Source organism: Sander vitreus, chromosome 15, assembly GCF_031162955.1.
Source record: "Sander vitreus isolate 19-12246 chromosome 15, sanVit1, whole genome shotgun sequence".
In the NCBI taxonomy this organism is placed as follows: Eukaryota; Metazoa; Chordata; class Actinopteri; order Perciformes; family Percidae; genus Sander; species Sander vitreus.
In genome coordinates this window covers 970,822-1,042,910 of record NC_135869.1, presented here as the reverse complement: position 1 = coordinate 1,042,910, position 72,089 = coordinate 970,822, and the positions used below count along the sequence as shown (strand labels likewise).

The following is a 72,089-nucleotide window of genomic DNA, read 5'->3' as shown; positions in this document are numbered from 1 at the left end:
GTTCTGGGTCAAAAGCGAGAGCCTAACACCTATAAATACCTGGGGACCATAATAGACTCAAAACTCACATTTGAAACTAACTGTGAAGCTGTGTGTAAAAAAGTCTATCAGCGCCTGTTCTGTTTGAGGAAACTGAGTCGCTTCCACATTGACAAATCCATCATGACCCTCTTTTACCACGCATTTATTGAATCAGTTTTATCATTTGTGCTAGCAGCCTGGTTTGGGAACCTCTCTTTAAAAACTCACTCAACCAAATAGTAAAGTGGTCTAGCAGTCTGATTGGTGAGCCACAGCTCAACGTGGAGACCTTTTACACAAAACAGTTATAGCGCATAACTAGTTCAATTTTAAACGACAGTTCCCATCCATTGCAATCAGAGTTTCAGCTTCTTCCCTCTGGGCGTAGGTTTACAATCCCTAGGTGTAGAACAAAAAGACACAAAAACTTGTCCCTGCAGCCATTACACTGAGGAATAAGTCATAGCTATACTTTGCACAGGTGTTTATTTGGTGTTTATTTATTGTTGCTTTTATTAATGGTGCTCTTAGCGATGTTGGGTGACGTTACTTCTTGTTGATGTTCGAAGTATTTTCAAACAAAACAAGACTAGTTCGCCCCTCCCTCCTCCTCATCCCATCCCCTCCCCCTCCCTTCTGTGCTTCAGCTCAACCCTCACCTGATGATCTCACAAACCACATGAATTCCACCTTGTCTACCTCCCTCAACACTCTGGCCCCTCTCAAAACAAAAAACGTCACTTTTTACACCTCTTCACCCTGGTACACACCTGCACTCCGGAAAATGAAACAAACAAAATTGATTGAATTGATTGAAAGACAAAAAAATCTGCTCTCACAGTCCACCATGAAGCCTATAAACTGCCTACAAAGATGCCCTCATTGCTGCCAAATCTGCCTACCTCTCCACCATCCTCACCAACCCCTGTCAAAACCACAGAACCCTCTTCTCCACAATGAACAACCTCATCAAGCCTCGGACCAACACCCTCCCTACCTCCGGATCTCTGCAACTCATTCCTCCACTTTTTCGCTGACAAAATCAACATCATTTACCAATCTCTATCCCCTGTATCTGACCTCCCAGTATCTACTCCAGCACCTACCACGGCCCCTCTTCTCCCCATCCCTCCTGACCTCCCGACCCCTCCTCCAAACTGCCTCCTCTCCCAGTTTGACTCAGTCACCCCTCCTGAAATCTCTAAACTCATCAGCTCTTCCAAACCCACCACCTGCTCCTTTGACTCCCTCCCTACTCTACTCCTGAAGTCCTGCCTCCCCATCCTATGCCCCTACCTCACTAACCTCTTCAACTCCTCACTGTCCCTTGGAACTGTCCCATCTGCCTTCAAAACTGCTGTAGTCACCCCAATCCTTAAAAAACCTGGTCTGGATCCCTCCTCCCTCAACAACTACCACCCAATATCCAACCTCCCCTTTCTGTCTAAAACCCTGGAACGTATAGTCCTCAACGACCTCCTCACCTCTGCTGACACCGGTTCCCTCAACATCCTTATCCTCCTCGACCTGAGTGCAGCCTTTGATACTGTGAGCCATAACATCCTGCTCATCAGACTCAAAGACCTCTGTATCGAATGTACTGCACTCAGCTGGCTCCGCTCCTACCTTTCCAACAGATCCCACTTTATCTCTCTCCATAACTACACCTCTGCCACAGCCACAGTCACTCAAGGTGTTCCCCAAGGCTCCGTACTCGGACCCCTTCTCTTCATCATCTACATCTTCCCCCTTGGTCAGATTCTCCGCCACTTCAACCTGGACTTCCACGCCGATGACACAAAGATCTACCTCAGCACCAAATCCCCCCACAATCCTCCCCTCTCCCACATCAACTCCTGTCTGTCAGCTATTAAAACCTAGATGCAACACAACTTCCTCAAATTCAACAGCGACAAAACAGAATTCCTCCTCATAGGCTCCAAATCCACACTCAGCAAAATCAATAACCCCACTCTCATTATCGACGGCACCATTGCCTCCCCATCTCCCCAGGCCCGCAACCTTGGCGTGATCTTTGATTCCACCCTCTCCCTTGAGCCCCACATCCGTCATATCATTAAAACCTCCTTCTTTCACCTCCACAGCATCGCCAAAATCAGACCCTCTCTCACACCCTCTCTCACACCCCCCACTGCTGAAAGACTCATTCACGCCTTCATCTCCTCCTGACTGGACTACTGCAACTCACTTCTAATCGGCATCAGCTCTACCAATATCAACTGATTCCAACTGGTCCAGAATGCAGCCGCCCGCCTCATCACCCGCTCCAAATCCTGGCACCACATCACTCCAGTCCTAAAACAACTCCACTGGCTTCCTATCTCCCACCAGATCACCTACGAAATCCTGGTCCTCACCTACAAAGCCCTCCACCATCTGGCCCCCTCATACCTCACTGACCTCCTCTCCCTGTACCAACCCTCCCTCAGATCCACCTCAGCCGGTCTCCTCTGCATCCACAAGTCCAAACTCTGCAGTTTTGGGGACAGAGCCTTCTCCAGGGCAGCTCCCAGGCTGTGGAACTCCCTCCCCCAAGAGTCCCTCACCATCTTCCAGTCAGGCGTCAAGACCCATCTCTTCACTGCTGCCTATCCATAGCCCCACGCCCCCTCCCTTCTCATAAAGGAAGGGGGCATGGGGGAGGGCGAAGGAGGTAAAGCGACTCTGAGATCGTGAAAAGCACTATTTAAATTCAATTTATTATTAATTTATTATTAAAGTCTCACACAATCTCACATCTAAAGACAATCATCTCACATCTAACGTTAAAGAATGTCATACGATTTAAAGACTGGGGATCTTCAGGGTCACACATTGCAAGACTACAATTAGATTTGTTTTGAAAGATTTAACCAAGCTACCTAGATACCGCTAACGTTAGCTGGTAAGGGGAAACTCAAGGGAAAGTTTGCCCATTTTCTGTTCTGCCGTACATGCAGATAAATGGTACCCAGAGCTCTAGCTGTTTGCTGCTTCCTGTTTGGTGCTGGGGGGAGCACACACATTGGTTGTGGACAGTGTTCACATTCACTACCAAGACTTAAAGCTTTTGATAATATCAAACCCTTTACACCAAACGATTGAGACAGCGCGCCCCAATGCTAGCAAGACTCATTATTTTATTACGATATTGGAAATTAGTCTGCGACAGTGGAATCAAATTAAGACACATTACATGCCAGACTTGCATCCACATAATCGATAAAGGTTATTTTGATTTATTCAGCATCCAGTTAAAGCACATAAGGGGCCTTGAAGTGCTCACATATTGAGAAAAAGCTAAGCTCATGTTAAGCAACGGGCAAAATTACTTACAAAAATACCCTTGCAGTGTAGTTTCTGAGCTGCCAACACTGTCAGCCAGTGCTACTGATATTTAGGCCAAATGCATCTTGGGGATGAAAAGGGACATTGATGTAGGGAGGTTAAGGGAGGTCCTGTCTCTATTTAGTCTCCATTACTTCCTGATCATGGACACCTTGTTGGGCATTACCCCCTTACATAATGCACAAATTAAAGGAGCTGACTGGATTGCATTACACTGGAGTTTGTACCTTGTACATTTTCATGTGAATAATTAAAATGATTGATTGCTGCCCACTGCAGTCTGGCTGGCTCGGGAAAGAGGTAGCTGGCAGACTAGCTGCTGGATAACAAGCTGACTTGTGACCTATGTGAACATCTGTCATGTGAATCTGTAAATAAGTGAACTCTGTTGTCCGGACAAGGCACAGGCAATGTCAATGAGACATCAACATAATTCTATTTTCACTACCAGAGAGTTTCACATAGATGTGAATGTAGGCAGCAGTTTAAGTATTCTACAAGTATTTTATCTTTTTGTTAATTCCTTTCCACCATAGGCACATTACATTACAGCTTAGTAGCAGGCTAAATTTGTAGCTGTAGACATGCATTTAAATTCTGAACACCTATCCATTAACACAATTTCCAGACTACAAATGTTGCACTTACTACCTTATGTATTTACCCAAGGCTTTTCCTTTTATTCACCATGGTAAAGTGTCTTTACCTGGGCTGAACTTATGTTAACAGGAAAGAAAAGACACACAAATACTGTAGAGTTTAGTTTGACTTTGTCATATTTTATTTGCTGATGAAGACAATGTATATTGACACCAATGATTTAAAACCCCACACCTTAATATTTGTCTTTAGATAGAGTACAGGAATGTAATGTCTGTTAATATTTAATTATTGCTGCATAATTTCATGCATTCATATATTGCATTTTACTTTATTGAATCATATACACAGCAGAGCGTAAAGACAGGACACATAGGGAGAAAGAGTGGGCAGATGACATGCAACAAAAGTCCTCAATTCAAACCTCAATTCTCAAATGTTCAGCATTGTCATTTTACACATAAAGATGTACAAGCATTCAACAAATATCAATGCGGCATTCACTTTATACGTAGACAAAGCCAATTTCATTTGCATCACCGGTTACTGTTAGAAACCAGGTGTGTCTTTGTTGCAAGCAATTACAAAATTCACAAAAGTTAAGACAAGTACAATCATAAGACATAAGGCAGATATGTGAAATGGGAGGATAACCGTAGCAATACCATAAAATGATTACTGTATATCAGCTCTTTGAAGGTGTCAGAGTGAAGCAATGGAGGCAGTCTTGTATTCAACTCAGACTCAACCTTGATGACTCAAACTCAGGACCCGGATTTGGACTAGAATGCTGGTAATGGTGACTCTACTTGGACTCTGACTCCAACACTGGGGACTCAAGACTTGACTTTGGTGACTAGACTACAACACTAGGTAGACCCATGAAGACCTCTACTGCAAACTGGTAAGAGCCAATGAGGTTTAACCATGTATCAGCTAATTTAAATAGCTCACGTTACTGTATTGGGTCAGCAGTTAACTTAATTTAATATTGTATGTGGCGTTTCCTTTTGCGGGGTGCAAATATTCCACCAAAACAAGTTCCTTCCTGAGACTATTTAGCAGAGCCACTGTCACTGCATCCAGAGCTTAGCGCCGCCCAAGAACATTGTGATTGGTTTAAAGAAATGCAAACAACCCAGAGAGTTTAATTCTCCTATCTAGGACACTTGTACTCAGGTTTCTCCCCTAAATACAATTTATATCAAACTCACATGCCTTCACAGGGAACGAAAAACAAAGTAATCAATTAATCAAAGAATCTCTGTTTTTGGATTCTTAGTTGACCGTGGAGGCATGCAAGAAAAACAAAGTTTTCTTGAAGAATTTAAGGTAATTCCAGGTGACGTAGGGAGGTCGGGGTGGATAGGTCAAAGTAACACAGGACTTTTATCCAGGAAAACGCTGTTCCTGTCCCGTCTGAAACCAAAAGTCAACATTGACCTATTTTAATTATGTACGTTACTGAAGTTGCCTAACAAACATACTCAATGCCTGAGTACCGGCACTTCTGCTTTTTCTTCACACAAGTACCTTATTAGGCTATAAATCATGATTTATTGGGAAAACCAAGCAATTATTCAGCAATAGTTCAGATCATAGAGTAACACACTATTCATTCACTCATTGTAAAAAAGCTAAATAAAAAAAGAGATTCATTCACTTTATACACTTTTTTACCGTTTCGATTTCTCTGTTTCATAACTTTCCAAATTCTGGTGAATCTTCCGCTTATAGTTTAGGCAAGTTTTTCCATTGCAGATTTAACAATCTTTAACACTAAACCTACCCATGGCTCGCCCACCAGCTCAGTAACAAACTTCTCAACTATTTTACACACAATATCTGCCTTCGTGCCATTAGGTTCTGACTTCTCCATTTCCTTCTCTATTTGTTTTTGGATTTCCTGTGCCTTCCTCAACATTTCACTGGTGTAACGTGGCTTGTTTTGCTTCCTGTTGTTTGCAACCATGATGTTGATCTTCTTCACTAGATCAGACACTTGCTTTTCCTTTTCTTCACCGTTTACATTCTTACATTCAAAAGAATGAAAAGAATCATCTCCATGAATGAACTTCATGACGAATTGCATTTCCTTTTGCACTTCTTGGTAAGTAGGTACATGTCTACCTCCACGGGTAAACAAGACCAAAGTGTAGTCTTTGAACTCATCACCAAAGATCTCCTGAATCATTTCCACTGCTTCTTTTTCACTCTCTGAACATCTATCTGGCCGCATCACCAACAGGAAGACATGAGGACCGCCATCAAGAGCAGCATGTGCGATGCTTTCCACGATGTCTTTCTTCACCTCTTCTTCTGTTTTTTCAGTATTCAGCACACCCGGAGTATCGATAATAACCAGTTCTTGGTCACCACGCTGTACTGTCGCCATCTTGCACTCTGTTGTCTGTGAGGAAGATCTAGGTCCATGTTTTTCATCCTCTATTCCCAGAAGGGTGTTCATGACTGAAGTCTTCCCGACTCCAGTCAATCCAACGAGTATAATCTTCAGTTTGGGCTCTGTTGGAGAATTTAAATATCGTCATTAATATTCAAAGACTTCTTTTGATTGTTTCAAACCACAAAACGTTCTGTCACAATCTAACTGACCTGAGGGGGCTTGTAATGCAGAAACATTTCAGCACTTGCAACACTTTTTTTTGTTCATATTGCAGTTCATATGACAAAGCTATTTGTCTGCAAGTCTGAATTATTTCATTGCATTTTATGGATAAATATTAAAAACGTGTATCTGGACCCACAGCTAGTTGACCGCTGCCGACTGTTTTCAACTCAGTGTTGTGACCTAAAACTGTTCCAAATCTTAAGATTATCAACTGTTACCTAAAGCTGAGTCTTACGCTTTGGCTACATTGAACGCCGACCGGACCGTTTGCTATGTGCCGCGTAATGTATCTGTTAACTAGCTACACCACCAGCGCCACATGGTGTAGGATTGTGTGAGTCACAGCGAGACGGAGAGCTTTCCCTTTGGGATTGTTGTTTAGTTTTTGGAGCCGGCACAGCGCTGTGAAATCTACTGTTATCAAATGACGCAGGAGACAGAAACAAGAAAAAAAAAAAACTCTCAAAATAAAACTGCCAATAAGCTCATTGTCATTAAGTCGATCCCTGTATATCAGTAGTTTAATTTCAAAGACAGACACTATCCATTTCTGTGTAAAAGAGCCGCACACATCTCGCTGGTAGAGCTGATCTCCGCGGAGCTTACGCACCACTACGCTGTTCTTGTCCGGTGTCTCCAGTTTCATTGATTATAGTGGAAGCGTAGTGTTGGAACATCTGCTCCACATGTGTTACACGTGCAATGTAGCCGGCTGTAACATGTCCTAAAATGGCCACTGACCAGAGGATAAACCCTCAGCTCAACCCACTTTTGGTAAGGATCCAAGAACAGTAAATGTTAGTGTCTCAATTTATATTTTTTTATCCATCCAACTGAGACTATCTTTCTTTCAGTATGTGTCCTGAAACATCCTATTTCTTTGTATTTTATATATACAGTGCTAAGCATTAGCTTAGCACTGTATATATATATATACACCCATGCTAAAGTTGACTAAAAAGAGGAATAAAAAATCATCTTTTGGAAATCTTAATGCCTTAATTAAAAAAATGAGGAAAAATCCAACCTTTAAGGACACCAATTTTCTTTGTGAATGAATAATGTATCGTAAATTAATAAAATGTTCTTCCTTAAAATACAGGGGGCATAAGTCAGTACATCCCTATGTTAAATTCTCATAGAGGCAGGCACATTTATTTATTTACGATACATTATTCATTCACAAAGAAAATTGGTGTCCTTAAAGGATGGATTTTTCCTCATTTAAAAAAATAAGGCATTAAGATCAATTTCCAAAAGATGATTTTTTTATTCCTCTTTTTAGTCAACTTTAGCATGGGTGTATTCACTTAAGCTTAGCACTGTATATACCCTTTGTTAACACCTTATTTTGAAAACCGGACTTGGTAACACGTTAATCCTTCCGCTAACTTCAAAAATCCCGTCCCCTCGATCTGGGTTGTTTAAACTTCTGATCTCTGATTAACATTATAAGTACTAATGGAAACAATCTTTTGTTTTCTCGTGATAACTTAATTATCTTGTAATCTCGAGATAACAAAGCTTGTTTTCTCGAGAAAACAAAATGATTAACTCATGAATTCCAGAAAAGGGGAAAAATAAATGCGAGCACAGCTGTTCTCGGCTTCCGTACTGCAAGTAAATTCACTCAGGGATAATTAATCAAGCCATCAAAAAAACGAAAGCTGATCAATGGCAATGTTTAAATTAGGAATGATCATATAAGTAATGATTTAGCAAAGTTATTTTTCATTGTCAATGCACATTTGCCTGAAAAGCTTAATCACAGTAAACAAAAAACATATTTATATATATTCTTATATATTTTGTGACACGTGATATATATATTTTTTTTTGAGCAAGAGTTGTTAAATATGAAAGTCATTAAGTCAAATAAAAATGTAAACAAATGTTTTAAAAATGTAATACAACACAATGCACTAATGGCAAATAAAATGCTGCAAAATGTGAATGTCATACAAGAAACAAGGTCTGTAAAGATTGTAAAACTACAGAAACAAAGTTAATACAACAAAGTTAATACAGCATACAGTTAATACAACAAAGTTAATACAGCATAAAGTGTTAGTAAAATAAAGCATGGAGGCTATAATGTTTTGAATGAGATCTGGTTGAAAACAGCAATAATAAGATAATAAGTTGTTTCTTTGCTGGTTTATCAAACACTACACTGAGTAAGAGTTCTGTAAATGAAATAAACTTACCAGGATGAGTGCCAGACATCTTTGTCTTTTTAAAGCAGTTGATCTGATGTCTTGTTGCTGTTGATTTCTTGTTGTTGAATACTTTGTCATTTCATTTTTATATATTATAAAGTCTGTGTAGTCCCCTCCCCTTAAACACATGTCATCTGTTATCTAGCCAGTTTGACGAAAGAAGGCACAGAGAGCCAACCAATCACAGGTTAGAAACCAAAATGAAGCTGCAAGCAGCCAATCAGGGGCCAAGGAAAAGTGCATCAAACAAAGTACATTTTATGTGGGGTTTGATTTCTAGTTTACCATATATTTCAGTTGTATGTATTCTTTTGTTTTTACAGTGGATTTTGCATATTGTCTCTCTGCATGTAATGATTCAGTTGTTATGAGTGAAAAACATCTTCCGATGCTTCTGACACACCAGTGATGTTCCTTGGCATTCGATAAGACATCTGTGGAATCAGTTAGACTTACGAAGGTACCTGGTAAATGGGCTACCTTCGAGAAAAACCATGTCTGCGTTAGGAGACAAAAACTCTCTGGGTTGTTTGCATTTCTTTAAACCAATCCCAACAGTCTTGGGCGGCGCTAAGCTCTGGACGCAGCGACGGTGGCTCTGCTAAATAGTCTCAGGAAGGAACTTGTTTTGGTGGAACATTTGCACCCCACTAAAGAAAACGCCACATACAATATTAAATGAAGTTAACTGTTGACACAATACAGTAACGTGAGCTATTTAAATTAGCTGGAGACATGGTTAAACCTCATTGATTCTTACCAGTATATCACCGGCTCGATGTTTTTTTTTTGCCTCTAACGGCGCCTTCCAGGCAGCTAACCCTAACCTTAAACCTAACCATTGCCGCGCTGCCTGGAAGGAGCCGTTGGGGGCAAAAAAACACCAAAGACCGTATCACCGTGTGTACTTCGGCAATCCCACCAATCAGTCCCAAAACGTAGTAGCCTTCCCCGTGTGCCTGGCCATCCTCCTTTCCAAGAAGGTTGGTAAAATCTATCCAGGTTTCCTGATCTTCCTCTCGTGCCGATTAAGGTGAGACATGGCAGGCAAAAACATAGATTTTTCATGCAGTGGTCAATTTTGAGATTTTGGGCTAGTTTACTCCTTCAATATGTGTTCTTTCAGGCTGCTATAAAGAAAACGTGGAAAATATATATTAAGATGTTTATTTCATTACATTTTGTTTACTTGCGTCAGTAAGTTTCTCCCAAATTTACCAAGAAGTTAGCATTGCAACGCGACATGTCGAGTTCCGTCTGTTTACTGAAGTCTGTCATGACCAGTATCGTTGTAAAGCTCTGAGTCTCCTGCACAACGCTATGTAACCCAAATAAGGGCATTTCCTTTCTATCAGTAACCAATCGTGAATGTCCAAAGGGGGATTTAAAGCTGATGACAAAATGTAATTGGCTTCTGCTGGTTTCTGCTAACGTGATTCGCTTAGATGCATCACGTGGTGTACTCCGACACTTCCGAGTTTAGCTTACCGCGGGACCTCCGAAAATGCCCTTAACACCGCAACTTTCAAGGAAAAGAAAGCAGCAATTGCGCTTTGCAAGATGTGGAAAGGGAAAGCATCAATAAACATCAAGGGACTGTGCGACACAGCAGTGGCTGATTATGCATGTTGCACGTCTCAATGAATTGATACATGATCTCTTGTGCCCTAATTGTGCTGCATCGGGTCTATTTTTGAACATTGATCCAGAGAACCATGGGTTTTGTAGTAGTCTGCTTCTAGAGTGCAGTAATTGCAAAGGAGAGAGTGCAAGCAAGACGAGAGGTGATGTCGCTTTTGACGTGAATGTCCACATGGTGCTTTTGGCCCATGAATTAGGGATGGGAAATGCTGCACTGAGGAAGGTCAGCAAGGTGTTGGGGATCCCTTCCCTACACCTAAAAACATACCAGAGGCATGACAAGAGAGTGGCAGGTAGGCTATGGAAACAGGGATGGGACAGGGATGTTGATTTTGGAGGTCTAATGACCTGTTACATTTTATCATAGTGTTGTTGTAACAGTGAACGTATTTTCATGGATGGAACAAGGATGGATTCGTAATAGTAGAATAAAATGTCATCTCATTTATTGTGTTGTATTGGTCAGTTTTACTTTTGCAGTACAACTTTTGAGTTTTCAGTTCAGTGGCAAAAACAAAGGACATTGAAATAATGCAGCCTTATCAACTTATGGACATTGAAGAAACATATTTTCAATTAGAGAGAGAGAGAGAGAGAGAGAGAGAGAGACACACGAAGAGGGGACATCATGCATGCTTGTGTGCACGCACACACACACACATTAACAGTAGGCTGCATCACTACAGCCTGGGGTGACAAGCTTCAGTGGTGCAGTCACGTCCACGCTCTTGTAGTCAGGTTGACACACCAACGCACACACACACACACGCACGCACGCACAATTATGGATCTGTTGTAATAGTATAACATTATAGGATGGCCTTATTCTTTATAGTCATTTATGGTTTGCTTCTCCAGTTGGCTGCTATGACTGCATGGTCTACTCCCTGGTCCTTTCCAAAAGAAATTGGGTTTTTGCCACTATAAAATAAATGCACTGTATCAATAAACTCAACAAAAAAGGAACAGTTCTTGACACAACATGCATTTTATTTTAGAGACGGAAATTGAGAGAGGAGTCACTGCACAAGACTAGGGAGCAGATCAGGCAGACTTATGCAGATGTTGATCCAGAGTTGGCAGAGTTGCTGAGCGAGGATGTTGATGCTGTAATTAACATTGGTGTCTCTTTTGATGGCACCTGGCAATAAAGAGGCTTCACTTTGCATTATGGCATTGGTGTTTGCATAACCATTCTTACAGGACTGGTCATTGACTTTGAGGTCTTATGCTCTTACTGTCATGCTTGTGTCCTAAAGCAAGGTGCCAAGAATGAGGGGAAGATTACTGTGGAGGAATTTGACAGCTGAAGGGAGACGCACACTGACTGCCAAGAATTTCACAGGGTCTAGTAAAGCAATGGAGCAGGAGGCAGCAAAGAGAATGTGGGCCAGATCAGTCGCCACCAGCTGTGGTACACTGAGATGCTCTCAGATGGGGTTAGCTCTGCTTTTAAGTACTGTCATTGAACCCATACCCTGGGCATGAGATTGTAAAGCTGGAGTGTTTAAACCATGCTCACAAGCGAATGGGCACAGTGCTCAGAAAATGTAGTGCCGAGTGAAAATTGGGAGGCAAGGGTTTGGGGAAACTGACCGTAAAGAAATGCAAAACACTGCAAAATTATTACAGGGGGGCAATTTTGAATAACCAGGGGCCACTGGATACAATGAAAGCAGAGATATGGGCAGGCCTTCTCCACTGCACTAGGTACAGTCCATCTTGATGTTGGTATCGGAGGGCAGAAGACAAAGGTGAGACCCCCGAAAGCCACACACAACATGCTGCTAATAACCTATCACACGAGGAGGGCCAGAAACTTCTCCCCATCTTCTGCCCAAAAACTGTTTTTGTAGGCAAGAACAGGGTTGAGGCAGCGGCAAGCATGGCCATCTCCTCTTTTAATGAGGGTGCCTCAGCTATGCTTAATGTGATGGCAAACTTATGGATGGAGAGCACACTTATTACAGTGAACACCATCAAGCAGGCAGACCTGCTCAGAGTGTCCAAAGCAAATTAGAATTGCAAGTATTACTCTCATTAATTATAACGGGCATTTGTCACTTTTTTTTAACCTTTTAACAAAATGATTACCGAGGTCTGTTACATGCAACAATTTTTCAACCATATTTTTCAAAAAAGAAATATCCCATTTATTTTTTTATGGACGTACGTTTTTTAAATGATATGCTGCACATCTGTTTATTAGTTTTAAAGGGGTGGTAGAATGATTATATAGGGTATTTCGAACTGTTCCTTAAGGTCTCCTAATAGGGTGTGTAACATTGGTTGGGCTGAAAATGGCCCGGGTGCTATTCTATGGGCCCTAATGCTACCCTGTGGAATGGCCGATTTTGGAACAAGAGCTATTCTTCCAAATATGGTATGCTCATGAATATTTAGATGAGCTGCGCGCTGATTGGTTGAGCGAAGCACATACACACACAGTGGAGACGAGACAGCAGGTCTCATATTTCAGACGTTGAAAATGTTATACATAGTTCGTCTGCTATTTCATTACTAAATTCACTTCTGAGACTTTTTAATGCGAGAAATCAACTATATAAAGCTCAAATATGGGCCGGTTTACGAAAATTCATGGCTAATTGCAAATTAAAAAAATTACAAAATGCTGGAGAGCTCCGCGGATTTGGTAGTCCAGTAACCCAGAAACGGTGACTTTGCTCTGGGTATGGAGCGCTGCGGGCTGCCCTGTCTCGTCAGACTGTGTGGAGCTCCTGAAGTCCGACACCATCTTACCAAATTTGCAATTAGCCATAACTTTTCGTAAAACGGCCCATATTTGAGCTTCACGTAGTTTGTTTCTCGCATAAAAAAATCTCAGAAGTGAATTTAGTAATGAAATAGCAGACAAACAATGTATAACATTTCTGAGATCTGCACGACCTATTCAGAAGACTAAGCTGATCTCAGGTCAGTGGTGTATGTAAATGTTGGGGCGTGACAAAGGTAGAGACTAGAGCCAAATAAGGTACAGCCACAGAGTTGACGTCAACTATGAGCTTTGTTGAGATTCGCCCGTTTTCAGCAGCAGTTTCGAATTGTGAGATTTGCATAGGAAAGGGATGTCAATGGGACTTTGAGGTTCTATGTATGTCTATTTTACCCACCGAACTGTCGTAATTCAACTATGACAAGGTAATCTCGGTTTTGCATGTGCAAATGTGTGAGGCCTTTCCAAAAGCAGCAATGTTATCAGATTGTGTCAATACATTATGTTGTTTTATCTTGTTTCAATGCAATGTGTGCTCTAGTTGGCAGAGGAAGGCTGAGAGGTGTAATTATATCACCAGTGTGCCAGCTTTCTTGAGAATAGGCAGCTGTTTATTTTTCTCCAGAACCTGGAATCTGAAATTACTGTGAAATGCATTTACTAGTTTAGTCATGTAGTCACTTAAACATGCCTGCACACAGAATTGAACTGATGCAGATTGCCACATCACAAGCTACCATACTGCTCAGTAGAAGACTTTGAACAGACTAACAAATACTGTAGAGTTTAGTTTGACTCATATTTTATTTGCTGATAAGAAAATGTATATTGACACCAGTGATTTAAAACCCCACATCTTAATATGTGTCTTTGGAAAGACTACTGGAATGTCTCTTAATATTTAATTATTGCTGCATAATTTCATGCATTCATATATTGCATTTTACTTCATTGAATCACATACACAGCAGAGCGTAAAGACAGGACACATAGGGAGAAAGAGTGGGCAGATGACATGCAACAGAAGTCCTCCATTCAAACCTCAATTCTCAAATGTTCAGCATTGTCATTTTACACATAAAGATGTACACGCATGCAAAAAATATCAATTCCGCATTCACTTTATACGTAGACAAAGCCAATTTCATGTTTTGCATCACCCGTTACTGTTAGAAACCAGGTGTGTCTTTGTTGCAAGCAATTACAAAATTCACAAAAGTTAAGACAAGTACAATCATAAGACATAATGCAGATATGTGAAATGGGAGGATAACCGTAACAATACCATAAAATGATTACTGTATATCAGCTCTTTGAAGGTGTCAGAGTGAAGCAATGGAGGCAGTCTTGTATTCAACTCAGACTCAACCTTGATGACTCAAACTCGGGGCCCGGACTTGGACTAGAACGCTGGTAATGGTGACTCCACTTGGACTCTGACTCCAACACTGGGGACTCAGGACTTAAATGCATTGATATTGAGAGTAAACTAGACTCGTTATAAACTAACAAGTTGTGTTAATTGATCTTGGTAGGTGGTGTATCCTCACAGCCTTTTGACAATCAGCTGATTGAGGCAGTAATTGCATCAGCTGGTATATAAGAGCGGAGCTGTCATTCAGTTGGGGCTCCTTTGGTTTGTAGCCACACTGTTTAATGACCGCTGAGTACTGCTCAGAACAGTTAAGCTTGTGAATTGAAGTTGTTTTTTTATATATTTAATTTTTTGCTCTGCTGTCAATCCTTGTACACCATCTGGTAAGGACAGGTCATGATTTGCTTGTGGAAAAGAAGAAAACATATCAATTTGAAGTTTGAATGATAACGGAAAATAAATGTGACAAATGAAAGAGATCAGTGGATTCTGAGTCTGGTTTAAGCACGTCGACCGAAGCGCATTCCAAAGAACAGGAAGGGATCAAATACGTTGTCTGAACGTTTCTCCTTTGTATGTCATCCCTTGATTCACACAACTAGAGCCAACAAGTCTGAGCTGCAGAAACACAAGCACATCTTTCTGCCAAACCAAACAGAGACACACAAACACACACACACACACACACACAAAGAGAGAGAGAGAGAGAGAGACACACACACACACACACACACACACACACACACACAGAGACACACAGACAGACACACACACACACATAGTGCGTTTCACTATAACCCTTACCCTCACCCTAACCATAACCTAATTCTAACCCTAATCCTAAAACCAAGTCTAAACCCTCAAACAGACCTTTAAACTTGTGAGGTCCAGCATTTTGGCCCCACAAAGCTGTCTGGACCCCAGAAGTATACTGTATTCCCAGTTTTTGGATCCCACGAATATAGTTAAAGAAGAACACACTCACACAGACACACACACACACACACACACACACACACACTAGCTTTCTTAAAGACACAGTGTGTTTTGATATTTCTTATTCTAATTTCGACTGTAAATCTGCTTGTTAGTAGTTGTTGCAGAATAAGACATTATTTAGTGTTTTATAAAGTTATTATACGTGTACCATATCAAGTGTTTCTGAAGTTTGTATTCACTAAGTATTATTTGCTAAAAGTATCAACAGTAAAAGGTACATGCATCTTTCATTATGTTGTTTTATCTTGTTTCAATGCAATGTGTGCTCTAGTTGGCAGAGGAAGGCTGAGAGGTGTAATTATATCACCAGTGTGCCAGCTTTCTTGAGAATAGGCACCTGTTTATTTTTCTCCAGAACTGGAATCTGAAATTACTGTGAAATGCATTTATTAGTTTAGTCATGTAGTCACTTAAACATGCCTGCACACAGAATTGAACTGATGCAGATTGCCACATCACAAGATACCATACTGCTCAGTAGAAGACTTTGAACAGACTAACAAATACTGTAGAGTTTAGTTTGACTCATATTTTATTTGCTGATAAGAAAATGTATATTGACACCAGTGATTTAAAACCCCACATCTTAATATGTGTCTTTGGAAAGACTACTGGAATGTCTCTTAATATTTAACTATTGCTGCATAATTTCATGCATTCATATATTGCATTTTACTTCATTGAATCACATACACAGCAGAGCGTAAAGACAGGACACATAGGGAGAAAGAGTGGGCAGATGACATGCAACAGAAGTCCTCCATTCAAACCTCAATTCTCAAATGTTCAGCATTGTCATTTTACACATAAAGATGTACACGCATGCAAAAAATATCAATTCGGCATTCACTTTATACGTAGACAAAGCCAATTTCATGTTTTGCATCATCCGTTACTGTTAGAAACCAGGTTTGTCTTTGTTGCAAGCAATTACAAAATTCACAAAAGTTAAGACAAGTACAATCATAAGACATAATGCAGATATGTGAAATGGGAGGATAACCGTAGCAATACCATAAAATGATTACTGTATATCAGCTCTTTGAAGGTGTCAGAGTGAAGCAATGGAGGCAGTCTTGTATTCAACTCAGACTCAACCTTGATGACTCAAACTCGGGGCCCGGACTTGGACTAGAACGCTGGTAATGGTGACTCCACTTGGACTCTGACTCCAACACTGGGGACTCAGGACTTAAATGCATTGATATTGAGAGTAAACTAGACTCGTTATAAACTAACAAGTTGTGTTAATTGATCTTGGTAGGTGGTGTATCCTCACAGCCTTTTGACAATCAGCTGATTGAGGCAGTAATTGCATGAGCTGGTATATAAGAGCGGAGCTGTCATTCAGTTGGGGCTCCTTTGCTGCTGAGTACAGTTAAGCTTGTGAATTGAAGTTGTTTTTTATATATTTAATTTTTTGCTCTGCTGTCAATCCTTGTACACCATCTGGTAAGGACAGGTCATGATTTGCTTGTGGAAAAGAAGAAAACATATCAGTTTGAATGATAACGGAAAATAAATGTGACAAACGAAAGAGATCAGTGGATTCTGAGTCTGGTTTAAGCACGTCGACCGAAGCGCATTCCAAAGAACAGGAAGGGATCAAATACGTTGTCTGAACGTTTCTCCTTTGTATGTCATCCCTTGATTCAGTCTGAGCTGCAGAAACACAAGCACATCTTTCTGTCAAAACAAACGCCAAACAGAGGCACAGACACACACAGACACACACAGACACAGACACACACACACACACACACACACACACACACAGAGACACACAGACAGACAGACACACACACACACACACACACACACACATAGTGCGTTTCACTATCTTTGTGGGGACCCTTCATTGACATAATGCATTCCCTAGCCCCTTACCCTAACCTTAACCAATAACACTAAATGCCTAAACTTAACCCTTACCCTCACCCTCACCATAACCTAATTCTAACACTAATCCTAAAACCAAGTCTAAACCCTCAAATAGACCTTTAAACTTGTGAGGTCCAGCATTTTGGCCCCACAAAGCTGTCTGGACCCCAGAAGTATACTGTATTCCCAGTTTTTGGATCCCACGAATATAGTTAAAGAAGAACACACTCACACAGACACACACACACACACACACACACACACACACACACACACACACACACTAGCTTTCTTAAAGACACAGTGTGTTTTGATATTTCTTATTCTAATTTTCGACTGTAAATCTGCCTGTTAGTAGTTGTTGCAGAATAAGACATTATTTAGTGTTTTATAAAGTTATTATATGTGTACCATATCAAGTGTTTCTGAAGTTTGTATTCATTAAGTATTATTTGCTGAAAGTATCAACAGTAAAAGGTACATGCATCTTTCATGATGTTGTTTTATCTTGTTTCAATGCAATGTGAGCTGTGGTTGGCAGAGGAAGGCTGAGAGGTGTAATTATATCACCAGTGTGCCAGCTTTCTTGAGAATAGGCAGCTGTTTATTTTTCTCCAGAACTGGAATCTGAAATTACTGTGAAATGCATTTACTAGTTTAGTCATGTAGTCACTTAAACATGCCTGCACACAGAATTGAACTGATGCAGATTGCCACATCACAAGCTACCATACTGCTCAGTAGAAGACTTTGAACAGACTAACAAATACTGTAGAGTTTAGTTTGACTCATATTTTATTTGCTGATAAGAAAATGTATATTGACACCAGTGATTTAAAACCCCACATCTTAATATGTGTCTTTGGAAAGACTACTGGAATGTCTCTTAATATTTAATTATTGCTGCATAATTTCATGCATTCATATATTGCATTTTACTTCATTGAATCACATACACAGCAGAGCGTAAAGACAGGACACATAGGGAGAAAGAGTGGGCAGATGACATGCAACAGAAGTCCTCCATTCAAACCTCAATTCTCAAATGTTCAGCATTGTCATTTTACACATAAAGATGTACACGCATGCAAAAAATATCAATTCGGCATTCACTTTATACGTAGACAAAGCCAATTTCATGTTTTGCATCACCCGTTACTGTTAGAAACCAGGTGTGTCTTTGTTGCAAGCAATTACAAAATTCACAAAAGTTAAGACAAGTACAATCATAAGACGATAATGCAGATATGTGAAATGGGAGGATAACCGTAGCAATACCATAAAATGATTACTGTATATCAGCTCTTTGAAGGTGTCAGAGTGAAGCAATGGAGGCAGTCTTGTATTCAACTCAGACTCAACCTTGATGACTCAAACTCGGGGCCCGGACTTGGACTAGAACGCTGGTAATGGTGACTCTACTTGGACTCTGACTCCAACACTGGGGACTCAGGACTTAAATGCATTGATATTGAGAGTAAACTAGACTCGTTATAAACTAACAAGGTGTGTTAATTGATCTTGGTAGGTGGTGTATCCTCACAGCCTTTTGACAATCAGCTGATTGAGGCAGTAATTGCATGAGCTGGTATATAAGAGTGGAGCTGTCATTCAGTTGGGGCTCCTTTGCTGCTGAGTACAGTTAAGCTTGTGAATTGAAGTTGTTTTTTATATATTTAATTTTTTGCTCTGCTGTCAATCCTTGTACACCATCTGGTAAGGACAGGTCATGATTTGCTTGTGGAAAAGAAGAAAACATATCAGTTTGAATGATAACGGAAAATAAATGTGACAAACGAAAGAGATCAGTGGATTCTGAGTCTGGTTTAAGCACATCGACCGAAGCGCATTCCAAAGAACAGGAAGGGATCAAATACGTTGTCTGAACGTTTCTCCTTTGTATGTCATCCCTTGATTCAGTCTGAGCTGCAGAAACACAAACACATCTTTCTGTCAAAACAAACGCCAAACAGAGGCACACACACACACACACACACAGACACACACACACACACACACACACACACACACACACAGACAGACACACACACACACACACATAGTGCGTTTCACTATCTTTGTGGGGACCCGTCATTGACATAATGCATTCCCTAGCCCCTTACCCTAACCTTAACCAATAACACTAAATGCCTAAACTTAACCCTTACCCTCACCCTCACCATAACCTAATTCTAACCCTAATCCTAAAACCAAGTCTAAACCCTCAAACAGCCCTTTAAACTTGTGAGGTCCAGCATTTTGGCCCCACAAAGCTGTCCGGACCCCAGAAGTATACTGTATTCCCAGTTTTTGGATCCCACGAATATAGTTAAACAAGAACACACTCACACAGACACACACACACACACACACACACACACACTAGCTTTCTTAAAGGCACAGTGTGTTTTGATATTTTTTATTCTAATTTTGACTGTAAATCTGCCTGTTAGTAGTTGTTGCAGAATAAGACATTATTTAGTGTTTTATAAAGTTATTATACGTGTACCATATCAAGTGTTTCTGAAGTTTGTATTCATTAAGTATTATTTGCTTAAAGTATCAACAGTAAAAGGTACATGCATCTTTCATGATGTTGTTTTATCTTGTTTCAATGCAATGTGAGCTGCTGGTTGGCAGAGGAAGGCTGAGAGGTGTAATTATATCACCAGTGTGCCAGCTTTCTTGAGAATAGGCAGCTGTTTATTTTTCTCCAGAACTGGAATCTGAAATTACTGTGAAATGCATTTACTAGTTTAGTCATGTAGTCACTTAAACATGCCTGCACACAGAATTGAACTGATGCAGATTGCCACATCACAAGCTACCATACTGCTCAGTAGAAGACTTTGAACAGACTAACAAATACTGTAGAGTTTAGTTTGACTCATATTTTATTTGCTGATAAGAAAATGTATATTGACACCAGTGATTTAAAACCCCACATCTTAATATGTGTCTTTGGAAAGACTACTGGAATGTCTCTTAATATTTAATTATTGCTGCATAATTTCATGCATTCATATATTGCATTTTACTTCATTGAATCACATACACAGCAGAGCGTAAAGACAGGACACATAGGGAGAAAGAGTGGGCAGATGACATGCAACAGAAGTCCTCCATTCAAACCTCAATTCTCAAATGTTCAGCATTGTCATTTTACACATAAAGATGTACACGCATGCAAAAAATATCAATTCGGCATTCACTTTATACGTAGACAAAGCCAATTTCATGTTTTGCATCACCCGTTACTGTTAGAAACCAGGTGTGTCTTTGTTGCAAGCAATTACAAAATTCACAAAAGTTAAGACAAGTACAATCATAAGACAAGATAATGCAGATATGTGAAATGGGAGGATAACCGTAACAATACCATAAAATGATTACTGTATATCAGCTCTTTGAAGGTGTCAGAGTGAAGCAATGGAGGCAGTCTTGTATTCAACTCAGACTCAACCTTGATGACTCAAACTCGGGGCCCGGACTTGGACTAGAACGATGGTAATGGTGACTCTACTTGGACTCTGACTCCAACACTGGGGACTCAGGACTTGACTTTGGTGACTAGACTACAACACTAGGTAGACCCATGAAGACCTCTACTGCAGAGGGCCCAAAGAAAATTGCATTAATCGTCTGGGTCGTATAAGACATCAAACTACACCTTGTATGTCATATTCAATATTTACAGATCAATACAGATCAATACAGTGTAGATATTTACTTTTTAGTTGTTTAGAAGCAGAGAGAGGTCCTCTGTGTGATCGTAGGCCTGCCAGAAGATTTAGCTTTTATTTTGATGAATTGTGCATAAATGCATTGCACACACACACACACACACACACACAGACACACACACACACACTTTACCATTTAAATATTTCAGTGAGCTACTTTAGTCTAGGATCCAAGTGTCCAACTTATTTTTACCTATTTCATTTGGCTGCAAAAGTGATTGCAGTAACCTGGATGTGGGTCCTCAGAGTAAACAGCTTGAAGTTCACCCCTTTTCCTTGTTCCAACATATCCTGTAAAAGAAACAAATTAAAAAAAACAGAATGATGATTATACTGACCAGTGACCACTAGACTCTGGATGTGGTTTATGCGTAGTTCTGACATCAATACTGTGTGTAATGACCTAGAATCAAGACCATCCAGTGTAAGATGTTTACCAGGTGTGCAGTTTTTGTAAAACATTCCACATTCACAGCTGGTGTCTACGGTGTACATGGTGTAGAATTCTTTTTTGTATGATGCAGAAAACCTGCTCCATGTAGCGACACCTGTGGAAAACAAATTGTCAACCAAAAGTGAACATTTCTATAGGGTTAGTGAAAACGTGCGTGAGGTACTCAAGTATTGTATACCACAGCACCCTTTATTAAAACACTTACTGTCAAGCCACTGAAAATGTGCCCGTCTCCTGAAGGCGTTAGTGGACACAGTGTCCCTGAAGGTGGTACACACAAGAGCCAATGTTAAGTATGCCTTATCTCCTTCCTGGAGTACCACTTCGTTGAGGATTTCTGAATGCACACACGTTGGCAACTGTGAAATACAGGTCAGGCAAAATCAAGCATAGTAAAGGCAACACACTGACTACACTGTTGCCAGTACAATGGCAACAATCATTCAATTTGTATCAATCATTTTTGGGCATAAGTTAGCAGAAATATGAACATTAACAATTAATGGTGAGAACATCTAACATCATAATGCATTCCCCTGATGTTTTAGTTCCCCTGATGTTCAATAGGCAGTAATTCAGCAGTGTCCACAGGTTGGAGTTTAAAAATAAAAAACAATGTTAAATTGGTAGAGCGACAGATAGATATACTTTATTGATCCCCAAGGGGAAATTCAAGGTCCCAGTAGCTTACAGACATCGCACACAACATACACATACATCATAAACAGGATGATAAAATAACAAATCCACATGAATAATATGGACAATAAAAGTTACTAAATTAAAAAAAAAAAATTATATGAATGTACTAAGGGATGTGTAAGCATGAGACGCTTGCAGTGACAGGGCAATTATACTGTGCATAAGGTGCTCTATGAGAGTGTGTGTCATGGTGGTAGTGCAAATAAGTCCAATAGTGCAAGGATAAAGGATAAAGGGAGGGGTTGTGCACATGGGCTAATATAGCCAGTAAACAGTGTAAACGGTGTAAGCAGTAAACATTACCACCAATATGAAGCACCTGTCATCCTTTTAAAATGGAACCTTTTGAGGGAAAATTATTTTTTCCATATTATATTGTTGTTTTTTTCCATATTATAGTATTATAGTATAAAACAACCTTACGTTTTTTAATGATTCAATCAAAACAGGAGAAGGCCACTGGGTGTCCTCTGCCATCATCATGCTCACCTCATGTTCCCTCTTTCTGACCTTTGGGACCCTGTATATTGGCTGCAGTGAACCTTGGAGCAATGCTCTGGCCTCATTAGTCCAGTATGCAAACCTCTGTCCATGGCTTTTGAGTAAGATATTAGTAAAATAATAAAAAAGTAAACTAATGTAGAAGCAATGTATTTTAGGAAGTAACATTTAGAGTTGTCTTACCCGTCAATCTGGAACCGTTCCATTAGACTAATGCACCACCATTTTCGGATGTGTGCCATGTCCCTCTAAAAGAAATTATAGAATATTTAAGTTGAGGAGTAATGTTAATTTTCAGTTACAAATCACTACATCATTTGTCTGCAAAACATTAGCATGTCAATTACAGCAGAGTACAAAACAAAGTTATTAAACCAAGTTAAATAGTCCCACAAACAATACTTTGATGTGTGGTTAATACTGTAGTGCAAAGTACTTTCTAGATCATGCTTACTTAGACTTGTGGAAATTGTAAACAATTTACCAAAGTCAATGTGGTTAGGGTGGATTTATATTCCTCTTTTATACTTGCTCCTATGTGAGAGGAACAATACTGACCTCAATGAACCAAAATGGAGCCTCTGAGCTCAGGCTGAGTGCATACTGTAAAAAATATAAATAAAGTGTAAAAGGCAAAGCTCTGTGAGGTTATGGCATTTTCAGATAATAAAAAAACAACCTTTAAACAGATACTAAAAAGCAATTTACCATCAACATTAAGATGCCACAAGAATTTACAGTGGTTTGTTGAGGGAAACCCTGCAAAAATTGGGCAAAGTGTTAAATAGGCAATATAAAAGTTTTTGGGTCAAATCGGAAATATAGACGTGCATCCAAGTACATAAGTTGTTAGAGAGATGTACCTCAATGCCTTTGCCAAAATTAGTTGTCCACTGGCCCAGAGCAATGTGATGAGCTAAGTCACTGTCAAAATCAATCAGAAATACAAATTACACACATACTTGTAATAGTATCAGAAAAGAGAAGAGAATTCATATTACTCGATTCCATTATATTCAAAATACCATTGTGTGCTATTGATAGAGAAGAGTTACAATAGCCACCAACAGGGCTTAAACAAAACAAACTTATATAGCCATTGAATGAGGCTAAACTTTAAAACAGCCTTTGAACGAGGCTTTACTTTCATGCTTATGGAACCAAATACAAATCATAGTACCCTGTTGCAGACCTGTTGGTTGTGAATTTTGTTATTTGCCAAATCTGGACAATGAGCTGTGTACCTGCATTTTTGGAGTACTATGAATTCTATAGGATTCCCATACTGAACAAGCCACAGAACAGGGCTGATTGTTGTCATGTTACGAAACCTAAAGATGTTATGGTAACATGTAACAGGTAACTGTCGCCAAAGACATCTGGTTTGAGCGAGTCCAGCAAAAATAGCTCTCTCTTTGCTGGCTTCAGGACCTGTGAACCATTTTTAAAAGAACTACATTTACATACATCCTAAAACAAGAGTTAAATGTACAGAATAAACTTGAGTTCAATTTTTATTTAGACTGTTGATAGGGTTTGAAATTGACTCACACAAAGCAAATAGTGAGCTGCTTTTCCTGGCTGTCGACTCCAGGCAGGGATGATTATTGAGTCTTTTGACATGAGGTCACCCTGGCATTTAAAACAAGTGATTTTGCAGTATTGTATGTCAATGTCAAGTAACACAAAAAGTCACAGGAAAAAAGAACTTACAGGAAAAACAGCCATTGGGTTCTCTGTCTTCAACTTCCACGTTGGAACAACTAATTTCATTAGTTGGTCGCTCCTCTGTAATGTTGATGTCACCTGATGATTTTTTTTGGTTTTTTTAAATAGGAGGTGAGCAGAGTGCAAGTACACAAAGGAGTGTGAGGATTTGGGATAAAGCAGTCTTAAACCTTTGTACATATCCATGTGGTTATTATTTATACGTATTTCAGCTGCAGACTAAAGAACAAGGCACCCATCTCCTATATGCTTGTGTAGTGATCAATAAAGTATTTCTGAATCTGAAAAGAGAAATTAAAATGTGAAGTTACTTTTCAAAAAGCCTCTGCAGATAATTTCTCCACGTCTACCACGTAATTCTCCATGTCTACTTCTCCTTTGATATCTGGTGGAGGTTCTTCTATGTCGCTCACTAAAATAAAAGATAATGACAGTAGTCATGAGATCCTCAAGCAAAGGAATTAATATCTGACCCCAGGGTCAGGTCCTCTAATAAGAAAATAATGACAGAGCATGTATTCACTAAGGACATAAAGGATTTTCTACTTGCCAGCCATTTTGAAGACCTTTTTATGAAGATCCATGGTGACAACTGGTGGATTATGACCACAGTGCACACATGAGAAATCATACTGATGTGATGTCAGTGCTTCAAAATGCAGTATGGCATCACGACTGGGATAGGACATTTCATTAGTTTCCTCCAGGGTATCGATTATCCTCCCAACAGCAGTGTGGTTCTACAATGAGACATTTGGAAATAATATCAAAGGTGTATTGTATAAAATGTGCAGTGGGAATTATGTAATACATAACACATATATACAGTACATCCCTGTATGTCTTACTTTTTAAGTGAAAAACTGTAAGCATGTCGCTATATACTCTCCTGAGTGGTACTGTATTGTAAGTCACGTTGGATAAAAGCACTACACAATCAAATTAATTTAGTTTTTGACAGTGTTTTTTGCTCATTTTAAAAAATACACAACACATAACATTTTGTTGATATCTTTACAATGCACTGATGATGTATCTGAATTGAGTTGCATAAAAACAGACAAAGATGGATGCTCAAAATAATGTGGTCATCAAAGTTATGCACTCCTTCTTTCCATTCCTGATACCTGTAAAAGCTGCCACAAAGGCTGCAGCATCTACAATACGTAGACACATCTGACAAACAAAATGAAAAAAAAAAATAAGCAGATCAGAAAAAAAGATCATAGTCATTAGTCTAATATTACCATAACAAGATGCTCAATGTAGACTTTTGGACTTAAAAAAATATTTATATATATATATATATATATACCATTGCAAACAATGGAAATAACAGATACATCCATCCACACTGTATGACAATTGAAAGATGAGTCAAGAAGATATAATTTCATACACACCTTGTACAATTCCAGAGATCATGACGATCTTCGCTTTATGAGTAATGAGAATTGGCTCAGACAGAGGAACATTCCCTTGGCATTGAGCACAGAACGTCTCATATGGTATTAAGTGCCTGGGCAAGTCTTCAATTCTTGGTGGTGCACAAACATCCTGAGGCAAAACAGTTAACTTTTTACTCATCTCTATGTACTTCACAAGTCGAACAAGCAAATCGCCTTGAGGTGGATATAGAACATCGGATGGTTGCTCATCGTCATAGGAGTCAGCATCAGTGGTGTATGTGTCAAATGCCCCCTTTTCGGTTGTTCCAGTCACTGCAGGAGGCACAGCGGTTTCAGTCTCTGCTTTACATGCTTTGAGGTGCAAAAGTAAGTTGTCTCTCCTCACATAGCATTTCCAACAATGACAACAGTGGTAGTGTCCACTGGCTACACAGCCGACATTGCACTTATATATAGTAAAACCTGTAAAACAATAAAAAATGTTGATTAGATAAACTTTTAAAACGTTGAATTACTTTTAACCCTTGTGCCTAACTAAAAACATTTTCTCCTTTGCATTTTTTCTTCGAGCATTCTCCAGAACCAAATTGTACTCCCAGAGTTTTGTCGCATTGTCGTTTTAATTCTTTTTAACTTCCTTTGTGACTCCGTTACATGTCCTAGAGAATAGGCCGATCCTCCATTTTTAACAGGCTTTCAAATTTGACTGTAGTCTTTGAGTAATCTTCTCCCCCTCCCTCCCTTGCATTCGTCACGGTGCCACTGACTAAAAAGTGCAAAATGTGAAGGTTTGTCCCTCTTTGGCTGATGCATTTTAAAAATGGAGGCGCTACATGGTAAAATACATTTGTGTGACTCAGCATTGCACAATACCAGGGCCTCTCCTAAGTGGAATGCAGCCATCATTAATGGTTTTGAATACACCTGTGCTTTTCCTACTATGACATGTCAACATGTCTGTCGTGAAAAAGGTCAATTGAAATGTTTTTTTAATTCTGTGGTGTTGTAGCTCTCTTTCGATAGTCCAAATATAGTTTGCTGTATACAGTATGTACACATTATTATTACTCAGAGTTGCTTTTATTCAATTTGAATACATGTATTAACTTAAATTTCATTCATTCACAGTCATGAGGCGATACCAGAATATATTTCTAGTCAGTTATTCCACTAAAACATGATATTTAATATCACATTGTATGTTTTCCAAAAAAAAATACGTGCATGTTTAACGGGGTCCGCTTGTGGCCCTGTAAATGAGGGACCAGCTTATAGAAGTCTCCCTTCTTCTCACAAAGGGGACACTTGTACTGTGAATCAGATGTCAGTAGCAACTGAGGCTCAGGCTGTGCTCTGGCAGAACAGACTGAAGAGAAGAGGAAGAAATTATATATTCAACACAATAGTAGTAAAAGAAGCTTTAACTTTTGAATGTAGCCAATTCTCAATAATTCAAATTACATTAAAGTGACTATGTCACTTTGTAGTGTTTCTGAAACTCTGTCATTTTTCATTTAATAAAAAATATCATCATGCGAAGTACCTCACAAAAACGCTCACACACACTACCTTAGCATACATGTGCTGACACACAGCCTTTTAACTAAAAGCTATTGTCAACCTGAAATCAATAGCCGTAGATAATAGCCTAATATTAATTTTAAACAAACTGTAACAGGCTAAATAACTCCATATTGCTATTATCAGTAGCTTACCTGGTGCTTCCTGGGAGTTGTTGCCGCCATAACTCAATATGCAACAACTAGCCGTACCTTATTGTCTGAAAGTCGGAAGTTGTGTGCCACCGGGGGCGTGGCGTGAGCCAGCCGCAACTGGACCCTTCTCACATTTTTTGCAAAATGTTTTTCAATTACAAGGCAGCAAAGTAGTTTTTCTCTCCAAGTTTGTCATTTTTTGACTGACTCTCCACCCCTGTCTCTTCATGCCACTGTTCTCTCTCTGCTGTAATGCTCTTTGCTCTTTATTTTGTATTTATATCTTTATTTTTAATTGAATACATACTGTGTACATATACTTATACTTATATTGTTTATACCTATACTTATATTGTTTAATATTCCATCTAGAGTATGTGTGACGTGCACCAACAACACCATATCAAATTCCTTGTATATGTTAAAAAACGTACTTGGCAATAAAACCCTTTCTGATTCTGATTCTGATCAGTGTGACTTGAGTTGTGTATTTTCTCCTGTGAACACCAGAGGGCAGCATATAATTAAGCAACTATTCATGTGTCCAAATATGAAGTTTGGTAGCACACATAAAGCCTTCCTTCTTAAAGAGTAGCCAGGCCACAGAATGTACAACCCCAGAGGAAACTCCCTCCATCAATCTTTCCACAGAGGAGCATGTTCAATACGTTTAGCAAGATGTAACACAATCACATGTACAACAGTCTCTGGTACATCACAAGATGGGCAACCTGGACCCACATTCAGCTCTACTAGGGCCAGAAACATGTTCATTACCAGAAAGGAGAAAGAAAGGGAGAAAGGAAGAGAAACAAGGCAGAAAGAGAAAGACAGAGACAAGGGAGAAAGAGAGAGAAACAAGGCAGAAAGAGAGAGACAAGGGAGAAAGAGAGAGAAACAAGGCAGAAAGAGAGAGACAAACAAGGGAGAAAGAGAGAGACAAGGGAGAAAGAGAGAGACAAAGCATAAGAGAAAGAAGGGAGAAAGAAGACAGAAGAGAGAAAGAAAGTAAGAACAAATGAAAGATGCATGTACCTTTTACTGTTGATACTTTTAGCAAATAATACTTAATGAATACAAACTGCAGAAACACTTGATATGGTACACGTATAATAACTATAAAACACTAAATAATGTCTTATTCTGCAACAACTACTAACAGGCAGATTTACAGTCAAAATTAGAATAAAAAATATCAAAACACACTGTGCCTTTAAGAAAGCTAGTGTGTGTGTGTGTGTGTGTGTGTGTGTGTGTGTGTGTGTGTGTGTGTGTGTGTGTGTGTGTGTGTGTGTGTGTGTGTGTCTGTGTGTGTGTGTGTCTCATAACATAACATGCTCTGATTCACTTCAGATGTTTTTAGAGATCAGTGAAAAGTGCAGTTTTGGGGTTTGGTTTGGCAGAAAGATGTGCTTGTGTTTCTGCAGCTCAGACTTGTTGGCTCTAGTTGTGTGAATCAAGGGATGACATACAAAGGAGAAACGTTCAGACAACGTATTTGATTCCTTCCTGTTCTTTGGAATGCGCTTCGGTCGACGCGCTTAAACCAGACTCAGAATCCACTGATCTCTTTCATTTGTCACATTTATTTTCCGTTATCATTCAAACTTCATTTTGATATGTTTTCTTCTTTTCCACAAGCAAATCATGACCTGTCCTTACCAGATGGTGTACAAGGATTGACAGCAGAGCAAAAATTAAATATATAAAAAACAACTTCAATTCACAAGCTTAACTGTTCTGAGCAGTACTCAGCGGTCATTAAACAGTGTGGCTACAAACCAAAGGAGCCCCAACTGAATGACAGCTCCGCTCTTATATACCAGCTGATGCAATTACTGCCTGAAGATACACCACCTACCAATATCAATTAACACAACTTGTGAGTTCATAATGAGTTTAGTTTACGTTCATTATCAATGCCAAACGTCCATACGTTTTTATGCCAAAAAGTTAGTTGTGTCATCTCCATTGCATTTCCTGTCGTCCTGTCCTTCTCCGTGCTATGAGACATTAGGAGGCCAAATCACACTCATTTACACAGCCAGCGTTTCCTCTGACCTGCCTGTGTCTCCCTGCAACACACACACTACATACAAGGCCCTCCTGCTTGTATCAGGTTAGGGTTATCTATTGGCTGAGCACGCTGTCTTTCTCCAGACATCACTTCATGTCCATTTTGCTGTCAATAAGTCACATCAATATATAAAAACCCAATGAAAGCTATTCATCCATGCTCTATGCACCCTGGGCGGACGCCTTACAATAATATCCAAATGCGCAAATGAGAATCTACACAGTATGTATTTACATTTACTCTGTTCTGTCCTTATTTTTGGGTCCTTCATTCAATGTTTAGAATATGTAGCAATGAAGTAACACAGTCAGGAAAGTGGCAGCGTCTGCAACATCGCGGATGCTGAACACCAAAGAGGAAGAAGCTAGTCAGGGAGACAGCCTCTGATTGGTCGACACACTCACCCCACAACATCCTGGTAGTCAAGATGGCAGGGGCTAACGATAAACAATACCTTCATACGTATAAATAAATAACGATAAAGTGGTGGATTTATCGTTCTGCAATTATTGTGCAAAGTCTCCGAAAAGACTGAAGTTTCAGGCTGAATTATAAAGTTTCTGGAAGGGCTACAATCGCACTGAAGCCCTCTTTGGAAAGACCTAGATGTTAGTTGTCATGCTAAACAAACAGTACTTGCTTGAAGCAATGCGGAGATATAGAAGATTATGGATTCATAGTTATCGCTTTATCGTACAAAGACACTGCAGTTCTGGGATGGATTAACACGCTTCTGGCAGGCTTACTATCACATGGAGGACCTCTCTCTGCTTCTAAACAACTAAAAAGTAATTAGAGGTCTTCATGGGTCTACGTCTTGAGTCCCCAGTGTTGGAGTCAGAGTCCAAGTAGAGTCACCATTACCAGCGTTCTAGTCCAAGTCCGGGTCCTCAGTTTGAGTCATCAAGGTTGAGTCTGAGTTGAATACAAGCCTCCATTGCTCCACTCTGGCACCTTCAAAGAGCTCATATACAAAAAGAAGAGGGTCTACATTAAACAAAAATGACACCACTGTGACCATTCCAAAGGGAGTTTATTTACTGATTTTGATGAATGTAACATTTAGCGGTGTTTTTTTCTAGCAGTGGTTGCAAAACCGTGAAGGCGAACTTCAAAACTATATATATCAATATCTTACATCAAATTGGTATGACCTATTGCACATAAAAGAAGTCAGAAACATCATCCAACTTCCGAGACCTATTTCATGAATGCTCGAGTTTTTGAGATTTTAGAAATCTAGTTCTCCACTGGGTCTACCCAAATCTAAGAACCCAGGACACATATGGGTTTGGATCCACGGTTCTGTATGTGTGTATTCAAAGTGCATCGGTAGCCACAAGGTGGTACTAAATGACCTACGCAAGCAAGATTACCGATGCGCAGGAGGTGAAGGCTCAAAGAGCACAGGTCAGGCAGCAACTGAACGATTCTAGCGGGACTTTAAAGCTGAAAAAACGAGTGGATTTACCATGCTGTTTTAATCAGCAAGAGAGGAAGAGCAGAAAACCTGGATAGATTTTACCAACCTTCTTGGCAAATAGGATGGCCAGGCACAGGGGAAAGGCTACTAACGTTACATTAGTTAAGACACAAGCTTATGTTGTGACAAGTTGTTCATTACAGTTGACTTGTTAATCAGTCCCTCCAGGATTTCGCGATGTCGCAGTTCACGTGAATTCAACCAAGCACTGCAACTTCTCCACACATTTGACCAATAAGCGGAGTTTCCCGCGACTTCAACCAATCCCAGCAGTCCCATGTGCCATACTTTGTATCAGTATGTGACTCTGAGAGCCACTGACCAAGTGGGAGTGAGAACTGGTTGACGTAACATACGCACGTCGCCAAATTAATTTCCTTGTTTCTGATATGAAGACGAGACGTGTGTGACTCGAACATCTCACATTTACCAACAAAACGTACAGCAAAAGACCGTGCAAAACATTTCAGACCGTCCTGCCAACCAGTATACATTTTATCACCAATGTACGCTGTAATGATTTTTCAATCTAAAGTTGCTGAAAGCTGCTGTTTCGATCCTGTCGGCTCACTGCAGCGGGCGGGGCTGCCGCTCAGTTCCCCCTGCGACTGACGTGCGCACACACATACAAACACACACACAAACACACACACAAACAAACACACACACACACACACACACACACACACACACACACACACACACACACACACACACACACACACACACACACACACACACACACACACACACACACACACACACACACACACACAAATACACACTATGGATGCAGGAAAAACCAGAGATGAGACGACACAATGACCTAAATTGTGGACAGCTACGCTCGTTGTAAGTGCAATAATAAGTGAAAGCCCAATAAGTACTTTATTAAAATGTATAAATGTGTGTCCCAGGCCAGGTTAGGAAATTAACTAACAATGTAAAGATCAACAAGCCACTGACACGTATGTTCAAATTTGATTCATTCAATAAATTATTACTTTTTGTCAGCCATTTTCATATTATACCATCATTTGCAGCATCCTGAGCCTTTTTGGTAAGGTTACTAGAAAAATCAGCCCACAGTAGTTTTATTCTCCCCAAACCAAGTTTCCTTTTTATTTTTAAAGACCTATACCAAACAAAATCGCAACTTCTTTTTGCAACTTTCACTGTCTCTCGCAACTTCATTGCAACAAAAATACAAAAGACATCGCAACTTTTATCGGAATTTTTTACAAAAGCTCCCACGAAATCAGGCATTTTGGGCCGCAACAAACTCAAGAAAAGGCCGCAAAATCCGGGAGGGAGTGGTTAATCAGTGCCGCTGATCGAGTCTGACAGGTCGAGATAGGCCAGCCTATCATTCCATCTACCATTTTATTTTGGGTAGTCTGGATCCACGGAAGTACTGTACATTTCCTGGATAAAATCTGACATCCTGCATTTGGATGTCTGCTCTCTGTGTGTTGCCGTTCTCAAACTCCGTTCTCTTCAGGAAACAATAACAACCTTTGAGCTAGCAAGCTACCAATGAAAACTTCTGAAGAAAATTTGGATGTTTTTTTTCAGGCAATGCTTTTAAAGGTTGACAAAGAATATTTTTAGGGCATTTCCTCTCTAACTAGGACGTTTTGTGACCGATTGGTGGGATTGCTGTGGACAAAGTACACACGGAGATACACTGGTAAGAGATAATGAGGTTTAACCATGTATCAGCTAATTTAAATAGCTCACGTTACTGTATTGTGTCAACAGTTCACTTCATTTAATATTGTATGTGGCGTTTTCTTTTGCGGGGTGCAAATGTTCCACCAAAACAAGTTCCTTCCTGAGACTATTTAGCAGAGCCACCGTCGCTGCGGCCGGAGCTTAGCGCCGCCCAAGACTGTTGGGATTGGTTTAAAGAAATGCAAACAACCCAGAGAGTTTTTGTCTCCTAACGCAGACATGGTTTTTCTCGAAGGTAGCCCATTTACCAGGTACCTTCGTAAGTCTAACTGATTCCACAGATGTCTTATCGAATGCCAAGGAACATCACTGGTGTGTCAGAAGCATCGGAAGATGTTTTTCACTCATAACAACTGAATCATTACATGCAGAGAGACAATATGCAAAATCCACTGTAAAAACAAAACAATATATACAGTACAACTGAAATATATGGTAAACTAGAAGTCAAACCCACATAAAATGTACTTTGTTTGAGGCACTTTTCCTTGGCCCCTGATTGGCTGCTTGCAGCTTCATTTTGGTTTCTAACCTGTGATTGGTTGGCTCTCTGTGCCTTCTTTCGTCAAACTGGCTAGATAACAGATGACATGTGTTTAAGGGGAGGGGACTACACAGACTTTATAATATATAAAAATGAAATGACAAAGTATTCAACAACAAGACATCACCAGCAACAAGACATCAGATGAACTGCTTTAAAAAGAAAAAGATGTCGGGCACTCATCCTGGTAAGTTTATTTCATTTACAGAACTCTTACTCAGTGTAGTGTTTGATAAATCAGCAAAGAAAAAACTTGTTCTCTTATTATTGCTGTTTTCAACCAGATCTCATTGAAAACATTATAGCCTCCATGCTTTATTTTACTAACACTTTATGCTGTATTAACTTTGTTGTATTAACTTTATGTTTCTGTAGTTTTACAGTCTTTACAGACCTTGTTTCTTGTATGAGATCCACATTTTATTTGCCATTATTGCATTGTGTTGTATTACATTTTTAAAACAGTTGTTTACATTTTTATTTGACTTCATGATTTTACATATTTAACAACGGAAGGTTAGTGGAAGGATACACGTGTTACCAAGTCCGGTTTTCAAAATTAGGTGTTAACAAAGGGTATATACAGTGCTAAGCATTAGTGAATACACCCATGCTAAAGTTGACTAAAAAGAGGAATAAAAAATCATCTTTTGGAAATTGAGCCTTAATTAAAAAAAGTATTTGTGAATGAATAATGTATCGTAAATAAATAAATGTTCTTCCTTAAAATACAGGGGTCATAAGTATACACACCCTTATGTTTAAATTCCCATAGAGGCAGGCAGTTTTTTATTTTTATTTACCTAGAGATTATTTCAGTAAGCCTAATAGCTGGTTTGATTTGCATTTAGAGATGATCTTATGGAAAGTACCCCATGCCAATCTCTAGGTATGGTGAAGGGTATGTGATGATGTGGGAGGGCTATTTTAATTCCAAAGGCCAAAGGAACTTCATGAGGATGCATAGTATCCTGGATCCATGAAATAACTGGCCTTTAAAAATAAAAATCTGCCTGCCTCTATGGGAATTTAACATAGGGGTGTACTGACTTATACCCCCTGTATTTTAAGGAAGGACATTTATTTATTTACGATACATTATTCATTCACAAAGAAAATTGGTGTCCTTAAAGGTTGGATTTTTCCTCATATTTTTAAGGCATTAAGATTTCCAAAAGATGATTTTTTTATTCCTCTTTTTAGTCAACTTTAGCATGGGTGTATTCACTAACGCTTAGCACTGTATATATAAAATATAGGGAAATAGGATGTTTCGGGACACATGCTGAAAGCTCTCCGTCTCGCTGTGACTCTCATAATCCTACACCATGTGGCGCTGCAGGTGTAGCTAGTTAACAGATACATTACGCGGCACATAGGCTCCGCGAACGGTCCGCATACACGTTCAATGTAGCCAAAGCGTAAGACTCAGCTTTAACAGTTGATAATCTTAAGATTTGGAACAGTTTTAGTACACAACACTGAGTTGAAAACAGCCAGCGGCGGTTGACTAGCTGTGGGTCCAGATACACGTTTTTAATATTTATCCATAAAATGCAATAAAATAATTCAGATTTGTAGACAAATAGCTTTGTTATATGAACTGCAAGAGCTGAACTGTTTCTGCATTACAAGCCCCCTCAGGTCTGTTAGATTGTGACCGAACTTTTTGTGGTTTGAAACAATCAAAAGAAGTCTTTAAATATTAATGACTGTTTAAATTCTCCAACAGAGCCGACTGAGCCCAAACTGAAGATTATGCTCGTTGGATTGACTGGAGTTGGGAAGACTTCAGTCATGAACACCCTTCTGCGAATAAAGGATCAAAAACATGGACCTAGCCCTTCTTCACAGACAACAGAGTGCAAGATGGCGACAGTACAGCGTGGTGACCAAGAACTGGTTATTATCGATACTCCGGGTGTGCTGAATACTGAGAAAACAGAAGAAGAGGTGAAGAAAGACATTGCGGAAAGCATCGCAGATGCTGCTCTTGATGGCGGTCCTCATGTGTTCCTGTTGGTGCTGCGGTCGGATAGTTTTTCAGAGGAAGAAAAAGAAGCAGTGGAAATCATCCAGAAGATCTTTGGTGATGAGTTCAAAGACTACACTTTGGTCTTGTTCACCCGTGGAGGTGAATATGTACCTACGCGCGAAGAAGTGGAGAACCTTGAATGCCTTAAGAAGTTCATTCATGGAGATGATTCTTTTCATTCTTTTGAAAATAATGAATGTAAGAATGTAAAGGGTGAAGAAAAGGAAAAGCAAGTATCTGATCTAGTTGAGAAGATCAACAAAATGGTTGCGAAAAACAGGAAGCAAAACAGGCCGCGTTACACCAACAAAATGTTGAGAAAGGCACAGGAAATCCAAAAACAAATAGAGAAGGAAATGGAGAAGTCAGAACATAATGGCACGAAGGCAGATATTCTGTCTAAAGTGGCTGAGAATATTTTTACTGGGGTTTTGGGCGGGCAATGGGTGAGTTTAGTGAACCATGTTTTTGAAATTGTCGAGAAAGAAGTGAAAGCTAAACGTGCCTAAAAATAAGCGGAAGATTCACCAGAATTTGAAAAGTTATGAAACAGAAAAATCTAAACGGTACAAAAGTGTGTAAGGTGGTGGCCAGGTTAGCTCAGTGGGTAGAGCAGGCACCCATATATAGAGGTGTATGCCTCAGCGCAGAAGGTCCAGGGTTTGAGTCCGACCTGTGACAATTTCCTGCATATCTTTCCCCCTCTCTCTTCATGTCTAGCTGTCCTATCCATTAAAAAAGGCAGAAATGCCCCAAAACAATCTTAAAAAAAAGTGTATAAGGGACCGGTATTTATGGAATGGACCACCAGAGGAAAATAAGGGAGGGTCATGTCCTTTTATTCTTTGCTGAGGGGAGGGTCAACCAACATTTTTTAGTCGGGGGGGTCACCCAACTTTTGTATTCATGAAAGGAGAAACATTTCAAAGTGGCTTGTTTGGTGCATATTTTGTAACTTTCAGTCTCGGCCCCCCATCAGCACCCTAGAAGATGGGTCTGACCGCATACGTGGAGTTTGCTTGGGGCACGTTGGGCTGAAACTGGTAATTGCATTGTTTAAAAAATGAGTGGAATAATTATGTTTGGCATGACCAGATATTTTATAAATATTTTAAATAACAGAAAACAACTAACTGGTGGTAGGTAATACATCTGATTTCATATACTGCTTTAGTAAAAAAAAAAATTACCTGGCTGACGATGGGAGCAGCAGGACTCAAAAAAATAAAATTACTGTTGCACTAGTCTGGACATCTTGCCATGCCAACCTTGCAATAAAGGTTTCCTAAATGCCATGTATGTAAATTTGATGTCAGCTTGATTGCGCGCTTTGTGTAGATTTGGACTACGTTCATTCCACTTTGTTGTGGTAACTAAGTGGAGTTCACCTGTTTGGAGCTGGCTGGTGAATGTGACGCCTTGCTGGATACACCGTGACCCTTTTTGTGGATCTACTGATCGCTGTGGATTACTTTTTTTTCGTGTCATTGGATTACGGCAAACTACGGATCTTTTTTCTTCACGTGTTTTAAAGTTTTATGGTGTGATTGCATTGCATTTGGAGAGGCATCTCAACAGACTGTAGGTCGAACACTGACTGTTACATTTTAGTTGAATTATTCCGCCACCATCTGTCTATTGCATTCCAAGACAGTTGTGCTGCGATTGGCGATTGATTATTACCCATATGTGCTTTGTTGAATGGTATCAATGTTTTATTGTTTTATTTCATGTGAATACTAGTTTACTAGATGAGTAACTTAGTATTTGAAGTAATGCAGTAATGCAGGAAGTGTGCATTTAGTTTCCATGCTTATTGTGTTTCCCCAACAATGCTAGTGAGTAAATCTACTGAAATGGCCACCACACCATAACAGAGGACTGTGATGCGTAAAATGAGAATGCAGAGGTTAACCTATGTATGTCATAGCTATAAAAAAACAAAAAAAACAATGGGCTTCTGTATGTCTTTACCAAGCCAAACTAGGACAGAAGGAATCAATAAAATGTTGGAGAGGGTCATCCTTCTTTTCCTAATCATTTTGGAGAGTCATAGAGAATTTATTGCTGGCGAAGGGAGGGTCAAGTCTACTTTGACGAAAGATCCCAGAACTCCTCCGGTGAGAGCTCTGCGTATGTACTGCACGAAGAATTTGACTTTGGCATACACATTGCATGTATTTTCAAAGTGTAAAACCGTGTTATTTGTACGCTTTTGAGTGAGACTGGGTTGAAGGTGAATGAATCTATTTTTTTATTAAGCTTTTTTACAATGAGTGAATGAATAGTCTATTATTCTATGATCTGAACTATTGCTGAATAATTGCTAGGTTTTCCCAATAAATCATAAATTATAGCCTAATAAGGTTAATAACAATTAAAAGTAAAGGTACTTGTGTGAAGAAAAAGCAGAAGTGCCGGTACTCAGGCACTGAGTATGTTTGTTACGCAACTTTAGTAATGTACATAAGGGACCGTTCGGTATTTATGGAATGGACCACCGGAGGAAAATAGGGAAGGGTCATGTCTTTTTATTCTTTGTTGAGGGGAGGGTCATCCATTTTTTTTAGTCTAGGGGGGAGGGTCACCCAACTTTTGTATTCGTGAGAACAGCAACATTTCAAAGTGGCTTGTTTGGTGCATATTTATCCATGTAGCTCCATGTAGCTCTCTCAGTCTCGGCCCCTATCGCTAGCAGATGGGTCCCTCCCTATTTAGTCAGCCAGACAATTTGAACTGTAGCTTTAGAGACCGTGGGATCTCCCAAACTGAATAAATCCCGCTCGCACATATGAACACAAAACTGCTTTGCTTGCTCCATCGTGTTGTAACTAAGACGTCTGATGAAAAAATAATTGTATTCATTAGCATGATTGCCGTACTGTTTAGTTCAAAAACATCCAAAACAACGTACGAAAACATACCAGACGCAAGCTTTTATTTTGAAAAGTCAAAGCTTGCGAAACTGCACCAAGCCGGGAGGGCATGAGACGGGGGGGCTCCAGGCTGCAGCCATACCCGACTCAAATATCCTTTCGGTCCCGGTGATATTATTATTATATATATTATAGCTTTTTTATATATTTTATATATTTTGATATATATATATATATATATATATATATATATATATATATATATATATATATATATATATATAAAACGACAGCCTTTTCAATGCATTTGAGAAGGAAGGAGTGGTAGCATGCAAGCTCCCAAATTGACGCTCGTCTGAGAAATGGAGTTTTGGCTAATGTTTAGCTTTGGCAGCTTTACCTATGTGCTAAATTATACAACGACTGAGGAAGTCTAGTGACGAGTCCATAGCAACCAGTGTTGAATTACCCAGTGCTTGCTGAATGGTCTCAATGTTTTATTATTTTATTTCATGTGAATACTAATTTATTAGAGGTGTAACTTAGTATTTGAAGTAATGCAGTAATGCAGGAAGTGTGCATTTAGTTTCCATGCTTATTGTGTTTCCACAACAATGTTAGTGAGTAAATCTACTGAAATGGCCCCCACACAATAACAGAGGAGTGGGATGCGTAAGATGAGAATTCAGAGGTTTAGTCACGTATGTCATGGCTGTAAAAAAAAACAATGGCTATCTATGTGTCTTTGCCAAGTGCGAACCAGTACAGAAGGCATTGATACATTGATGGGGAGGGTCATCCCTTTTTTTCATATCATTTTGGACGGTCATCCCAAATGTATTGCTGGTGAAGGGAGGGTCAGGTCTATTTTCACTAAAGATCCCAAAACTTCTCCGGTGGCCCCTGAAATAAAGTCCCTAATTAAAATAGGTCAATGTTGACTTTTGGTTTCAGACGGGACAGGAACAGCGTTTTCCTGGATAAAAGTCCTGTGTTTGTTTGACCCATCCACCCCGACCTCCCTACGTCACCTGGCATTACCTTAAATTCTAGAAGAAAATTTTGTTTTTCTTGCATACTTCCACAGTCAACAAAGTGCAAAAACAGAGATTTTTTGATTAATTGATTATTTCCCTGTGGAGGCATGTGAGTTTGATACAAATTGTATTTAGGAGAGAAACCTGAGTACAAGTGTCCTAGATAGGAGAATTAAACTCTCAGGGTTGTTTGCATTTATTTAAACCAATCACAATGGTCTTGGACTAAGCTCCAGACGCAGCGACGGTGGCTCTGCTAAATAGTCTCAGTAAGGGACTTGTTCTGGAGGAACATTTGCACCCCGCTAAAGAAAACACCACATACAATAATAAATGAAGTTAACTGTTGACACAATACAATAACGTGAGCTCTTTAAATTAGCTGATACATGGTTAAACCTCATTGGCTCTTACCAGTGTATCTCCGTGTGTACTTCCTCCACAGCAATCCCACCAATCAGTCCCAAAACGTCCCAGTTAGAGAGGAACCCTTATGCAACAAAAATATATTTCTCAATATATGACGTGACAATATATTTCATGTGTCTTCATATATTGTGAAATTTACATAGTAATTATGTAGTTATATAGTAATATATTATATATATATGTAAGTTATATATTGCAATATATGGGAAAATACTGCAATTATTGCCGTTTTCATATATTGAATAAATACATATTTTTATATTATTTAATATATTGTTATGTATATTGAAATATGTCCCACATTATATGAGATTATATATTGGAAGAGGCATTGTATATATGTAAATATATATGTAAGATTATATGAGATAATATACTTCAATGTTCAAGATAATATAATCAGATTTATATGGGAACATATATGTCTGAAATATATTGATTGATATTAAATAATATATTATATATAATTATCATTTTATATATTGTATACATGTTAAATATGAAATAATATAATGTACAATGTCTGTTGTCTGGCTATATATATATATATATATATATATATATATATATATATGTCAAAATATAATAGATTGAATAATACATCAATATAGTTCACATTAACTGAATGAGGTTTATTTCAAAATTCTGTATTCTGTTTGTTCTCAGGTCAATGTCCCTTCAGCTGCGAAGGGACATTGACCTCAGAACAAACAGAATGAAAAGCATGTCACCATGGTTCCATCTGAAGCTTATGTACACATAATGTGCTTGGCAAATGGCAAACTGGTTTGCTGGTAGGGTTGTGCCATATATGCAATATCATTCTTTTTTTTTATTTTTTTTTTACATTTTATATTTCAATGTGATCCAATAGATAGCAACAACAACAACAACTATAAATGAACAAAAATACTTCAAAACATAAATAAAACATTTCCAAAAGGAAAACTGTCCTTCATTGTAATAAAATAAAAAAAGTCTTCAGTGCAACAAAAACAGACCAATCCATCAATGGAAAAAACAGGACAACAATCCATTAGTGCAGTGTTATGGATCCCGCATGCTAACTTATCAAGACCCACTCTGATTGGCCATCCTTGGTCAGTCCTACAGTTCCATGGACTTTTTCTTCTCCTGGTGTCTTAACTCACAGATCCTTTTGTTTATGGCCGTTCGTATGTCTGGAATCTTTGCCTATGGGTGTTGCTGAACAACTGCATCTGTAAAAGATAATAAAATAAGAAAGACATCCACGTTAGCCTCCGATAGTTGCAAAAGATGAGGTGGATCCTAATACTGGTAATATTTTTCTTGTATGCCTAGTCCTCGCTCTTCAGTGGGTTACCTGTAAATAGTTCAGTATGAAATCAGAATTGGCTTCTCAAGGAACCAAAGAACGAGTTGGGGTTCTCCAAGGGGCTTTTAGAGTAGGTTATACTACTGTGTCCACTTTGTTATCCAGGAAGTATTGTGGTCAGTGAAAGCAACTGTACTTTTCCGTAGCGTCTGCCTATGGGAGGTGAATTGGTGCTGGGATTTTAAAGCTACAGGGGATCCATTTTAATGGGGATAAAATGTTAGATGTATTATGACTAGATAGAGAAATTGCTTTATATTTAAAATAATATCAAAGCTGTTAAAGCTTTTTATTTTAATTGAAATGTAATCCTTCTTGATTACTATCTGTTAAGAAAATTGAGCAAATAAGTACTGGTAGTCCTGGGTCAGACCAAATGTTGAGTGGGATAATTTGGTGGAAAAATATTATCTTTGCCATCCACTTTGCAGGCGGTCAGCATTTGACACTTATCTCCCTCCCTTTTTTAAGAGAGTTCCTTGGAGTACCTTTTTTGCTACGATTTATTAAATATTGTTACATGAAGTACAGCCTAATTATAATGCATATCAAACATACACAAGCAGAATATATGTATATATATATATATATATATATAAATAAGACAGTTTGACAAAACACACAGTTCAGTGCTAAATTTAGAAAGTGTAGTCTTCTTGAAAAGAGTGGTACAGGGCAGGAAACAGGTTTTTGATGTGATGGATTTCAAAAGGAAATGTATGTTAGTTGATCTGCCACATTATGCCAAACTTTATGCATGTATACCTCCACGTTCCAGTGTGGAGGACTGAAACGTCATGTGGAGGAATAAAATGTTGATGATGAAACGTCATGTGGGGGTCTAAAAAGTGGACTCAAAGATTTAAAAACATTTAAAACATTAATTTATAATACTCTGTCATCTACATTTTACAATATACTGTATGAATCAATACACAGCCATATATGGTCCATCCATATGGCTATATAATGTAAAATATAATGAATGTCATGCAAAAATGTGATTTGGACTATTGTTGATCAAGCTCTGTAAACCTATGCATGAGCTAATTGCTTAACTCCATTATGTCTTATGATTGTACTTGTACTGTACTGTCTATGCCGAATTGATATTTTTTGCATGCGTGTACATCTTTATGTGTAAAATGACAATGCTGAACATTTGAGAATTGAGGTTTGAATGGAGGACTTCTGTTGCATGTCATCTGCCCACTCTTTCTCCCTATGTGTCCTGTCTTTACGCTCTGCTGTGTATATGATTCAATAAAGTAAAATGCAATAATGAATGCATGAAATTATGCAGCAATAATTAAATATTAACAGACATTCCATTCCTGTACTCTATCTACGAGACAAATATTAAGGTGTGGGGTAAATCATTTGGTGTCAATATTAATTTTCTTCATCAGCAAATAAAATATGAGTAAAACTAAACTCTACAGTATTTGTGTGTCTTTTCTTTCCTGGTAACATACTTTCAGCCCAAGTAAAGACACTTTACCATGGTGAATAAAAAGAAAAGACTTGGGAATACACAAGGTAGTAAGTGCAACATTTCTAGTCTGGAAATTGTGTTAATGGATAAGTGTTCAGAATTTAAATGCATGATGTCTATAGCTATACATTTTGCCTGCTACTAAGCTGTAATGTAATGTGCCTATGGTGGAAAGGAATTGTAGAATACTTGTTGAAAAGACTGCTGCCTGCATTCACATCTATGTGAAACTCTCTGGTAGTGAAAATAGAATTATGTTGATGTCTCATTGACATTGCCTGTGCCTTGTCCAGACAACAGAGTTCACTTATTTACAGATTCACATGACAAATGTTCACATAGGTCACAAGTCAGCTTGTTATCCAGCAGTTAGTCTGCCAGCTACCTCTGTCCCGAGCTAGCCAGACTTCAGTTGGCAGCAATCAATCATTTTAATTATTCACATGAAATTGTACAAGGTACAAACTCCGGTGTAATGCAATCCAGTCAGCTCCTTTAATTTGTGCATTATGTAAGGGGGTAATGCCCAACGAGGTGTCCATGATCAGAAAGTAATGGAGACTAAATAGCGACTGGACCTCCTTTAACCTCCCTACATCAATGTCCCTCTTGATCCCCTAGATGCATTTGGGCCTAAATATCAGTTGCACTGGCTAACAGTGTTTGCGGCTCAGAAACTACACTGCAAGGGTATTTTTACAAGTAATTTTGCCCGTTGCTTAATATGAGCTTAGCTTTCTCTCAATATGTGAACACTTCAAGGCCCCTTATGTGCTTTAACTGGATGCTGAATAACTCAGAATAACCTTTATCAATTATGTGGATGCAAGCCTGGCATGTAATGTGTCTTAATAGGCTCGTTCGAGATAAACTGCGCCTCGCCAGTGGAAGAGAGCAGGCAGTAGCAGCCGGGGTCAAGTTGGACAGTTTCCAGCCATTTCCAGCAGCCTTCAGGCTGAACAGGAAGTCACAGAAACACTCACATCCGTTAGGTCCAATTCCGATTTAATAAAATGTTATTAGACCCATATATCAGCTTGTACACAAGTCTCCAGTTGTTTTTATTTTGACAGAGTAGCTGTCAAAATGCTCTACAAGCGATCTGTTGCTGATTTTAATTAACAACACCTTGTAGATGATCCGTAATCTGATCAGATTTAGTCTCTCTGACTTCTAAATGTCACTACCAGCCACACAACATGTGGTTTGTACAGAATTTGAATTTGATTCTAACACTGTAGACGAGTCATGCCGACCTTACACCAAACTACTTTTCAACAATTCCACTGTCGCGGACTATTTTCCAATATCGTAATAAAATAATGAGTCTTGCTAGCGTTGGGGCGCGCTCCCATTGTCTCAATCGTTTGGTGTAAAGGGTTTGATATTATCAAAAGCTTTTAGTCTTGGTAGTGAAGTTAAATCATGTGAACATTGTCAACAACCAATGCATGTGCTCCCTCCAGCAGCAAACAGGAAGCAGCAAACAGCTAGAGCTCCGGTATGTATGGCAGAATGGGCAAACTTTCCTTTAGTTACCAGCTAATGTTAGCGGTAGCTAGGTAGCTTGGTTACATCTTTCAAAACAAATCTAGTTGTAGTCTTGCAATGTGTGACCCTGTAAGATCCCCAGTCATTACATCTTATGACAGTCTTTAACGTTAGATGTGAGATGATTGTCTTTAGAAGTGAGATTGTGTCAGACTTTAGTCTGTTCAAAGTCTTCTAGTGAGCAGTATGGTAGCTTGTGATGTGGCAAACTGCATCAGTTGAGACAAAAGTCTGTGTACAGGCATGTTTAAGGGACCATTCGGTATTTATGGAATGGACCACCGGAGAAAAATAGGGGAGGGTCATGTCTTTTTATTTATGCCGTGCCAACGTTGCAATAAAGGTTTCCTAAATGCCATATATATATATATATATATATATATATATATATATATATATATATATATATATACATTTGATGTCAGCTTACTAATTGATTGCGGGTTTTGTGTAGATTTGGACTTTTATACATTTATTCCACTTTGTTTAAACGGCGAAGTTCACCTCGTTCACCTATTTGAAGCTGGCTGGTGAATGTGATGCACGTAAGCCTTGCTGGATACACCGTATCATTTACCTTTTTGTGGATCTACTGATCGCTGTGGATTACTTTTTTTTTCGTGTTATTGGATTACGGCAAAATACAGATTTTTTTTCTTAACGTTTTATGGTGTGATTGCACTTCGTTTCTGCGTTTGGATAGGCATCTCAACAGAATGTAGGTTCAACACTGATTGTTCACCATTACATTTTAGTTGAATTTAAGTGTCGGGGCATTCCACCACCATCTGTCTATTGCGTTCCAAGACAGCCGTGCCGCGATTGGATTTCATAAGGGCAAATTTTTAAATTGTTACAACGTAATTTAAAATCTGCTTTAAAAATAAACATATATGTTTTGGATAATGTTTTGGATAATGTTCAGCTTCGGCAGCTTTACCTATATAGCTAAAATATACAATGACTGAGGAAGCCTAGTGACGAGTCCATAGCAACCAGTTTGTGTGTTGAATTAATTACCCAGTGTGCTTTGCTGAATGGTCTCAATGTTTTATTGTTTTATTTCATGTGAATACTACTTAATTAGAGAAGTAACTTAGTATTTGAAGTAATGCAGGAAGTGTGCATTTAGTTGCCATGCGTATTGTGTTTCCACAACAATGGTAGTGAGTAAATCTACTGAAATGGCCACCACCCCATGGAGGAGAGAAGGCAGAGGTTAAATCATGTAAGTCATGGCTGTAAAGAATTAAGGGCATCTGCACATCTTTGTGAAGTGCTAACCAGTACAGAAGGCATCCATAAATTGATGGGGAGGGTCATGCCTCTTTTCACAATCATTTTGGAGGGTCATAGAATTTCTTTTACTAGCGAAGGGAGGGTCAAGTCTAATTTTACTAAAGATCCCAAAACTCCTCTGGTGGCACTTTATATAAATAACAAACAGTCCCTAAGTGACTACGTGACTAAACTAGTAAATGCATTTCACAGTTTCCAGATTCCAGGTTCTGGAGAAAAATAAGATGAATCATCCAAAAAGTTCAAAAAATTGCAGATTTAGTATCGCCTCATGCGCCAGGCGAGCGTGGCTGGTCGTCATAGCGAAGCCGCAGGAAACTGCCGTGACCTAACACGACGCACACACAGAATGTCGAAGGTGTGTTGTTTTTGATTCTCGGCATGTGGCTGTTTGCCAAAAGACACATTTTGTTTCAAAAGAAGCTGGAAGCAGCAAAAGAAACACCGCTGGCTAAACTATTTAAAAATGGCGGGTTTGTTATAGGACACCTCCATCTGTCGCTAGCAATGATGATGCAGTGATTAGTGACGATTCCCGCCGACCAATCAGTAGTCTGCAGGTTTTTACGTCACCTTTTGGTATCGTCTCAGCTCTCTTGGAACCTCGACGGAGGTAATACAAAAAAAATTACCTACTGGCAGGTATCAGGGACTTTTTTATCATAATGGAAAACCAAAAAGGCGAGTAGAGTCGAGGCGAGTCGAGCAAGTACCATGTAATGGAAAAACGCTTTTAGAGTTGTGGCGGAAGAATGTCTGCCGGTAATAACCCACTGTTCTGTGCCTTTTCTGTAACTGGTGTAGCATCAAAGCATGGTAGAATTAGCAAGATAGCTAACTACAAGTCACTAAATTAGTAAAATCTAACAATTTAATGCTTCATCTACACACTTTTGTGTAGGAAAGCACATTGCTATCGCCACAAGTGATAACTTCATATTGTATGTAAGACAGACCCTTTCACAGATCTTGTCGTTATGCACTAATGTTTAAGCAACTACATTATATTCAACAGTCACTGCAAGGCTCCTTGCTGAATGTAAACATATAATTGAACTCTTGTACGAACTCTTGCGAGAGTTTTACATAAGACAGATCTTTTCTAGCCATAACTGAATAGTTCTCAATTACTACCTGCAACGGTTCAGCTGTATCTCAACAGTGAGAACTCACGGTGAGCGTCCACTGAGGCAAAAGTAGATGTTTGCTGGCACCTGCATATGTCAGGAGGACACTCAAGAAAAGCAAAAGTCTAGGTTCGGTTCATACACCGGTTTAGGAGTCACAATTCAGTGTGGGTTCACCCTGCACAAACATTTTTCCGGTGGGATAATAGGTCACAACAGGCTGTAAAACTGAAAAGCAGCTCTGATGCTGTGAAACTGAAAATGTTAAGTATTGTCTGTTTTTTCCTTTAACCAGGGTTAAAATGCTGAAAGCTAAATGGTATTTCCGGGATGTACAACAGTATGCAGCTAAAGACACAGAGGAGTCTAGCTGCACTTTGAGACACCATGGACACTGCCGGAGTCGGAGGAGAAACAACACTGATGAGGGGTGGGACAAAATATCGATACGACAATATACTGTTGTCCCTTGTGGGATACGAGTATCAATACGCTGACACCAAATGTCAATATTTTAATCAATAAGATAAGGAGCTCTAAATAGATCCCCCTGCTCCCAGCGTTACTACTTATGTTTTCTACTTAACTCTCCTAACAAAAAAACCTGCCCGCCGGTTAGAAAAAGCATGTTTTGTTTAAAAGATTGCCAAAGAAAAACCACTTACCCTAGAAAGAAGCTGAAAAAAAAAAATTGTTCGTCGGATTCTTGTCAAGTCAGATTTCAAGAAATTGTAAAAAGTCAACCATTTGCATGATCAAGGACCTATGAAATGCATAAAATGGGTCTTTACTGCTATGCACAGCCACGTGATCAAAATTCATCCAAACTTACTGAGACCAGCACCAAAACACAGCACAGCCTAGTGGTGAAAAGTGGTAGAAGAAGTATTCAGATCCTTTACTTAAGTAAAAGTACTAATACTACACTGCAATAATACTCTGTTTCAAGTTAAAGTCCTGCATTGAAAATGTTACTTCATTAAAAGTATATAAGTATAATCAGAAAAATGTAGTTTAAGTATTAAAAGTAAAAGTACTCAATGCAAAACTACTAGCTAAAGCTGTTATATTCCACCATTGGTGTTACCTTCATATTTATGTATATATATATTTATATATATATATTTTAGGGAAATGGGTTATAAATTACCAAATAAATGAAGCGTTTTTCCTTTTTGTTATGTTTATGCCATTATAACTTTGTTATACTGCTCAAAAGACATTTATGGGTTATTCCTACTTCTGGTCATGGTTGTGCTTGTTAATTTGAGATGCAGAACTTGCAGATAGAGTGAAAAATTAGCTCACAGTGAGTAATAATTAGATTAAAATGGCTTGTGTTTCAGAGGGTTAAGCACTAGAATTTGCATTTGTATGTGCCTTTTATGAAGATTTTTTATTTATTTATACAGAGTGAAAAACCTGTGCTGCAGAATTCTGCTGTTTTCTAACAGTTTGGACTTGCAGTGAATAAAGAAAGAAAACCTGCACCTAATCTTCTCACAGGCAATTTGTATTCATAGTTAGACCAATATCATCATGTATCATTAAAGGATTGTGTAGCAATATATTGATTATGGCAGAATGCTTTATCGGGTCTTGACCGAAAGAACGAGATCCAGGGTACAAGCGGCCAAAATGGGTTTCCTCAGGAGGGTGGCTGGCGTCTCCCTTAGAGATAGGGTGAGAAGCTCAGTCATCCGTGAGGAACTCGGAGTAGAGCCACTGCTCTTTTGCGTCGAAAGGAGCCAGTTGAGGTGGTTTGGGCATCTGGTAAGGATGCCCCCTGGGCGCCTTTCTAGGGAGGTGTTCCAGGCACGTCCAGTAGGGAGGAGGCCTCGGGTAAGACCCAGGACTAGGTGGAGGGATGTCCAGCTGGGAGGAGGCCTTGGGGAAGACCTAGATTTAAGTGGAGGTACGTCCAGCTGGGAGGAGGCCGCGGGGAAGACCCAGGACTAGGTGGAGGGACGTCCAGCTGGGAGGAGGCCGCGGGGAAGACCCAGGACTAGGTGGAGGGGTACGTCCAGCTGGGAGGAGGCCTCGGGTAAGACCCAGGACTAGGTGGAGGGATGTCCAGCTGGGAGGAGGCCTTGGGGAAGACCTAGGTTTAAGTGGAGGTACGTCCAGCTGGGAGGAGGCCGCGGGGAAGACCCAGGACTAGGTGGAGGGACGTCCAGCTGGGAGGAGGCCTCGGGGAAGACCCAGGACTAGGTGGAGGGGTACGTCCAGCTGGGAGGAGGCCTCAGGGGTAAGACCCAGGTTTAGGTGGAGGCACGTCCAGCTGGGAGGAGGCCTTGGGGAAGACCTAGGTTTAAGTGGAGGTACGTCCAGCTGGAAGGAGGCCTCGTGGAAGACCCAGGACTAGGTGGAGGGACGTCCAGCTGGGAGGAGGCCTTGGGGAAAGACCCAGGTTTAGGTGGAGGCACGTCCAGCTGGGAGGAGGCCTCTGGGAAGACCCAGGACTAGGTGGAGGCACGTCCAGCTGGGAGGAGGCCTTGGGGTAGACCCAGGACTAGGTGGAGGCACGTCCAGCTGGGAGGAGGCCTTGGGGTAGACCCAGGACTAGGTGGAGGCACGTCCAGTTTGGAGGAGGCCTCGGGGAAGACCCAGGACTAAGTGGAGGCACGTCCAGCTGGGAGGTGGCCTCGGGCGAAATCCCAGGACTAGGTGGAGGGACGTCCAGCTTGGAGGAGGTCTCGGGGAAGATCCAGGACTAGGTGGAGGCACGTCCAGCTGGAAGGAGGCCTCGTGGAAGACCCAGGACTAGGTGGAGGGACGTCCAGCTGGGAGGAGGCCTCGGGTAAGACCCAGGACTAGGTGGAGGGATGTCCAGCTGGGAGGAGGCCTTGGGGAAGACCTAGGTTTAAGTGGAGGTACGTCCAGCTGGGAGGAGGCTGCGGGGAAGACCCAGGACTAGGTGGAGGCACGTCCAGCTGGGAGGTGGCCTCGGGGGAAAAGCCATGACTAGGTGGAGGCATGTCCAGCTGGAAGGAGGCCTCGTGGAAGACCCAGGACTAGGTGAAGGGACGTCCAGCTGGGAGGAGGCCTTGGGGAAAGACCCAGGACTAGGTGGAGGCACGTCCAGCTGGGAGGAGGCCTCTGGGGTAGACCCAGGACTAGGTGGAGGCACGTCCAGCTGGGAGGAGGCCTCGGGGTAGACCCAGGACTAGGTGGAGGCACGTCCAGCTGGGAGGAGGCCTCGGGGTAGACCCAGGACTAGGTGGAGGCACGTCCAGTTTGGAGGAGGCCTCGGGGAAGACCCAGGACTAAGTGGAGGCACGTCCAGCTGGGAGGTGGCCTCGGGCGAAATCCCAGGACTAGGTGGAGGGACGTCCAGCTTGGAGGAGGTCTCGGGGAAGACCCAGGACTAGGTGGAGGCACGTCCAGCTGGGAGGAGGCCTTGGGGAAGACCTAGGTTTAAGTGGAGGTACGTCCAGCTGGGAGGAGGCTGCGGGGAAGACCCAGGACTAGGTGGAGGCACGTCCAGCTGGGAGGAGGCCTCGGGGGAAGACCCAGGACTAGGTGGAGGGCATGTCCAGCTGGGAGGAGGCCTCGTGGGAAGACCCAGGACTAGGTGGAGGGACGTCCAGCTTGGAGGAGGTCTCAGGGAAGACCCAGGACTAGGTGGAGGCACGTCCAGCTGGGAGGAGGCCTCTGGGAAGACCCAGGACTAGGTGGAGGCACGTCCAGCTGGGAGGAGGCCTTGGGGTAGACCCAGGACTAGGTGGAGGCACGTCCAGCTGGGAGGAGGCCTCGGGGTAGACCCAGGACTAGGTGGAGGCACGTCCAGTTTGGAGGAGGCCTCGGGGAAGACCCAGAACTAAGTGGAGGCACGTCCAGCTGGGAGGTGGCCTCGGGCGAAATCCCAGGACTAGGTGGAGGGACGTCCAGCTTGGAGGAGGTCTCAGGGAAGACCCAGGACTAGGTGGAGGCACGTCCAGCTGGGAGGAGGCCTCTGGGAAGACCCAGGACTAGGTGGAGGCACGTCCAGCTGGGAAGAGGCCTTGGGGTAGACCCAGGACTAGGTGGAGGCACATCCAGCTTGGAGGAGGCCTCGGGGAAGACCCAGGACTAAGTGGAGGGACGTCTAGCTGAGAGGAGGCCTTGGGGAAGACCCAGGACTAGGTGGAGGCACGTCCAGCTGGGAGGTGGCCTCGGGCGAAATCCCAGGACTAGGTGGAGGGACATCCAGCTTGGAGGAGGTCTCGGGGAAGACCCAGGACTAGGTGGGAACGCCTGGGAACGCCTCGGGATCCCCCAGTCCGAGCTGGTTAATGTCACTCGGGAAAGGGAAGTTTGGGGTCCCCTGCTGAAGCTGCTGCCGCCGCGACCCAAACCCAGATAAGCGGAGGAAGGTGGATGGATGGAGAATGCTGTATCGTGAGCCATGTATCGTATTGTGAGATACCCTGTGATTCCCACTCCTCACACCGACAGGACCTAATGGTGCGTTCAATTGCACCTTGTTAGCTCATGGTGCATTCAATGTTGTTGTAAAGTAACCTTCTGCCATCATGAGTTTCTTCTTTTTGTTGTTTAACAGCAATTAACAGGTGAAGTTATTATTACATTTTAATTAAATTATTTAAATTTGACCATATGTCTTAGCCATTTAATGTCGCGGACTGTCGTTTTGTGTTTTAAAAGTTTTTGTAAGTATCAGTTTATGCACTGCTTCGGCACCAAGCACCGTTCTAAAAGTAGTGTTTTAGCACAGGTAATCGGAAAAAACCCAAACAATACCCAACCGTATTGGTAGTTGGATTTTGTTACCTTTGTACAGAGCCAGACTACCTGTTCCCTCTGTTTTCAGCCTTTAAGCTAAGCTAAGCTTACCAGCTGCAACTTCATATTTACTGTACAGACATGAGAGTGGTATCAATCTGAACATCTAAGTGAATAATCACACTTCTGAAAAATGTCTGTTTCTTCAATTTGCACCAACAGTGTGGTCCCGGGCCACTTTTCTTCTTAAATCCTGTACATTTAACTCTTAAACTATCTGTGATGGATAGTGTTTTATTGTGGGGATTTTGTAATTTACATTTTTTTATGAATTACACTAAAATAAACTGATAGACATTGGCGAATAGGTAGACTTGTGGAAGTAAACTTCAGCTGAGCCTCCTGATTTGTTACTTTCAGCCACAATTTGAATTGTGATTGGCCAGCTCAGGTGACGTGTCTTTCAGGGGAGGGAACTAGAAGCAGGCTATATTATAAAATGATGAGATGGAAATTAAAATACTCAGAACAAGACATCCACAGACACACGACTTTAAAGATGAGCTACTCTTCCAAGAAAGAAGGTGACAGTCTGCAGCCTGGTAAATATATTTATTCTACAGTACTACAGCTCATTGCAGTGTCTGGGGTTTCATATATGGAGCAATATTTGTTTTCTTAAAAATAAACCAGCAACTCATTAACAGCTCATTCTCTTTTTAACCTGTCTTTGGAGATCAATGATGTTTGAGACAACTTTTAACTAATTTGGACTGAATTATCTTTCAATATTCATTAAAAATACAACTGAAATGTTGAGTTTTTGTTAAGTTCAGAGATGTTTGGTAGTGTATCTATCTGCAGTGGATAGTTTTATTATCTGCACACAACTGGATTAAGCAGCATTTTAGAGACAATATCTAAGTTTTTAGTTAGTGGTTAGTTAGTTGGATGTTTGCAGATACTTTTCTTTAACTATTGTATTTGTTTTTTATATTTGGCAAGACTTTATCATAACCATCACTAACAAATGGTAAATTGATTTTGGTAAAGTTATTTTAATGTTAAAAAACAATGAAATGGTAATAATGTTTACTCATTATTAGTTATGCTATAATTTGTTGTTTTGACAGTTTATGGTTTCACACTTATTTTTTATATTATATGAAGTATTTGTTAATAATTAAAAAATAAATCATAAACATTGTTTGGATGGCTTTTATAAAGTTTGAATTGCATGAGTTACTTCAATATGATTACCAGCGGTGGAATGTAACTAAGTACATTTACTCCAGTACTATACTTCAGTCCAAATGTTGAGGTACTTTACTTTACTTTACTTGAGTCTTATCTTTTCATGCCACTTTCTACTTCTACTCCGCTACATTTCAGAGAGAAATATTGTACTTTTTACTCCACTACATTCATCTGTTACAGCTTTAGTTACTAGTTACTTTACACATTACAGACTGCACACAAAACACAGTTTATAAAATCTGATGTTTTATTCTAAATGAAACTAGCCAAAAAATAACAGCCTACAAATGGCAGGATTGTTCTTTACGTTTAATACTTTAACTACATTTTCCTGATAATACAGACGTTTATAGTTTTAGCATTGCAAATAGCATATTTCTGTATAGCACCAGAGTTACATACACCATGAACGTATTCTACATCTGAGAAACCAAAATTCTACATGAATTGTAAGTTAGGGTTTTTGAAACAGGTCAATTGTAGATAGCACTTATAGTTCTAAAAACTAACAGCTGCCTTGGAATTATAAGATTATATCTTCAAAAACAGAAAAAGGAACAAAGAATTGTAACAATTTACTTACCTGTCGGTCAGGTCCTTCAGTTTAGCAAAGTCTTTTCATTAGAAAAGCAAAACGAGTTGAATGAATATTTAAAATCAGTCTTTATTTTGATAGTTTATCAAATCATTTTTAAACAATTTAAATGTAAAATGCAAACTGATCATAAATGTTTTGCTTATGAACAATGTATTTCAAATCCAAGACTGGTTACTTAAATGGAGCTAATTTGAGATGCTGTTACTTGCAATGAAAATCATTTAATGCAATAAAATATACATAGTATCACTTGCTATTCACATCATACTTACATCACATACTTTTCACTTATTCATCAACAACCAACTAGCTCATGTTGGCAATCTAACATTAAGGCCTATTGAACAATAATTTCTTCAACATATCAATGAAATAGTCTGTTTTATTTCTAACTCACCAACTCTAAAACTTGCACACATACATACATAGCAAGCAGTTATTCAGTGTAGGCCTACTAATTTTGCTCATTTCTTCATCATAGCACGGTAATGTTTTAGAAGCATCCTTGGCTTGGGTAGGGTGCATGTAGGTGCCAAGTTTCTCCTGGTTTTACTTGGTCCTCAAGGTCTCCTGCTACCTCTAAAGCCTGTGCATGTGATGCTTTGTAGTGAAGTGTATATGGGCACTGATCAAATACAAGCTGACACACTGCAGAAAATGGCACCTGTTTGTACTTAAACAGTTTGGAACATGAGTGAAAGTCATAGAAATCTGATTCTCTCGTGTATGGGTTGTTCCTGTTTACTTTGAGTAACACACGCAAGAATGACACGGGAGAGTAGAATTCAAATAATGCCATTGCCTTCTCAATTTGACTGTGCATGTCATCTACCTTTTGTACAGAAGAATGACCTGGGGTAGAGTATTTCATTGTAATATGGTGAATCTTAGAATTCCTTGTCAAGAATTCTGCCATAGCAAATGCTATTATGGAGTTCCTGTTTTGGGGCATACAGCTGTCACTCCATAGCCGCTTTCTGACCAAGTAGTTACAGGAACGTAGTTATAGGAAAAGTCCACTTCTAAACAGATCTACTAACTACTCTCCCCCAAAACCGTTTTTTTACAATTGCATTCGCACTGGCCAAATGGCCATAGGAGCTGGTAGGAGGGGTAAGGGAGTGATGCAAGCACAGCAACAGTCTTTATATCATGAAAATCAGAAAACAAATACACCAAAAAAAGTATGAACTAAATACTAAATCTAATGTATATAGCATATTTGTCATAATTTAAACAAGTCTCCCAAAGAGAAACGGGTATCTCTCTCCCCCGCCTCTGCCTGCTGCGCTGTGGATGTGTGTGTGACCGCCGGTTTAACTCCGAAAAGACAGTTAACCACAGGTTCCCGTTAATCTTACTCTATCTTATGATGTGTTGTGATATTTAAACAAACGAACCGTCAACGGCGAAATGAAAGCCTCTTATTTACGAGACCGGTCTGAGAGACCTCCAGCTTACAGCGGGATCTCTGAGCATGACTGGCCGAGCGACGAGCTAGAGGCCGGGGCAGGCGCCTGCTGGCTGTCGCCTGCTGGCTGTCGCCTCACTTCATCGAGCTTCTCAACTCCGAAAACTTTGCAAATTGTCAATTCGGCATCAATTTTCGCAAGACTGCCTATATTCGAAATCTAAACGCCTAAAACGTTGTCAGAAGTGAAATTAGTGATGAATAAGACGGCTAACATTGTCCCGTTGTTGATCTGTCTGTACCAGAAACGCGACCCTCGTTGACCTAGGTTCATATGCTGAAAAGGGAAAAGAGAAAAGACCCTGCCCTGAAGTAGGAGCTGAAAGAAGTACAGGAACTGCGGCCAGAGGGACTTAAAAATTCCCAAATTGGTTCAGTTGGAATGCGAGAAAAAAAGGGTTTTAGGAATTTTATGTTCTAGGAACTGCAAAAATCCCTCCGGTCGGAAAGCGACTCATGTAATTATGCCCGTGGCATCGGGGTGGTCAAGAATAATTTTGTCTAAAATTTTAACAGGTGCACTTGCAATGTCTTTAGCCCCCCTGCCTGACATCCCCTCTGTCCATATCGCACAATAGCCTTTCTTTGATAGAGAGCTATGAGCTGTAAGATTGTACACGTTCAGTTGTTGTAGAATTGTAGAAAAATGAACTGATCTCTGCACATGGACAAGTTATAACATTCTGAAGGTCAAAACACACTACTAATGTGTTTTAAAATGTAACCAGCATTACTGATTAATCACTCATCACATCATCACTCATTTTCAACCGCTTATCCGGTGTCGGGTTGCGGGGCAGTGGCTCTAGCAGGGGACCCCAAACTTTACCACATTAAACAGCTCTGACCTGGGTCTTCCCCGAGGTATCTTCCGAGCTGAAGCATCCTTACCAGAGGCCCGCTTTCCAAGCAAAGGAACAGCGGCTCTTCTCCGAGTTCCTCATTGATGACTGAGCTTCTCAACTATCTCTAAGGGAGACGGAAGCCAATTCAGTCGCTTGTACCAGGGTTCTAGTTCTTTTGGTCATGACCCAGCCTTCATGACCATAGGTTAGGGTAGGAACGAAAATTGCGGTAAGCGGTGCATTAAAGTGAATTTAATACCGCTGCTCCGATTCTCCGGCCAATCTCCCTCTCCATTGTCTCCATCCTCGTGAACAAGATCCCGAGGTACTTGACCTCCTTTACTTGGGGTAAGGACTCATTCCCCACCCAGAGTAGGAACTCCTTCGGTTTCCTGATGAGAACCATGGCCTCAGGTTTAGAGGTGCTGATCTAATAGATAGTCGAACATCAGATTGAGGGATAAACAGTTAATTGTTAACATCCAGGCTGGTTGCACAGCGAAATCTGTAACAATGAACACAAAACGTGTCCAGCAAGGTGAAGAACTGCTAACTTTAGCGTCTTTGATTGTACTGAAAGGGTGGGTTAACCTGCGCCTGATTTTATCTGCTGGGTGACGTCACAGTAGTGAGTCTCATTCAATGGGAAGCCAGGATCAGAATTCAAACCTAAAAGTAACACTTACTGTAGGTGAGACCTTCAACGTCTGGAGTTTTTGGAGCCTGTTGGCTGTCCAGGCTGTGTCTGCAGTTCCTTTGAAAGGGGAGGCCCCATGTTTTCAGAGTTTTTTCTTTGTTTAAAAAGTCCACATGGTTAGGTTCCCACATTACTCTGACAGGCAGCTTGCAGCAGCTTCATATTTACTGTACACAATCTTTTATTTTCCTAGGATAGCGAAGGCATGACCTACCCTGCCTTTGATCAGTTTACCCTCGTATTCTAACACTAACCAATCCTACTCTTCTTCTAAAACTAACCAAAGTAACCAACCTAACCAATGAAGACAACCAATACTAGCTATCAGAGGCAGAGTAGGGTGGGGTATGATTCACCATTGCAAAATTGGCTTACCGTAGAGACATGATAGTGGAATCGATCTGAATGTCAACATCTGACTCACAATCTCATATATTGTCATAGATTTGAGTGTTTGACATAACATCATGACAGAGGAAATTCTTACTATACTAACGTCTATAAAATTTTCCAGCAGGTGAAAAGCCAGAGCTGAGGATCGTCCTGCTTGGAAAGGTCAGAGTTGGGAAGAGTTTTTCAGGAAACATCATCCTGGGCGATGACCTATTCCACTCAAAGCCCGGTCTATCTCCTGTCACAGAGAAGTGCCAGAAGGAAAAGAAAAAAATTAACAACCAAAATGTGGTCGTTGTTGATACTCCTGGTCTGTTAAGCACTGACCAAACAGAAGAGGAGATTGTGAGAAAGATCAAGAAATCCATCAAACTTGCCAAACCTGGTCCTCATGTGTTCCTGATTGTGCTGAGTGTGAGAGATAAATACACAAAGAAAGTAGAAGACATGGTAAAAACCATTTGCGATACTTTTGGCAAAAACACAATGGATTACACTATGGTGTTGTTCACCCGTGGAGTAGAGCTGAAAGGTACCATAGAGGACTTTATTCATTGCAATGAAAATCTCCACGAGCTAATCAAAAAGTGCGATTATGGATACCATCTTCTTGACAATCGTCCCGAAAAGGTCTCTGAGCTACTGAAGAAGATCAACGATAAGGTTCAGGCAGAAGAAGCAAGCTTCTACACCGCTGAGATGCTCCAAGAGGCTGAAACTGCCTTACAACAGGTTCAAAATGTTGCAGAAGTAGGAAGACAATCCAAACTAGCTTGTATTCGAACTGCAGTTCTTTCTGGTATGGGTGTTGGATGTCTGTTTGGGTATCTTGCTGGTGAGGGTCAGATAACGTCTACCATAGGAGCGGCACTAGGAGCCGTAGGGGGTGGACTACTGTGCCTTGCAGTGGCAGGTATAGTGATATGCACAAATGCAGCAACATGTTCTTGTCTTGTTTAAGCTGATCAGATCAATTCTTACAATATATACGAAAATACCGTAAAGGGGGAAATGTGGTGCGGTTTGTATATTTAGTTATTTCTGTTTTGTTTTAAATAGTAGCTTGCACAATCAACCTACACAGTCGTAATCTGGGTGAGGACGGTCTGGTGATCAGAATGTGGTACCCTAAATACTGTGTAAAATATTGGAGGAAATTACAAAAGAAAATGTGACTCTTAAGCTTTGTTTTATTTTTATTATTATATATTCAGCTGTTAAACATATGTAATTGCTTGTTGAATGTAACTGGTATGTGGGAAAAGCGTACAGCTGGTTTATGTGGAAAGAGATGCTCTTTTATTACTCAAAAATTCAATACTAAAAGGATTCAGATCCAAATTGGAGACAAAAACACAAAACTAACATCCCTAAGTTATTTCTGCAGCTTTAAACAAACATTTGACTGTTCTACAAGAAATGTCAATAACAATAATAATAGGTTGCGGCCCCTGAGCCTTTCGGCCCCTCAGCACGTCTTTTGGGTAATCCATCCACGTTGCTATACACCATCATGTTAGTGGAAGCTGTTTTATTTACACACAATCAACAATCATTCGATTCATTCTCACAATTTGTGTTATTACGTTCATGGCTAACCCAACCTCAGTGGCCCCTAAGGCTCCAGGTGTCTTTTATGTCAGGGCACCACCTCATACTCTGCTTCTGACTGGCTAGTAGTCCTTACCTAGGTCCTGTCAGGGCACGCTCTCATACTCTGCTTCTGACTGGCTAGTAATCCTTACCTAGGTACTGTCAGTTCACGCCTTAATACTCTGCTTCTGACTGGCTAGTAATCCTTACCTAGGTACTGTCAAGCCACGCCCTCATACTCTGCTTCTGACTGGCTAGTAGTCCTTACCTAGGTCCTGTCAGGGCACGCCCTCATACTCTGCTTCTGACTGGCTTAGTACTTACCTAGGTACTGCGCATGTGCAACTCCAAACAAAGATGGAACAGAAGTGTGATGCCTCACTCTGTAGCTAAAACAGAGAGCTCAATACACAGGGTTAAAAATAGGATCTGTAGCAATGTTTAGTACAACAAACATTTAATTTAATTTAATTTATACTGTTTATTGATCCCCAGTGGGGAAATTACAATTTACACTCTGTTTTGTTAGATATCACTACACATAGGCCTGAAATACACACATACATGCTCAGGACCTATTCATGCACAAATGGAGAGATGTCAGAGTGAGTGGGCTGCCAATGCTGGACCAGCGCCCTGGGGGGGGGTTACGGTGCCTTGCTCAAGAGCACCTGGCAGTCTCCAGCTACCAATCCACACTCTAAATCTATTCTGATATAACCTCTTAATACAATTATGAACTTGCAAATGAGCATAACATGAGCACTTTAAGGCCCTGTCTCGTGAACGGGCCCTGTGTCAAAATCTGGTTTGAAGACCTTTTTCAGGGTTTGAGCCAAAGCGCGCCAAATTTCGACAATGTCCCGTTGGCTGTTATTTAATTAGCGTGTATGGCAAATCAGTGTCTGATGCTCGGGCAAATATGATTGTTTAGAGAGGGAGAAAAAAATTCTGTGCAGTTTGGATTTTTAAAAGTTAGCCAGGATTACATCATTTTGGTGTTCGATCATATCAACAGTGATGAGCCTTTCAGTCAATAATCATATTGTGTTAGCTGATCAGCACGTCATAATCCAGATGACAGAGATCTAATAAGTAAGTAAAGTTTGTTTGTATAGCACTTTACACAGATAAAATCACAAAGTGCTTTACAATAAATTGGAATATGATAAATAGAAGACATAAGAATACAAAGGAAAACATAGGTACATAAAATCAGACAGCCATGAAAGCCCTTGTCTAACTAAAAGGCTGTTTGAATAGCCAAGTCTTCAAATGCTTTTTAAAAGAATCAACAGAGTTTGAACAACGCAAAGAGAGCAGCAGTGCGTTCCACATCCTGGGTGCCACTGCCTGAAAAGATCGATCCCATCTGGTTTTAAAATGAGTGCGGAGGACCACTAACAACATCTGACCTGATGACCTCAGACTCCGGGAATAAACTTTTAAATATAATTATATAGTTTTTGATATATTTAAAATGATTGATTACAGAGAAAGTTAAAGGGCTGTCATATTCAAGTCCAGCCACAAAGCATCTGTTTCTACATCTAAACAAGCTGCAAACTTGTATTCAATGTGCATGTAAACCAAGAACAGTGTGTAAAACTCTGATCTATACATGTGTGATATACAGACGGTCCACTGAAAACCTCCAATGGACATTGAAACGACGACGGAGCCTTGATGGAGTCGTGGTGCAGCCTGATCCTGTGGACATGATGTGTTACTGTTCTGATTTCATATGATAATGACATAAAAAGTGATCTTGTCGTTTTTCATTGTGTCTGATTTTCAAAATACTTAAACCAAAAATAAAGACATGTAACCCTCCAGACTTCGTCTTCATTCAGATTAATGTCAATGTTACCAACTGAATGCAGCTGGTTTATAACTGTCAGGAGTCCTCAGTTCTTCTTTTTTTACATTTTTAAATAAAAGAAGACAGCAACAACTTTTAACTAATTTAGGACCATTATTATTACCATACATGTGTCTAAAACGTTGAAAAACCTACCGCAGAAAACACTACATTTATTAGATCTGATGAAAGTAATTTAGTTTTTGGACGGAGCCGCTCTCATATCAACAAATCTGACCGAGTCTATTATCGGTCATCAACCATAACAACCCAAGTTTGAAATCAGTAATCAGAGGTGCAGTGCTACGTGCTTCTCTGTGCTTCCGTTGGAGCAGTGACCCACTCATAGTCCCATAACCACGGTGTCTGTCCCCTGTCTCAGATCAGTTAAATCAAAGGTAAACAAAAGAGGGGCTATACTTAACAACCTAATTGGAATTAAAACTACCACTGCAATGATAGAACAGAATAGGGAAATTAGATGTGGACTATTAAATATTAGATCTTTGTCTTCTAAAGCGGTACTAGTAAATTATGTAATATCAGATAATCAAATTGATCTATTCTGTCTTACCGAAACTGTCAAGGTTTCAGCAGGAGGACCCAAATGCAAGACTCTTTCAGGCAGATGTGCAGAACTAACACACTTTATTTTGACTCTACAACTTACAAACTCACAACTACAAACGAACAGGACTCACATGAACAAACAGAGAGAGACGAACCAACAAGAGACAAAGGAACAGAGGGGTGTAGAAAAACACAGACCAATGAACAGAAAGACAGAGGATTGGACAAGACAGTAACAAGCAACAGGTGAGAGCAGAAATGGAGGGAAACTAATGAGACAATTGGGAACAGGTGACAGCAGAACTGGAGGGAAACTAACAAGACAGGAAGTGCAGAACAAATAAGGGGATGGGCGGAGACAAAGACACATGACAGACAGGTAACCACAGAACACATGGAACACAGCAACAAGCACAAATCACAACACAATACACAAAATGGCCACAAGAGTGGCACAAAGGCAGTCAGTCACAGCCGGATCCTGACGGAAACATGGCTGTGCCATGAAGAATATGTTAGTCTAAATGAAGCCACTCCTCCCAGTCATAATAATACTCAAATTCCTCGAGGCTCTGGCCGAGGAGGGGGCGTTGCAGCCATATTTGATTCAAGCCTGTTAATTATTCCTAAACCTAAACTTAATTATAACTCGTTTGAAAGCCTTGTTCTTAATCTTCAACATCCAACATGGAAAACAGTACAGCCAATTATATTTGTTGAGCTCCAGGTCCGTATTCTGAATTTTTTATCATGTGTAGTCCTTAAATCAGACAAAGTACTTATTGTAGGTGATTTTAATATCCATGTGGACGTTGACAGCAATAGCCTTAGTATTGCTTTCAACTCACTACTAGATTCAATTGGTTTCAGTCAGAGTGTGCATAAGGCCACTCACTGTTTTAACCACACCCTCGACCTTGTGCTGGCATATGGCATTGAAATTGAAGATTGAATAGTATTTCCGCAGAATCCATTATTATCAGACCATTCTTTAATAACTTTTGAATTCTTACTACCCGACTATACGAAATTAGATAAAAGCTTCTACACTAGATGCCTATCTGACAGTGCTATAGCTAAATTTAAGGAAGATTTTCCAACAGCATTTAATTCAATGTCGTGCCTTAATATAACGGAGGACTCTTATGTTAACTTTAGTCCCTCCCAAATTGATAATTTTGTAGACGTTTCTACGGCCTCGGACTTCAGACTCTGTTGTTCCCCTCAAAAAGAAGATGATGAAGCAAAGGAAACTACCACCTTGGTATAACTCACAAACTCACAAATTAAAACAAACCTCGCGAAAACTTGAAAGTAAATGGCGTTCCACCAATCTGGAAGAATCTCGTTTAGATTGGCAAGACAGTCTGAAAACCTATAGGAAGGCCCTCAAAAAGGCCAGATCAGACTATTACTCATCACTAATAGAAGAAAATAAGAACAACCCAAGGTTTCTTTTCAGCACTGTAACCAGGCTGACAGACAGTCACAGCTCTATTGAGCCATCTATTCCTATAGCTCTGAGTAGTGACGACTTCATGAGCTTCACAACAATTAGAGATAAAATTCATCACCTCTTGCCCTCAACTCCTAACGGTTCACCTTTAAACGCAGGACCGCTAGAAAGAACAACAAGACCTGACATATACTTAGACTGCTTTTATCCTATAGAACTTCAACAATTAATGTTAAAGGTCTCTTCAGCTAAGCCATCTACCTGTCTCTTAGACCCCATCCCAACGAGGCTACTTAAAGAAGTGTTACCCGTGGTTAACATTTAGTTGGCATTAAAGGAATCGCAATAAGCTGGTTTAAGTCCTATTTATCTGATCGATCTGAATTTGTCAATGTTAACGATGAATCCTCCGGGCACGCTAAAGTTAGCTATGGCGTTCCACAAGGCTCAGTGCTTGGACCAATTCTATTCACCTTATATATGCTTCCTCTAGGCAATATTATTAGGAAACACTCAATTAACTTTCACTGTTACACAGATCCATCCATCCATCCATCCATCTTCATCCGCTTATCCGGGGTCGGGTCGCGGGGGTAGCAGCTCCAGCAGGGGACCCCAAACTTCCCTTTCCCAGGCCACATTAACCAGCTCCGACTGGGGGATCCCGAGGCGTTCCCAGGCCAGGTTAGAGATATAATCCCTCCACCTAGTCCTGGGTCTCCCCCGAGGCCTCCTCCCAGCTGGACGTGCCTGGAACACCTCCCTAGGGAGGCGCCCAGGGGGCATCCTTACCAGATGCCCGAACCACCTCAACTGGCTCCTTTCGACGCAAAGGAGCAGCGGCTCTATTCCGAGCTCCTCACGGATAACTGAGCTTCTCACCCTATCTCTAAGGGAGACGCCAGCTACCCTCCTGAGGAAACCCATTTCGGCCGCTTGTACCCTGGATCTTGTTCTTTCGGTCATGACCCAGCCTTCATGACCATAGGTGAGGGTAGGAACAAAAACTGACCGGTAGATTGAGAGCTTTGCCTTCTGGCTCAGCTCTCTTTTCGTCACAACGGTGCGATAAATTGAATGTAATACCGCACCTGCTGTGCCGATTCTCCGACCAATCTCCCGCTCCATTGTCCCCTCACTCGCGAACAAGACCCCAAGGTACTTGAACTCCTTCACTTGGGGTAAGGACTCATTCCCTACCTGGAGAAGGCACTCCATCGGTTTCCTGCTGAGAACCATGGCCTCCGATTTAGTGGTGCTGATCCTCATCCCAGCCGCTTCACACTCGGCTGCGAACCGATCCAGTGAGTGCTGAAGGTCACAGGCCGATGATGCCATCAGGACCACATCATCTGCAAAAAGCAGCGATGAGATCCCCAGCCCACCGAACTGCAACCCCTCTCCACCCCGACTACGCCTCAATATCCTGTCCATAAATACTACAAACAGGATTGGTGACAAAGCGCAACCCTGGCGGAGGCCAACTCTCACCTGAAACGAGTCTGACTTACTGCCGAGAACCCGGACACAGCTCTCGCTTTGGTTGTACAGAGATTGGATGGCCCTGAGAAGGAACCCCCTCACCCCGTACTCCCGCAGCACCTCCCACAGTATCTCCTGGGGCACCCGGTCATACGCCTTCTCCAGATCCACAAAACACATGTAGACTGGTTGGGCATACTCCCAGGCTCCCTCCAGGATCCTTGCGAGAGTAAAGATCTGGTCCGTTGTTCCACGACCAGGACGGAACCCGCATTTGTTCCTCTTCAACCTGAGATTCGACTATCGACCGAACCCTCCTTTCCAGCACCTTGGAGTAGACTTTACCGGGGAGGCTGAGAAGTGTGATACCCCTGTAATTGGCACACACCCTCTGGTCCCCCTTTTAAAAAAGGGGGAACCACCACCCCGGTCTGCCACTCCCTTAGGCACCGTCCCAGACTTCCACGCAATGTTGAAGAGGCGTGTCAACCAAGACAACCCCTCCACACCCAGAGCTTTAAGCATTTCTGGACAGATCTCATCAATTCCTGGGGCTTGCCACTGTGGAGTTGTTTAACTACCTCAGCAACCTCCACCAGGGAAATTGATGCCAATCCCCCCTCATCCTCCAGCTCTGCCTCTACCATAGAGGGCGTATTAGTCGGATTTAGGAGTTCCTCAAAGTGCTCCTTCCACCGCCCTATTACCTCCTCAGTTGAGGTCAACAGCGCCCCATCCTTACTGTACACAGCTTGGATGGTTCCCCGCTTCCCTCCTGAGGTGGCGAACGGTTTTCCAGAAGCACCTTGGTGCCGACCGAAAGTCCTTCTCCATGTCTTCTCCGAACTTCTCCCACACACGCTGCTTTGCCTCTTTCACGGCAGAGGCTGCAGCCCTTCGGGCCCTTCGGTACCTTGCAACTGCCTCCGGAGTCGCTCTGGGATAACATATCCCGGAAAGACTCCTTCTTCAGTCGGACGGCTTCCCTGACCACCGGTGTCCACCACGGTGTTCGTGGGTTACCGCCCCTTGAGGCACCTAAGACCCTAAGACCACAGCTCCTCACCGCAGCTTCAGCAATGGAAACTTTGAACATTGTCCACTCGGGTTCAATGCCCCCCAGCCTCCACAGGGATGCACGAAAAGCTCCGCCGGAGGTGTGAGTTGAAAGTCTGTCGGACAGGGGCCTCCTCCAGACGTTCCCAATTTACCCGCACTACCCGTTTGGGCTTACCAGGTCTGTCCAGAGTCTTCCCCCACCCCCTGACCCAACTCACCACCAGATGGTGATCGGTTGACAGCTCCGCCCCTCTCTTCACCCGAGTGTCCAAAACATATGGCCTCAGATCAGATGAAACGATTATAAAATCGATCATTGACCTTTGGCCTAGGGTGCTCTGGTACCAAGTACGCTTATGAGCATCCCTATGTTCGAACATGGTGTTCGTTATAGACAATCCATGACTAGCACAGAAGTCCAACAACAAAGAACCACTCTGGTTTAGATCAGGGAGGCCGTTCCTCCCAATCACGCCTCTCCATGTGTCTCCATCATTACCCACGTGCGCGTTGAAGTCCCCCAGCAGAACTATGGAGTCCCCAACTGGAGCCCCATGCAGGACTCCACTCAAGGTCTCCAAGAAGGCCGAATACTCTGAACTCTTGTTTGGTGCATATGCACAAACAACAGTCAGAGTTTTCCCCCCCACAACCCGCAGGCGTAGGGAGGCGACCCTCTCGTCCACCGGGTTAAACTCCAACGTAGCGGCGATCAGCCGGGGGCTTGTGAGTATCCCCACACCCGCCCGGCGCCTCACACCCTGGGCAACTCCAGAGAAGAAAAGAGTCCAACCCCTATCCAGGAGTATGGTTCCAGAACCAAGACTGTGCGTAGAGGTAAGCCCCCACCAGATCTAACCGGTAGCGCTCCACCTCCCGCACAAGTTCCGGCTCCTTCCCCCACAGAGAGGTGACATTCCACATCCCCAGAGCCAGCCTCTGCTGCCCGGGTCTGGTCCGTCGAGGCCCCTGACCTTCACTGCCACCCATGTGGCAGCGCACCCGACCCCCAGCGGTTCCTCCCACAGGTGGTGGGCCCATGGGATGGAGGGATGTCCGCCACGTAGCTTTTTCGGGCTGTGCCCGACCGGGCTCCGTGGCAAACCCGGCCACCAGACGCTCGCTGACGAGCCCTCCATCTGGGCCTGGCTCCAGACGGGGGCCCCGGGCTTCCTCCGGGCAGGGTCACTTCATCGCTTCCTCGATTTTTCATAGGATTTTTGAACCATTCTTTGTCTGGCCCCTCACCTGAGACCACTTTGCCTTGGGAGACCCTACCAGGAGCACAAAGCTCCAGACAACACAGCCCTCAGGTTCATAGGGACGCACAAACCTCTCCACCACGATAAGGTGATGGTTCCCGGAGAAGATGACACCCAATTATACTTATCAATTAAGCCAGACGAAACCACTCAGTTAGCTAAACTTCAATCATGCATTTAAGTTATAAAATCATGGATGACCTACAATTTTCTGATGTTAAACACAAACAAAACTGAAGTTATTGTGCTGGGCCCTAAACATCTCCGAACCTCATTATCCAAAGATATAGCTACTCTGGATGGTATTGCCCTGGCCTCCAGCACTACTGTCAGAAATGTAGGAGTTACTTTTGATCAGGATATATCCTTTAACGGCCAGTTAAAGCAAACCTCAAGAACAGCCTTTTTTCACCTTCGTAACATTGCCAAAATTAGGAACATCCTGTCTCAAAACGATGCTGAAAAACTAGTCCATGCATTTGTTACTTCCAGGCTGGACTACTGTAATTCCTTACCATCAGGTTGCCAAAATAAGTCCCTTAAGACTCTCCAGCTGATCCAGAATGCAGCGCGTGTTCTGACAAGAACTAAGAAAAGAGATCACATTTCTCCTGTATTAGCTTCTCTGCATTGGCTTCCTGTAAAATCCAGGATTGAATTTAAAACCTACAAAGCTCTAAATGGTCAAGCACCATCATATGTTGAAGAGCTCATAGTACCTTATTGTCCCACTAGAGCACTGTGCTCCCAGAATGCAGTGATGATGCAATGAGTTACTTGTGGTTCCTACAGTCTCTAAAAGTAGAATGGGAGCCAGAGCTTTCAGCTATAAGGCTCCTCTCCTGTGGAACCAGCTCCCAGTCTGGGTTCGGGAGGCAGACACCGTCACAACATGTAAGAGTGAACTTAAAACTCTCCTCTTTGATAAAGCTTATAGTTAGGGAGTGAGGAGTTGCAGCGTCCGCCTAGCCCAGCCCACCTGCTTCTCTTCATAGTCGTCAGATTCACCTACCAACCTTTATAGAACTGGTTCAGGTTTGCCTTGCACCAGCTCTTAATTATGCCATTATAGTGTTAGACTGTAGTAGTAACGGTGAAAGTTAATTGAGTGTTTCCTAATAATATTGCATAGAGAAAGCATATATAAGGAGAATAGAATTGGTCCAAGCACTGAGCCTTGTGGAACGCCATGGCTAACTTTAGCGTGCCTGGAGGAATCTTCGTTAACATTAACAAATTGAGATTGATCAGATAAATAGGACTTAAACCAGCTTAGTGTGATTTCTTTAATGCCAACTAAATGTTCCAGTCTCTGTAACAGGATGGTATGGTCAATAGTGTCGAATGCAGCATTAAGATCTAGTAAGACAAGTACGGAGATAAGTCCTTTGTCTGAAGAAGTTAGAAGGTCGTTAGTAATTTTCACCAGTGCCGTCTCTGTGCTATGATGCTTTCTAAATCCTGACTGAAAGTCCTCAAATAAACTATTGCTATGTAGAAAGTCACATAACTGATTAGCGACTACCTTCTCAAGGATCTTGGAGAGATTCAAGTTTTCGCGAGGTTTGTTTTAATTTGCGAGTTTGCAAGTTATAATAAGATGCTAGTTTCCTTTGCTTCATCATCTTCTTTTTGAGGGGAGCAACAGAGTCTAAAGTAGTCCATAGCGAGGCCGTCACACCGTCTACAAAACTATCAATTTGGGAGGGACTAAAATGAACATAAGATTCCTCTGTTATATTAAGGAACGGCATTGAATTAAATGTTAAATAAATATATTCCTTAAATTTAGCTATAGCACTGTCAGATAGGCATCTAGTGTAGAAGGTTTTATCTAATTTCGTATAGTCGGGTAGTAAGAATTCAAAAGTTATTAAAGAATGGTCTGATAATAAAGGATTCTGCGTAAATATTATTAAATCTTCAATTTTGATGCCATATGCCAGCGCAAGGTCGAGTGTGTGGTTAAAACAGTGAGTGGCCTTATGCACACTCTGACTGAAACCAATTGAATCTAGTAGTGAGTTGAAGGCAGTACTAAGGCTATTGCTGTCAACGTCCACGTGGATATTAAAATCACCTACAATAAGTACTTTGATTTAAGGACTACACATGATAACAACTAGAGAATTCAGATAAAAATTCAGAATACGGACCTGGAGCTCCGTAAACAACAACAAATATAATTGTTTCCATGTTGGATGTAGAAGATTAAGAAGAAGGCTTTCAAACGAGTTATAATTTAGTTTAGGTTTAGGATTAATTAACAGGCTTCAATGAAAGATGGCTGCAACTCCCCCTCCTCGGCCAGAGCCTCGAGGAATTTGAGTATTAATATGACTGGAAGGAGTGGATTCATTTAGACTAACATATTCTTCATGGCACAACCATGTTTCAGTAAGACATAATAGATAAATTTGATTATGTGATATCAAATCGTTTACTAGTACTGCTTCAGAAGACAGAGATCTAATCTTGAATAGTCCACATCTAATTTTCCTATTCTGTTCTATCATTGCAGTGGATGTTTTAATTCCAATTAGGTTCTTAAGTATAGCTCCTCTTTTATTTACCTTTGATTTAACTGATCTGACTCGGGGGGACAGACAACGTGGTTATTAGACCACAGTGTAACTTAATTGTGCATCACAGGGTGTTGGTTATATAACCATTATTACACAAGGAGACTCAAGATTCAAGATTAACTTTATTGTCCCACATCGTGGGAAATTTGTCTTGGGCACTTGCACCCATGCTGCAGCCATAGTAAAAACAAAAAAACACAGACAGTATGTACAAACAACAGCTACTGTACAATACCATACAACAGACCGTACTATGGTCCTGATGGTGTATAAAAAAAAACTGTTGGTTGTCATGGTGTCATGCATTGCATTAGTTAAACATTGCTCAAAATAAATAAATAAAAAAAAAAAAAGAAGAGACATCACAAGTACAAGAATTACAATTCTCCATCGTCATGCAGACCTGTTCTGCCTTTTACTTGCGGCTATTTAGGAGCTTAATAGACACTGGGTTAAATGAGTTTTTGAAATGGTTACGTCTGCAGCGAGGAACTCTAAACCTCCTACCGGATGGCAGCAGCTCATATTCTGCGTGCAGAACGTGAGACGTGTCGCAAACAATTCTATTTGCTAGTCACAAAAAAGCCTGTTCATAAATACTTTGCATGGATAAGTACTCTAACACCAATGATCTTCCATGCAGTATGACTCAATCGTGACAGTTTAGTTTTCAGCTGCACAGAGAGGTTGCCAAACCAAGCTGTAGAGAGACCAGGAGACCAGGGGAACCAAAGATTGGGGAAAGAATGGCTAAGATGCAGAGAGTTAACTTAATATTATAATATTAGGAGCCACATTGCACTGTTGTGCTTCAATAATGATCTCAACGGTAGAGTGTATTGATAGTCTTGTTTTGTTGTTATGTTGTTGGAGCCATGTTAGCTTTTATTTTTGATGAATTGTGCATAAATGCATTCAAGGTTCAAGGTAACTTTATTGTCCCCGAGGGGCAATTATTTGTACAGCCATCAGACAGACGTAAGCACAAGACACACAACAATACAGCAAAACATGAAATACCCACAGTATCTAAAACACAACAGTAAATAGATTCATTTAAAAAAGTTCTGGCAAATTGTTTAAAATGGAAATGGAAGTCGGGATAAAAGAGTTTCTGAGTCTATTAGACCTGCATCTGGGCATGGAGTACCTACGGCCTGAGGGAAGTAGCTTAAACTGGGAGGACAAGGGGTGGCTAGGGTCAGCAGCAATGGATTGGGCCTTCTTTGCCACTCTGTTGGAGTAGATGTGGGGAAGTTGATGCCTGCAATCTTGCTACATGTCCTAACGATACTCTAGTCATTTTTTGTTTTTGTTTTTTATGGACAGAGAACCAAACCAGCAGATAAAACAGAAGGTTAAAACAGGAATAAAACATTCTCATAAATGCATTGATATTGAGAGTAAACTAGACTCGTTATAAACTAACAAGTTGTGTTAATTGATCTTGGTAGGTGGTGTATCCTCACAGCCTTTTGACAATCAGCTGATTGAGGCAGTAATTGCATCAGCTGGTATATAAGAGTGGAGCTGTCATTCAGTTGGGGCTCCTTTGCTGCTGAGTACAGTTAAGCTTGTGAATTGAAGTTGTTTTTTTATATATTTTATTTTTTGCTCTGCTGTCAATCCTTGTACACCATCTGGTAAGGACAGGTCATGATTTGCTTGTGGAAAAGAAGAAAACATATCAGTTTGAATGATAACGGAAAATAAATGTGACAAATGAAAGAGATCAGTGGATTCTGAGTCTGGTTTAAGCACGTTGACCGAAGCGCATTACAAAGAACAGGAAGGGATCAAATACGTTGTCTGAACGTTTCTCCTTTGTATGTCATCCCTTGATTCAGTCTGAGCTGCAGAAACACAAGCACATCTTTCTGCCCAACCAAACCCCAAAACTGCACTTTTCACCTGATCTCTAAAAACATCTGCTGCCACACTCTGCCCACAACAAGGGGAGTCATTTAGGGACAGGTGAAGGCCAAACTGCAAAGTCATTGCAGCTGGCTTCGTGTTGTTGTCGGCTTCATGCAAATGATTAGGCAACTGTGATTTCAAATCAAAGTGAATTTGGAACAGATTCAGAATATAAACTTTATTATCACGGTGTAATTAAGATAAGTGTACCAATGTTTTAATCTCCTTCATCAAAAATCAAGCATTAACACACACCTTGGACTGTGATACAGTGCTTATTTCCTCATGCAGTCAGTTTTTATCACTGCCAATATTGATAAGATCCTTAACAACAGATCTCCTTGACCTGCTTTGTCCTTAGAACAGTAATACACACTGTGATAAACTCCTGTTCACACATATTACATGAGCACAGCCGCTGTGTGTGTGATATTGCTCAAAACATTGTCATTGTAAAGTTTAACTGGCTCGGCGTTGTGTTTCAATATGTCCTATTTCACCTTTTGGTTGTTTGGGAGGCTCAGAGAGGATTTGATTTACTCCAGATGGAGAGTTCCAGTCCAGGACTGGGTGGAAACAAAGAGTGTCTGTGAAGTAATATCTTTTCCCAAAACGAATTTGCAACACGGCCCACATTATCAGAAGTCATGCGAGGATGTTATGTCTGCATGTCTCTGCTCTTTTCCTCTCTGCTGTGCTCGTGGTTTCGCAATAGGCAAACATTTTATCATTCTGGGCAGAGAGTAGACATCTATCCACTGACAGCTGTTTGTCAGTGGTCGTTCATAATGGTTTTGTACATGCCAGCCTGGAACATGTTGACACAGACAGACAGACAGAGAAACACACACACACAAAACAGAGGCACACACACACACACACACACACACACACACACACACAGTGTGTTTTGATATGTCCTATTTCACCTTTTGGTTGTTTGGGAGGCTCAGAGAGGATTTGATTTACTCCAGATGGAGAGTTCCAGTCCAGGACTGGGTGGAAACAAAGAGTGTCAGTGAAGTAATATCTTTTCCCAAAATGAATTTGCAACACGGCCCACATTATCAGAAGTCATGCGAGGAGTCATGAGTTCTTCTGCATGTCTCTGCTCTTTTCCTCTGCTGTACTGGGCACGCCTCAAAAATAGAGCATAAAATATATATTGACATACATACCTATACATATGCATATACACAGAAATGTATGATTAACAACTAAGATAAAAAAATAAATAAAAAAAAAACAGACATAACCCCCCCACCCTCGACACAAAACCCCTTGTACTCCCAGCACAGTGGAACAATTTTCGAAATGGGTGTGGTGTAAGAGGGGCCTGTAAAGGGGCACCATTGCTTTTTAAAGTCGATTTCAGTTGCAAATAAAAGAAAAAGGAGGTACGTGGTATACCATGCTTAATACATATGTTCTGAAAAGTGAGTAACCCCCCCTCCCCATAAATATCACCGAGTGTGCAAACATTTAGTTTTTTCCCAATCAGGAAATCGAATAGGACGACCGCCAATTAACAATCTCTCATTGTTAAATATTGGAGAGTGTGGGTCCCAAACAGAA

At 40.9% G+C, this 72,089-nt stretch overlaps 4 protein-coding genes across 13 annotated transcripts; 2 read left to right on the top strand and 2 right to left on the bottom strand.

Moving 5' to 3' along the window:
* Positions 1-4,122: 4,122 nt before the first annotated feature.
* LOC144530393 (GTPase IMAP family member 4-like) lies at positions 4,123-8,916 on the bottom strand. Its single transcript, XM_078269950.1, has 2 exons — positions 8,806-8,916; positions 4,123-6,492 (listed from the first exon to the last, which is right to left on the bottom strand). Exons 1-2 carry the CDS (start codon positions 8,822-8,824, stop codon positions 5,708-5,710), a joined length of 804 nt encoding a protein of 267 aa, XP_078126076.1. The 5' UTR covers positions 8,825-8,916; the 3' UTR covers positions 4,123-5,707.
* A 7,307-nt stretch (positions 8,917-16,223) lies between these two features.
* Positions 16,224-27,791, bottom strand: LOC144530394 (uncharacterized). 10 transcript variants are annotated; one of them, XM_078269957.1, is made up of 14 exons: positions 27,700-27,789; positions 25,979-26,446; positions 24,887-25,315; positions 24,092-24,653; positions 23,711-23,771; positions 23,556-23,606; positions 23,406-23,450; positions 23,031-23,095; positions 22,836-22,941; positions 21,850-22,003; positions 21,628-21,738; positions 21,384-21,481; positions 21,178-21,225; positions 20,324-21,055 (listed from the first exon to the last, which is right to left on the bottom strand). In XM_078269957.1, the coding sequence occupies exons 4-12, from the start codon at positions 24,166-24,168 to the stop codon at positions 21,384-21,386; spliced, it is 768 nt and encodes a 255-aa protein (XP_078126083.1). In that variant the 5' UTR covers positions 24,169-24,653; positions 24,887-25,315; positions 25,979-26,446; positions 27,700-27,789; the 3' UTR covers positions 20,324-21,055; positions 21,178-21,225. The 10 variants fall into 10 exon arrangements, 8 of the variants coding, with proteins under 8 accessions (XP_078126082.1, XP_078126083.1, XP_078126078.1 ...); XR_013503105.1 differs by lacking the exons at positions 20,324-21,055; positions 21,178-21,225 and adding an exon at positions 16,224-19,373 and having other exon boundaries at positions 21,594-21,738; XM_078269956.1 differs by lacking the exons at positions 20,324-21,055; positions 21,178-21,225 and adding an exon at positions 16,224-19,373.
* Positions 27,792-33,616: 5,825 nt separating this feature from the next.
* Positions 33,617-37,614, top strand: LOC144530391 (GTPase IMAP family member 4-like). Its single transcript, XM_078269949.1, has 2 exons — positions 33,617-33,724; positions 35,270-37,614. The coding sequence occupies exons 1-2, from the start codon at positions 33,682-33,684 to the stop codon at positions 36,079-36,081; spliced, it is 855 nt and encodes a 284-aa protein (XP_078126075.1). The 5' UTR covers positions 33,617-33,681; the 3' UTR covers positions 36,082-37,614.
* A 14,385-nt stretch (positions 37,615-51,999) lies between these two features.
* LOC144530398 (GTPase IMAP family member 7-like) lies at positions 52,000-60,155 on the top strand. Its single transcript, XM_078269963.1, has 3 exons — positions 52,000-52,070; positions 56,851-57,461; positions 59,959-60,155. Exons 1-3 carry the CDS (start codon positions 52,028-52,030, stop codon positions 59,968-59,970), a joined length of 666 nt encoding a protein of 221 aa, XP_078126089.1. The 5' UTR covers positions 52,000-52,027; the 3' UTR covers positions 59,971-60,155.
* The last annotated feature ends 11,934 nt before the right edge of the window (positions 60,156-72,089 follow it).

Bases quoted from the DNA above. Each gene is read 5' to 3' on its own strand.
- LOC144530394 (XM_078269952.1), bottom strand. From the start codon at position 24,168: ATGACAACAATCAGCCCTGTTCTGTGGCTTGTTCAGTATGGGAATCCT. The intron at 23,096-23,405 runs GTCAGTATTGTT...AATTTCTTTTAG, and splicing joins CTCCATTTTGGTTCATTGAG to AGGGACATGGCACACATCCG. The intron at 21,739-21,849 runs GTAAGTGTTTTA...TGTTTTCCACAG, and splicing joins ACATTTTCAGTGGCTTGACA to GTGTCGCTACATGGAGCAGG.
- LOC144530391 (XM_078269949.1), top strand. From the start codon at position 33,682: ATGAACTGCTTTAAAAAGAAAAAGATGTCGGGCACTCATCCTG. The intron at 33,725-35,269 runs GTAAGTTTATTT...ATTCTCCAACAG, and splicing joins GATGTCGGGCACTCATCCTG to AGCCGACTGAGCCCAAACTG.
- LOC144530398 (XM_078269963.1), top strand. From the start codon at position 52,028: ATGAGCTACTCTTCCAAGAAAGAAGGTGACAGTCTGCAGCCTG. The intron at 52,071-56,850 runs GTAAATATATTT...AAAATTTTCCAG, and splicing joins AGGTGACAGTCTGCAGCCTG to CAGGTGAAAAGCCAGAGCTG.